The sequence below is a fragment of the Panthera pardus genome, unplaced genomic scaffold, assembly GCF_024362965.1.
Source record: "Panthera pardus isolate Hobbes unplaced genomic scaffold, ASM2436296v1 HiC_scaffold_15, whole genome shotgun sequence".
Taxonomy (NCBI): Eukaryota; Metazoa; Chordata; class Mammalia; order Carnivora; family Felidae; genus Panthera; species Panthera pardus.
In genome coordinates, this window is record NW_026526710.1 from 51,615,663 (window position 1) to 51,677,222 (window position 61,560).

At 42.4% G+C, this 61,560-nt stretch overlaps 1 protein-coding gene, 1 long non-coding RNA gene, 1 other non-coding gene and 1 pseudogene across 3 annotated transcripts; 2 read left to right on the forward strand and 2 right to left on the reverse strand.

Annotated features, from left to right (window-relative positions):
* Positions 1-6,223: 6,223 nt before the first annotated feature.
* On the forward strand, positions 6,224-14,188 carry LOC109276519 (60S ribosomal protein L7a-like; annotated as a pseudogene).
* Positions 14,189-31,077: 16,889 nt separating this feature from the next.
* Positions 31,078-37,460, reverse strand: LOC128777082 (uncharacterized). Its single transcript, XR_008422261.1, has 3 exons — positions 37,194-37,460; positions 33,170-33,366; positions 31,078-32,379 (listed from the first exon to the last, which is right to left on the reverse strand). It is a non-coding gene; the product is annotated as an uncharacterized LOC128777082 (long non-coding RNA).
* LOC128777196 (U6 spliceosomal RNA) lies at positions 34,735-34,845 on the reverse strand. The gene has a single exon (XR_008422379.1). It is a non-coding gene; the product is annotated as a U6 spliceosomal RNA (small nuclear RNA).
* Positions 37,461-37,511: 51 nt separating the features above from the next.
* On the forward strand, positions 37,512-44,444 carry CUNH18orf21 (chromosome unknown C18orf21 homolog). The gene is made up of 5 exons (XM_019465394.2): positions 37,512-37,684; positions 37,765-37,787; positions 40,003-40,202; positions 41,139-41,335; positions 43,317-44,444. The coding sequence occupies exons 1-5, from the start codon at positions 37,608-37,610 to the stop codon at positions 43,465-43,467; spliced, it is 648 nt and encodes a 215-aa protein (XP_019320939.1). The 5' UTR covers positions 37,512-37,607; the 3' UTR covers positions 43,468-44,444.
* The last annotated feature ends 17,116 nt before the right edge of the window (positions 44,445-61,560 follow it).

Here is a 61,560-nt window from a genome sequence, read left to right on the forward strand (position 1 = left end):
AACACTAATATAGCGACAGACACCAGATGACTAAAACATCAGCAAGGTGTCCTTAAAGATATAAAAAAGCAAGTAGATAGTTCTGGATGGGAAAAAAAAAAAAAAAAACGACCTGTTAATAAACAGATGCTGGAAAACTTTAAATTAAAATTTCAAGTAGAGGGCACCTGGATGGCTTAGTTGGTTAAGTGATGGACTCTTGATTTCAGCTAGGGTCATGATCTCACGGTTCATGAGATCAAGCCCCATGTGGGGCTCTGTGCTGAAAGCATGGAACCTGCTTGGGATTCTCCCCTCCCTCTCTGTCTGCCCCTCTCCATCTTGTGCAATGCGCACACTTGGGTTCTTGCTCTCTTTCTCTCTCAAAACAAATAAATACTTAAAAATAATAATAAAATAAAATAAAATCCAAGCAGTTTTTTTGCCTTCCAAATGGTGGAGTCTTGAGTTTTGAGGCAGTGTCTCTTGTAAGAAAAACATTCTAAATGCCTTTTTGTTATTCATATGAAAACAGGCCCAACTTCCTCAGGTCTGGAGGTCCACTTCACTTTGCAGGCCATGGAAACATCATCATATATTTCTGTAAAATTTCTAAAAGTAAGGTCTTTTAACCACCAACAAATGAGACTACTGCGTAGGTCTACTCCAAACTCCCTATGTCACACTCTTCTTTTTTTTTTTTAATTTATTTTTGAGAGAGATTGAGCATGAGCAGAGGAGGGGCAGAGAGAGAGGGAGGCACAGAATCTGATGCAGGCTCCAGGCTCCGAGCGGTCAGCACAGAGCCCGACGCAGGGCTCGAACTCACCGACTGTGAGATCATGACCTGAGCCGAAGTCAGACGCTTAACCGACTGAGCCACCCAGGTGCCCCGTGTCACACTCTTCTTTAGGCCAGGTGACTGTGGATGGCCATGGCATTTGGGGGATCAGGTTGGGCATACATTTAGTTTGGATCTAGCAGATCCATTTATGTGATCTGCATGTGTAGGTCAGTTATTGCTGACTGTCCTGGAATTCTTATTCCTCCAGGAATGGGGCTACCACCCCCTGGGCAGGGTCCCCCAGCCTGGCCACGAAAGTTGAGGGCTCATGGCCGTACTGTAACCTGAGCATGTCTTGGGGCATCCAGCCACAGAAACATGTGGGCAGGAGGAGAAACAAAGTTTGAAATGCACAGAGCCAGTAGTAGCTGGTCTACAGGAAGTTCCTTGAATCACCAGGTACAGAAAAGTGTAAACAGAGGATTCAGTCCTCCTCAACCATCATCAGAATGGACATTCTCTCTTGTAGGAACAGCCTAGATAATGAAGCTTATATGATTATAAATATACCATGCTCTTTTCTCGGTAAACGTTTTCAGAATCTCCGTTTGTGGGATATAAACCTGAAAAATACTACCAACACTGACTACATCACTATGGAGTTGCATGTTTTATGTATCCCAACATGTCAGATTCCATTTTAATAAATCTGACACATCTTGTCCTGATGAAATCTGGGGTTCCAGCTGAAGTAAATTTTCACCAGTCATGCTAAAGGAAATTATGCTAATCTGAAATTATGCCAGATAGAAACTATTCTCTTTCTCTTCTTTCTGGAGAATGTGGTAAGTGATCAAGGAGTTTGCAGTCAAAAGAATAGGGACAAACATAAAGGCATGTCAGGCTGTTAATTAAAATGTCAGGTTATTTTCCTGGATTTTGTGCTACTTAAGGCATTTTTAACATTTTAAAATTTGAAGTTGGTTGTGGTTTTTTTTTCTCATTTCATGTAAATATTCATTTTTGTAACCAACTTGTATTTATAACTCTGTAATCTGACTACCCTGTAACACTGTTTCTTTGGGAGACACATGGCCATTGTCTGAATGGACCCTGGCTGTGAACTCCCACCTATTATTGTCTGGGTTACTTGGGTGGTTGTTTTCTGGGGCCCACAGTGAGGGGTCAGATTCTGCCCTCCACCCGCCACCGGAGGAGGCTGTTCTACAGGCCACGGGCTGCTCAGACAGTTCCCCTGAAAGGGTGAACATTGTACATTTATATTCTAATGCCTTTGGAAGCCATAATGGGGAGGGCAAGTTTTCCCTTTCGAGAATGGACCTTCTCACTGTCAGTCGTCCTGGGGCTGGAAGTGGGGCTCAGACCAGGCCTTAATACTGGGAGAGAGAAGGGGACAGCCACCTGGGGCAGTGGGATCTGCTCTCTGAGTGGTGGTGATGTCCAGAGCATGCCTGGCAGTGAGTGGTCCTGTGAGTGTCCCTGAGGACAGGCCTGGCTCTGCGGGCCCCATGAGCCACCTTATCTTTAGGGCTTGTCAGCTGCTCTCTGGTGTGCTTCCCCTTTACTACCTGGAGCCTCAGGAAGGCCTGGGGTGCACTGCCCCACCTCAGCTGCCCTGTGGGGACTCACAAGAGAGCCTGTCTTCTACTTGGAGCCTGTAACTGTAGGGAGAGCAGCCTCTCTTGAGGCCAGAGGTTTCCAGAAGAGGAGGCAGTGGCACAGCACAGCCAAGAGGCTGTGCCGGAGACCATGGAGGGGCCCTGCCCTAAGCCCCAGTGAGCATATATCTGGGGAATCCTTGGGCACAGCTGTGGGATACTTGGAGAGATGCAATTTACATACAGTAAGCTGGAGGAATTTACACTCGCAGTGGCCCTGAAGGGCTTCCTCAAATCCTAGTGCCCAGACTGCCTCCCCACATGTCAAGCCAGGGATAGGACCCCTGTTGGGGGTGCACCAGGCCCTAGAATTTTTCAAAGCTCCCCTGTTCATTCCAGTATCAAACCAAGATTAAGTGCCACTGAGCTATTAGAATTTGGGCATTTAAAAGGAAATGTAACCTTATATTACAGCTATAGTCCGGTGCTAGTAGGACTTTGCATCACCTCCAAATTGTTGTGACTCTATTAAATTGTCTACTAGAATGGTGGGAAACCTTAGCCTCCATATCATCTCAACTGCTCCCACCTTCTTCAGCTTCTGGAAGCTGCCTTCATTGATGTCCTCTCCCTCCAAATTTACCAATCCCACCTCAGTCCTTAAAGTGGTTACATTTGGAGGGGTAAGTGACTTGGTCACCCAGCCTCCCCACCAGCCCTGAGCTGAGTGGCCTAGGCTCAGCACTATATCCCCCAGTCTCATTCGCTATGCCTTTAACACCAGTGACCACCATGGCGTTCTCATGCATGCCTGAAGGTCCGGCCCTCCCCACCCATGCACACCACTTGTCTCTGCTCTGGTTCCAAGCCAGGAGTGCTGTTCAGTGGCTGGGGCCCCACTGTTCCACTCCAGTAGGCCTCCTGATCCCAAGTCCAAGGTCCCATTAGCACTTAGGCAGAGAGCACTAAGTGGCCTCCCTAACTCTTAAGCACTGACCACCCTGGATTCTAGGTCTCAAAACTCTGGCAACTGTCCTTGTCTGAATCACACCTGAGCTAGCCCTACCTTTTGGAATGAGGCTCCCCACCTTCTATCACCTACCACACCTCTGTGACAGCACAGGGCTCATGCCCGGGCCTGGGGCTTTTCGACCTGCTCAAGGAATCACTGTGCTTCATCAGCAGGTCAGAGCTATGGAAGGAAGGCCATCAGCACAAGAGTCAGGAGATGGGCACCTTAATGTCAGCTTTACCCCCTGGATTAACTTCCTGTTGCTGACGTTAACAAAATATCATAAACTCAATGACACAAAACAACACAGATTTACTATCTTTCAGTTCTGGAAGTCAGAATTTCGATACAAGTCTTATAGGGCTAAAAAACAAGGTATTGGCAGAAATGTGTTCCCTCTGGACGTTATAGGGGCAAATTTGTTTCCCTACTCTTTCAGGGTCTAGAAGTGACCTTTATTCTTTGGCTCATGGCTGCATAACTTTGACCTCTGCTTCTGTTGCCACATCTCCCTTTTTAACTCTGACCCTCATTTCCAGCGTCTCCATGAGCAATTCTCTTGAATTCCCATAGTTTTAGGATGGGATGGGTTGGAGATGCAAATCTGGAAGTCAGCAGAGATAGTATTTAATGTACCCAGTAGCCTGTATGAAATCACATAGAGGGTGTCGCAGGCAGAGGAGAGACGAGGTGGAGAAGGAAGAAGTGGGGCTCCCCAGCATTTAGACACGTTCAAGAATGATGAGCAGTGGCCGGCATGGCAGACTGGATAAAGGAGCAGTAAGACAGAAGAGCAAGAGACAGTGCTGCTCTAGGGGTGCCTGGGTGGCTCGGTCGGCTGAGGATCTGACTCTTGATTTTGGCTCTTGATTTTGTGATCCCAGGGTCATGGGATCAAGCCCTGTGACAGACTCTGTGCTGAGCATGGAGCCTGCTTGAGATTCTCTCTCTCTCTCTCTCTCTCTCTCTCTCTCTCAGTCTCTCTCTTCCCCTCTCTCCCTCTGCCTCGCCCCCCCCTCCCCATTGCCAAAAAAAAAAAAAAAAAAAGAAAAGAAAAGAAAGACATTGCTGCTCTAGAGGCCAGGAGAAGAAAGTGTCTCAGGAAGGTAAGAACAGTCAATGTGTAAATGTAACCGATAAGCTACTAGAGGCTGAGGGTTAACTGTTGGGTTGGCCACATGGAGGTCACTGGCAGCAACACTGTGGGTGGTTTTGGTGGAGTGGCAGGTACAAAGCCCTGCCCAGAGTGAATTCTAGGGAGAACCAAAGACAAGGTAGGGACAGCTACCTTAGACAATTCCATCATAGAAGTTTCTGAAAAGAGAATCAGGGATGATGGGCAGTCTCCAAAGGGGAAACCAGGTCAAAGAGAGGGTTTTTGTAAATGCAAGAAATTACAACAAGGGTGAATCCAGATGGTCCAGTGGAGGAAAATCCATAGGAGCAAAGGGTCTACCAGAGAAAGGCGAGGGAGCCATCCACACTCAGCCATCTAATACAACAGGCAAGATTCAAATACATGTGTGATGTTCTGAGTCTAGCATGGGACGCAATTTCCTCATGAAGGCTGCTTTGTAAGAGCAGCTCATATTCTGAGGAGAACCCAAGGGTACACATTACATCAGTGACATGGAATTTCAGAGGAAAATAAAATGGAAAACAACCCAAAAAACCTAGACACTTGCCCTACTTTCTCAAGAGCAGCTCTACAGTCAGCTGGCAATCTAAAAGCTTGGACCTTCAAGTCAGCCAATCATTCTGAACTGGTCTATCACAGAATATATTCTAAGGTGGTAAGCAATAGGTAATTGCATTTTTGTAACACATTAACTTGGTCAAGTTACCAAATTTTTTAGTTTGTGGGACTGAATATTGGCTCACACAAAAATGGTCAACCTGTCTGTTTTGCCTCACCCCAGGTGTGGGGCAGATGCTGTGCTTGCACAACATATTATACTATCAGCATATAAAACTGTTCAGACAGAAAGTAGGTTAGTGGTTGCCTTGTCCTGGGGGTAAGAATGGGGTGTGAATACAAATGGGGAAGAGATTTCTTTTTTGGGGTGATGGAAATGTCCTATAATTGGATTGTGTCATGTATGTACAACTCTTTGAACATACTGAAAACCATTGAATTGGACACTTTAACAGGTGAATTTTATGGTATATAAATTCTATCTCCTAAAACTTTTTTTAAAAAGAGAGAGGGGGCATCTGGCAGGCTCAGTCAGTGGCACATACGACTCTTGAACTCGGGGTTGTAAGTTTGAGACCTATGCTGGGTGTAGAGATTACTTAAAAAGAAAATCTTAGGGCACCTGGGTGGCTCAGTCAGTTAAGCGATCAACTCCTGATTTTGGCTCAGGTTATGATCTCATGGTTTGTGGGATGGAGCCCTGCACTGGGTTCTGTGTGGATAGCATGGATCCTGCTTGGGATTCTCTCTCTCCCTCTCTCTTTGCCCCTTCCCTGCTTGCATGCTCTCTTTCTCTCTCTCAAAATAAATAAACCTAAAAAAATTTTTTTAATAAAAAAACAGGGGCACCTGGTGGCTCAGTCATTTAAGTGCCAGACTTCAGCTCAGGTCATGATCTCACTGTTGGTGGGTTCAAGCCCTGTGTCAGACTCCATGCTGACAGCTCAGAGCCTGGAGCCTGCTTTGGTTTCTGTGTCTCCCTCTCTCTCTGCCTCTCCCCTGCTCATGTTCTCTCTGTCTCTCTCAAAAATAAATGTTAAAAAAATTAACAATAAATAAGTAAATAAATAAATACATAATCTTGATATTACCTACAATTCTCTTTTCTTTTCTCTCTCCTCTAGCCATCCAAGATGCTGAAAGGAAAGAAGACCAAGGGGAAGAAGGTGGCCCTGGCCTCTGCTGTTGTGAAGAAGCAAGAGGCCAAGAAGCTGGTCACTTCCCTGTCTGAGAGAAGGCCCAAGAATTTTGGCATCAGACAGGACATCCAGCCCAAAAGGGCCTCATCAGCTTTGTCAAATGCCACGGGCTGCAGTGGCAAAGGACTATTCTCTATAAATGTCGAAAAGTGCTTCCCGTAATTAACCAGTTCACCCAGGCTTTGGACCACCAAACAGCTACTCAACTGCTTAAGCTGGCCCACAGATACAGACCAGAGACAAAGCGAGAGAAGCAGAGATCGTTGGCCCGGGCTGAGATGAAAGCTGCCAGCAAAGGGGATGTCCCCACTAAAAGGCTGCCTGTCCTTCAAGCTGGAGTCAATACTGTCACCACCTTGGTGGGAAATACAAAGGCTCAGCTGGTAATGATTGTATATGATGTGGATCCCATTGAACTGGTTGTCTTCCTGCCTGCCCTGTGTTGTAAGATGGAGGTTCCCTTGGGGCAGCTGGGTGGCTCAGTCAGTTGAGCATCTGACTTCAGCTCAGGTCATGGTCTCACGAACTGTGAGTTTGAGCCCTGCGTCAGGCTCACCACTGTCAGTGCGGAGCCCATTTTGGATCCTCTGTCCCCCCCTCTCTCTGCTCCTCCCCTGCTGGTGCTCTATCTCTCAAAAATAAAGAAACATTAAAAAAAATGGTGGCGGTTCCCTGTGACATCATCAAGGGGAAGGCCAGGCTGGGGCATCTGGTCCACAGGAAGCCCTGCACCGTTGTCACACAGATTAACTTGGAAGACAAAGGAATTCTGGCTAAACTGGTGGAAGCCATCAGAACCAATTACAGTGACAAATAAGATGAGATCTACCACCACCAGCCACCAGAGAGACAACATCCTGGGTCCTAAGTCAGTGGCTCGCATTGCCAAGCTGGAAAAGGCAAAAAGAACTGGCCACCCAACTGGGCTAAGTGGATGCTGTTGAATTTTCTGTACATAAAAATAATAAAAAGTTCTCTTTCAAAAAAAATCTTTAAAAATAAGTAAGTTACAAAAATAAAATAAACAGAGGGAGCAAACTTTTCTGTGAAGACCTGGGTCCTATAGAAGGAGGTGGCTCAGAGGGGAGGCCAGTGACCTCCAGCTCACTTCCTCCAGAGCCAGAGCCTATCTTCAGTGCTGCTGGAAACACCAGGGTCACTCGGCAGAAGTCAGGGCTCTGTCTAAAACGAGCTGCAAGAGCTCCTCAAACAAAACAAGGTCTAGCCCCTGGCGTGTTTGTGTGGTGGTTTAATCTATAATTACTTGACCAGTAATCCACAAAGATTTTCTCAGCTAGTAATGATGCAGAGAAACTGAAGGACTCCATAAATATCTGCCTTTTGCTCCTTTTCTTGCTACGACCTGCACCCCCCCCCCAACTTTACACATGCCTTGCAACGTAAATAGTGTATGTCCTCCTTGTAAGTGGGATGAGGAGTTAATGATTTCTCTAGGATAGATAACATCGAAGGAAGGACCAGGTGAGAATGACCAATGTTATCATAGGCATATTCCAGACCACCGGAGCTAGACGTCTCCACGCCAAGGCACCCTGACTCCAGGGAATGACACATGGGCCCCTGTCTTTGTTCTAACCGGTTAGAGGTTAGAACGTGCCCGAGAGGACATGTACACCAGGCACCATCCTCAGTAAAAACCCAAGACCCTGAACAAAGACAAGACTCACGCTCCTTTCCTGAATCTCCCTGAAGCCCCATCTGTATCTGCTCCATATCTTCCATAAACTCTGCTCTCACTTCCTGCTGGCTCATGTTTGATTTCCATTCTTTGTGAAGCTAAGGACCCTCCTGGCTGGTCCTGTGACCCCCTCTGGGTCCTTGGACCTGGCCTGCCGGCATCAGAAAGAGCATGGTGTCCGGTACTCTTTGATAAGGGTAGTGGTCTTCAGGGATAAATAGATGGCGTTCACGAGGAGGAAGCAAGGCTGTGCTCATCCGACCACTTTGTGGTGCTCACTCCGTTCCAATTACATGGAGATTCCCATGTTCTCCCTTAAGGTTCAGCCCAGTTTTGGGTTTGCTCCTGACTATCTCAGGAGCTTTGAATTTCTGTCCCAATGCCCTGCCCAGCAGGGTCCCCTGTGTGATGACAGTCCACCCCGTGGATTATAGGTCACTACTCCCGACATGCAGCTAGCTCAGCATGGTCCCCTCTAGAAACTGCCTGGGCTCTCTCTCTCAACACCGAACTACTAAAGGGAAGACAGCAAGCCTTGGCTGGCCCCTTCACTAACTGCCCCAAAACCTCAAAGGCCGCACCTCTGGCGGCCTTTAACAGCACGAGGGCTCAGAGATGGCCTCAGGATGTGGTGCTATTTGGCCAGGGGATAGCAGATTGTCTAGGTTTGGGAGGTAGGTTTTGTCTCCCTCTGGTTCTGGCTATAGACCTCCTGAACTGTGCCATCTCAGCCCCACCCCTCGATCTGCCATTGGCCTCTCTCGTTTACTGTTCTCAGGCTCCTCACGTCCTCACTCTTCACCATGCCCTGCACACTGCCATCTCAGACCACCACCATCCACATCTTTCTTTGTTCGATCTCGGCAGTTGAGAGCACAGACTCAAATCCTGGCTCCTCCTCTTATTCACGGAGCATCTCAGGCAGGGACTTCACCCATCTGTGCATCAGTTTCTTTGTCCATTGTGGGCGCTGAATGGGTTAATAGGAGGGAAGAGTCTTTTAGTGCAGGCCTGCGCCTGGCAGTAAAAGCGCAGTCTTTGCTAGCTCTTCCACGGTCAATGAACCTGCTCATTGCAATGCCTTTGGGGGATCTTCAGGTTTGGGGCACTTTCCAGCAGCCTTTGGTGTGGTTGTTTGTGGCCCAGGAGTTACAATTTTACTGCCAGAGATTTTTTTTTTCCTCTTCTCTTTCGTGCTGTTGCCGAAGTTTGCAATTGCTGAGCTGCCAACTCTGGATAACAAACATGCTTTCTGTAGCTATTTGCGCTTATTCCAAGGGAAACCCCTGCCAGGAGTCACTGTAGCTATCCTTGTCCCTGTGCTGTCCCCATTCCTCCTTGCCTCTCTATCACAGGACAGAGCAGAAAGTGTTGTGTGTCAGGCATCCACATTTGTCACCGCAAAACTCTCGTCTTCTGTAGGGAGTCATTTTCCCCTCCCTGTCCTAATTCTCTGCCCTTTTAAACCAGAGCTATTATTACTTCTAATTTGCATTGAATGGTCCCTTAGCAACCATCACACTTTGAATGGGATATCAACTTGCTTCTAATACTGCTAGATTTACCAAAATCTTAGCTCCACCAGGGTATAACTTAAAATGTGATAAACAGAAACGTAAACAGCTTTCAGCACATCCACATACATAAAGATCCTCCTTTTTAGAACAGCTGCGTGATAGCCAAGTTGACTAGAAGGCACATTTTGGATGAATCCCATTTCTCCCTTGCCATCAATAAAAAGCAATCTCATAAATTTATTTATACTTGAAACATTTTTGGACCCCAAAACAGGGCCACTGTTCCTAAGATTTAAGAGGGGAGGGGGGCGGGCACCTGGGTGGTCCAGTTAGTTAAGTAGCTGACTGTTGATTTCAGCTCAGGTCATGATCTCGCATTGGTGAGTCTGAGCTCTGCGTTGGGCTCTTATTGGGCTCTGCGCTGATAGCATGACAGTTTGGAGCCTGCTTGGAATTCTCTCTCTCTCTCCTCTCTCTCTCTCTCTCTCTCTGCCCCCCTGCATGTGTGTGTGTGTGTGTGTGTGTGTGCACGCACGCACATGCACTCCCTTCTTCTTTCTTCAGAATAAATACAATAAAAACTTTGAAAAATAAAAATAAAAAATAAAAACACATATAATGGGTGCCTCACTGGCTTAGACCATAGGGCATATGACTCTTGATTTGGGGTTGTGAGCTCCAGCCCCACATTAGGGGTAGAGTTTACTTAAAACACACACACACACACACACACACACACACACACACACACACATAATATTTAAATAACATAGCTATTTCATAATACTTTTAGAACTAGTACTTTTAAAAACATATTTATTAAGACTCTACCTTTTCTAGATAAGAGAGAGACAGTGATATGCTGGTAAACTAGTTTTCTGTAAGAAAAAAAAGAAACGATTTTGTAGTGTCTGCCTATGTCTGTGGTGTAAATACTCCCACCATGGTTGATTTCAAGCCCTCAACTGTTTAACCAGGGGCTCATAAAATTCCTGAATAGAGTGTTTAACAACCTCAAAGGCTCTAGCACACCCCTGGAAGGGGAATAAAAGGATGCATAAAATACAAGAGGGCAACTTAAGCAAAAAGCAGGTCAAAAGGAAGGAATGAAGCAAGGATAAAAATATAGATAGAATGGAGCCAGGAATTAGTAAATATGAAAATGCTTACTTTAAAGCCCTATAAACAGGTTTAATACTCTCACCTGACTTTAAGAAACTTCCAGCACTGAGAGAAGCTTCCTTGGTTCACAGTGTCCTTAAGATAAAAATAAGTCTCATGCTGAGAAGTGCCAGTTCTTCAAGTAGGTCACATTTCTCCTGAGGGTGCCCATAAAGCAAAGACTGTGTCACATAGGGAATGTCCTCATCCACATCAGGGTGATGGCCCGACCTTGAGACTGCAATTAAGTGAAAGCAATTCTGGAGGCTGCTGGGCCCAGCCAGGGTTCAGGGACCGGTATTCCCACATTCCCAGTTTAATCCCTGGCAGGTGGAGCTGGGGATGTCTTCCAGAGCCCTTGAGTTATCTTCCAGACTTTTTGCTAAAGAAGCTTGTGGTAAGTTTGAACTTGTTCTCCCAGACCCTACCTGAGGGTGTCTCTAGAAATCCCAGTCTTTACAACATTCACATGATGGGGCCTCTGCCTCCAGGCCCTGATCAGCAGGCTGAGCCCCAAGAACAGGAACTTCCACGTAGACTCAGTTCATGTCCCTGCCAGATCCCTCCAGAGCTACCCACAATCTTTGGAACCTTGTAGTTTGAATGGCTAACCACTCCCTTGAGGGTGAGCCCTCTAGCTGGTCTGGTTCTCCGGCCCCGACCTATCTTCCCTCTGTCCTCCTTGGCACCCCTACGGCCACCCGCACACACCTCCACCGTTGGCTCCAGTCGGGTGGGGATTCACATTCATTGGTGTGGGCGGATAGCAATGTTTCCCAGAGCAAGGATCAGTCTTGGTTCACTAGGCTGTCTTGTACCATCACCAAAGACACAGTGGATTCAACATACGGTCTTTTTGATTTCTTCATTCCTGCCTTTTTAGGTAGAAGTGAAGGCAAGTAGGGAAAGGTGTTCAGCAGTTGACCCTAATTACTGAAACGACAGCAACAACACCTGGAATACACAGCCTCTTTCCTGTTACGAAGAAAACCTCAGGGAACCTTGGCCTGGTTTTCCTCACTGAGGACAGAGCCACCAAGGTTTGTACTTCACTCCAAGCCCTGGTGAGATGCAGGCACCCTGGCCTCACTCAGCAGAGGACAAGCTCTCGGGACATCCGAGTCAGGTTTCAGACATGGCCAAGATTACTTGGGATGCCTGGGGGGCTCAGTGGGTTAGGTGTCTAACTTCAGTTCAGGTCATGATCTCGCAGTTTGTGAGTTTAAGCACCACATTGGTTCTCTGTGCTTTCAGCTCGGAGCCTGCTTTGGCTTCTGTGTCTCACTCTCTCTCTCTCTGCCCCTTCCCCGCTCGTGCACTGTCTCTGTCTCTGTCTCTCTCAAAAATAAATACATATTAAAAAAAAAGAAGAAGAAGAAATGGCAAAGATTGTCTCCTGAGGCATGTTACAGCCCCATCCAGCAAATATACCATTCTTCCACCCTGGGTCATTCACTCACAAGCCCAACGCTGCCTAGGCTGTGGAATACAGCCACGCCACAGCTCTGCAAAGGAACCTGTGCCAAACCACAGATGCTCTAAGAAAAGGCATCTGACAGAGGCCATTTCCTAGGACTAGTCCATCAGTGAAAAATGTGCCAGAGGTAAAGAAAGCAGTCGATGTGTGTGCGGGTATATGTGTGTGCACTCGCACGTGCAGGTACACTTACAGGGCTTCTTCTTTTCCATCAATTCTGAGAGCCCTCTATTAAATGCTTCCTGCAGGGCGCCTGGGTGGCTCAGTCGGTTGAGCATCTGGCTCTTGATTTAGGCTCAGGTCATGATCTCACAGTTTGTGGGATCGAGCCCCACGTCGGGCTATGCGCTGATGGCACAGAGCCTGCTTGGGATTCTCTCTCTCCCTCTCTCTCTACCCCTCCCAGGTCACGCTCTCTCAAAATAAATAAATTAACTTAAAAAACATAAATGATTCCTGCAGACATAAATTATAACTAGATATAGGAAAATATAGGAACTGGGGGGGGGGGAAGGGTTCTTTTTTTTTTTTTTTTAAGTTCATTTATTTATTTTAAGGCAGAGACAGCATGAGTTGGGGAAGGGCTGAGAGACAGGGAGAGAGAGAAAATCCCTGACGCAGGGCTTGAACTCATGAAACCATGAGATCAGGACCTGAGCTGAAACCAAGAGTCAGAGACTTAACTGACTGAGCCATCCAGTCCCCACCCCCGACTTTGTTTTTAAGTTTATTTAAGAAAAAGATTCTTTTTTTTTCTTTTTTAATTTACATCCAAGTTATTTAGCATATAGTGCAATAATGATTTCAGGAGTAGATCCCAGTGATTCATCCCCTATATATAACACCCAGTGCTCATCCCAACAAGTGTCTTCCTTAATGCCCCTTACGCGATTAGCCCATCCCCCCAACCACAACCCCTCCAGCAACCCTCAGTTTGGTCTCTATATTTAAGAATCTCTTATGTTTTGTCCCCCTCCCTGTTTTTATATTATTTTTGCTTCCCTTCCCTTATGCATCTGTTTTGTATCTTAAATTCCAAATATGAGTGAAGTTATATGATATCTGTCTTTCTCTGACTAATTTCGCTTAGCATAATACTCTCTAGTTCCATCTACGGTGTTGCAAATGGCAAGATTTCATTCTTTTTTGTTGCCAAGTAATACTCCATTGTATATATATACCACATCTTCTTTATCCATTCATCCATCGATGGACATTTGGGCTCTTTCCATACTTTGGCTATTGTTGATAGTGCTGCTATAAACATGGGGGTGCATGTGTCCCTTCGAAACAGCACCCTTGTATCCCTTGGATAAATGCCTAGTAGTGCAATTGCTGGGTCATAGGGTAGTTCTATTTTTAACTTTTTGAGGAAGCTCGATACTGTTTTCCAGAGTGGCTGCAAGGGGTTATTTTCTTAAAAGAATTGGAACATTCCTTGGGTAAGTAACAGGACAAAAAAGTGTCTAGAGCACTCTTTCTGAGTGCTCTTTGCAGAAGTATATTCATCTCCTTTAAGGATTTTTCTGGTGTAAAGCATTTAGTGGAAACACTGAGCCAAGCACAAGTGTGCCTTCTGGGCATGGGAGTCCACCCCTCCTTCTCTGATGTACTAAAACTCAAATCTCAGATCAGTTGCCCATTGGTTGGTGGTCTCTAAAAAATTGCAAATGTCTGGTGGAAAAATGTGACAGATAAGGAATATAGCTGCAGGAAGCTTTCCACCTGCCCCATTCAAGAGGCATCACAAGGCAAATTCTTTCTGGAGACCAACAAAAAAGTGAATGTTTTGATAGGACTTACAAGGCCTCTCAAGACACAATCTGGCACTGTCCATGGCAAATAAAGCAAATACACACAGTTTTATAGTAGGTCTCCTCGTGGTGGGTCAAAGTCCTTCCATGTTCTCTTTTCATTTGCCCTATTAGATGGAGATGGCATTTCAACGCACCGCCGTCCCCCCAGCCACCTGGGGACTGTGCGGCACCTGGGGTCTGCGTGGCACCTGGGGACTGTGTGGAGTCACAGAGGCAATCAGCACCTGATGAGTCCAGCTCAGACAAAGCACTCCCGTTCCTCTGGCTGTGGCGTCTGGTTCAGGGATGGGCTCCCACAGAGTATGGCTCCCACTGAGTGAAGCACTTCATTGAGTGAAGGGCCTTCATCGGAGGGAGCTGGTAGTGCCCACCTTGCCAGGAGGAAGTCAGTCTCAAGAAAAGGCAACACAGAGGAGAGCTCAGCTAGGAGAAACCAAGAGAAATAAAGCCAGATGCAGAACCCTGATCAAACCACTCTTGGAGCTCATTGGGCACTTGGGTGACAAATCCCCACGGATCTCCTCTGATTCAACTCTGTGCACTATTTTTTTAAATAATTTTTAAAATGTTTATTTATTTATTTATTTATTTATTTATTTATTTATTTATTTTGACAGAGAGAGAGAGAGTCAGACAGACAGACAGCACAAGTTGGGGGAGGGGGAGAGAGAGAGAGAGAGAGGAAGACACAGAATCCAAAGCAGGCTCCAGACTTTGAGTTGTCAGCACAGAGCGTGATGTGGTGCTTGAACTCACGAACTGTAAGATCATGACCTGAGCCAAAGTTGGACCAACAGGACTTCCAAGTCTGTGCATTAAATGGGATTTTCAGTAACCTGTAATCAAAACATCCTAACTAAAACACTATGTCTTCTGAATTACTAAACAATTTAATAAAATGGAGACTGCCAACATCTTGTGTAACAGGCTTTAGGAATTCTGGCTTTGAAAGGCACTATACTCAGAAAGACCTAACAACCAACCGACCGTAACTATATTTTCATGGATCAATGACACATCCAGTAATTCATGCACTGTTTTCCACTTAAACACTGCTTCTACAGTGTTTGAATTTGAGGATTTGAATAAGCTTATAATTAAAAAAAATCAATATATTGGGACAATTAAAAGAAGAATTAAATATCCAGGGGGAAAATGGATATATCAGAAAACAGCAATGAAATACAATCATTATATAGAAACATACAATTTAGTTCAGAGCATCCTGGCAGCCAAGGTAAAACAAACAAACAAACAAACGCCACAACACAACAGCTTAATTTTACATAATTCTTATTATCTGAGAAAGAAAAGCATCCCTTTTTGCCAGAAGATAGACATTTTTTCCAGCAGTAAGTTCTGCAGTGGTTGTTGGCAATTTAGGAAGTTTGGGCCCCTGACATTAGCCAAACCACTTCAGCTTATCCGTATTAGAGGGTCAAAGTGTCAACATTAATCTAAGTACTGGCAGCATTAAAATGTTTATATTAGCACTTACAAGAAAATACAGTAAGATGCAGTGAATTTTTTTTTTTTTTTTAAAGAAAGCACAATATGACACCAGCCCCACAGGGTTCCAGCCAGAAACAGGAAGGCACAATGAGGGCCTCTGCACCCAGAGGACGGACAGGTCAGGAAGGCAGAGAAGCAGAGAGATGTCAAAGGAGAAGGGAGCCCATGTGGCAGTTCTCGGAGGGGCGCTAATCTGCAAGACCCTGATGTATGTGGCAGGAGAGAGAATGCGTACTTTATATGCTGACACAAGGCTCCACGTTTTCCTGGAGAATTATGGAAGCACAGAGAAGTTGTGCTTGAGCTCTGGACACAATTTGGATTAGGAGACTGTGGCTGGATAACCATACCTAACTTTTACCGAGCACAATACTCCATGAGGTAAAGGACTATTATCCCTATTAAAATGATAATATCGCACAAGGAAACTGATGTTTGGTTTTTTGAGCAAAACTTCATGGCTAATCAGTGATGGAGCTAAAGGTCTGATGTGAGATGGTCTGGCTACAAAGCCAGCTGCTCACCTCTGGTGACCACGTCCATCCCATCCATCCACTCTAATTGGAGCCGAGCTGTAAGGGACAGCTCTGTGTGAACTGTGACAGCCCCTCCAGCTTGTGCTACACTTTTCCGTGTTCCTACACTATCCCACTCTACTCATGGCCCAGAGTATAAGGCAGAGGAGAGCCCTGGGTAGCCTACAACCCACGGGCCACGGAAGCCAGAGGAGAAATGCTCCACTAGCAATGCAACAGCTCGAGGGCTGTAAGAAGCTTCTGTATGCTTCCTGTAGGTCCTGACAGAGAGACAGTCTCCACTCATATTCGCCTTCTCCCCCTGCCCCCCCCCCACCCCCCACTGACTCTCCCCTCTCCTGGAATTACCTTCAAAGAACCTGCCTGAAGCAAAGCTCTTGTCTCAGGTCTGCTCAAAAGCAAGCTTAACCAAGAAAAGGCATCAGCATACAGGACATCATAGCTCAGAAAGGACAGCTCATCAAATTCTTAGCAGGTTCGGACTTTTATTGTTAAAGCCATCGACCACTGCCCTGCTCTGAAGAAACAGGTTACAGAGGAGAAAGAGGGGTTCAGGGAAAGAGGGGTTCAGTGGCCAGCCAAAGGCAAAAGACTTCAATAACCAAATACGTCTGACTGACTGATATATTTTCTGAAGGGGGACTTGCCCATTTCAAAGTGAATCACGACAGGAATCATCAGACCATGGAGTTGTTGGACAACATGTGGAATTCTCAGATAAATGGACTTCAAAGTACTCTTTCTCTTGGGCAGTTGGACAAGGCTGATGAAATAGGTCTTATTGCTTGCCAGTTTCCTCGTAAGTGAAGCACGTGCTTCTGATTTGAAGCACTAAAAAAAAAAGGACATGTTGACTCCCTTTGCGTATCCTAATGCTACAGGCATGCATCAAAAAAAAAAAAAAAAGGAAGAAGAACCTTTAGTGCCTGGAAATAAATCTAATCTTCTCCAAGCACTCAATTTTTACCAGCTGTTTGCAAAATGTGAGCCAATGTGCTGAGAAAGAGACCTTTCATGATCGCATTGTATCTATGCAACTGTATCCAATGGTCACTACAGAACCAGGGGTTTGCCTGAGGACAGCAAATGAATCTATCTCTAGACAAAATGTACGGCTCCCCTTGAGCAAGGAGAGTCCAGAGTTATTTTTTTTTTTCCTACCATCATTCTTAACTCAACGGTTCAGCTTCTGACATTATTCAGAAAATAAAATGCTATTACAGAATTTCATTTCATGGGGCACCTGGGTGGCTCAGTCAGTTGGGCGTCCGACTCTTGGTTTCAGCTCAGGCCATGGTCTCACAGCTCATGAGATCAAGCCCTGTGTCAGGCTCATCGCTGTGGTGCAGAGCATGCCTGGGATTCTCTGTCTTCCTCTCTCTCTGCCCCTCCCCTGCCTGTGTGCACACGCTCTCTCTCTCTCTCTCTCTCTCAAAACAAACAAATGAACTAAAAACAAAAAAAAAAAAAGAATTTCATTTCATGAGACGATTCACAAGAAAGTTCTCCAGCAACAGAAGGCTAGTTTTCTCAGACACAAGAGAGCAAGCTCCTTCCACAGACGCTGGTGTTTCAGAGCTAGTGAGAAAGATGAGATCCAGACCTGGGACCCAGAGCCCTGAGGAGGGGGCACTGACTGGTGGGTGCTGAGGTGTCTGAGCTTGGACTGAGGCTTCATGTGCCTGGAACTCAGATCACTAGGAGGGGGCACTGGGTAGCTGGTGCTACAGCCTCTCAAAGTAGTGTGAATCTGGCTTTGGAAATGTTGGAAATGTTGGAAAAACTACAAATAGGATCCAATAGGATCCATTTGCTTCCTGGGAGGAACTGTCACCACCAGGGTGGGGAACCGTTATTGGAGTGGTATTCACAGGAACCCACAAGCCGGGAGAAGGTGGGCAGAGAAAGTCCCTTCCTCCTGCAGCCTCATAGCTTCTATTGAGCGCTCCCTCCTGACAGAACCTAACTGGGTGTCAGTTTGGTGGGGTGGGGGTGGGGGGTTTGAGGTTTGCAAAGCCCCAGCCCAGTCGCCCAGAGCAGAGAAAGACGGGTTTGCGGCCAAGAGACAACAGCTTAATGACTGGCAAGCACTCACCAAGGCTTTCAGCCTCGGAATACTAAAGCTCTAATTTTCAAATAGTTCCTCTGCTTGGAATTCAGTGAAACAGTAAAATATCAAGGAAACTACAGAGGAGCTGTCGTGTACTATTATGCTGGCAAAAGTGCACTCAGCTCAGAAGGTGGGCTTTGGCTAAAACCTGAAGACAGCGAGGGATGCATCTCCTGCATATTTTAGCAACATCAATATCACTGAGGTAGAAGGGTTGAAGAATTGCACTGCGCTAGAGATGCATTAACAGTAGACAACATCTGGGATACCACCGGAAAGTCAAAGGACAGGCTGATGGTAGAGAAAGAAAAAGGTAGAGCTTTTCCAGCAGTTAAGAAAGCATTGTGCATTGTGGGAAAAGACTACTTCTGCTCATAACTCATTAATTTTGAAGAAAGCGGCCTCATTCAACCGCCTCCAGGTCTGCAGCCCCACATTGTCCTTTGCGCTTCTGTGAGGAAGCCAACCGGCCAATACCGGGAACTCTTGTGAGCCCGAGTGTGCTCCCTCCCAGGGCGTTAGCCACTGGTGGTCCTAGGCTCTCTCCCCATGCTCCCCAAACAAAACAGTCTGTTCAGTTGAGTAAGGTCAGAGCATGTGTTATGTTTTCGGAATGCTTTCTTTTCAAAGACAGGACATGTGGATGTAAAGGGCTGGCATTTATTAATTCAGAATAACTCACGTTCAAAGTCCCACGATAGTCAATGTGCTGCTGACAATTGAGAAAAGGAAATCAGCAAATCCTAGGGAAATGACCTCTGTGAGATTTGCACTCACAAGCAATGCCTGAAAGGGTGAGGACCCTTTGAAAACATCAGGATGGAAATCTTGGCCCCTCCATGGAGAGGGAGACCCTCCCTCCACTTCCTGGCTTCCTTTCCAGGCCTCCTCGCAGCACTGGTCCTGCCTTGCCCAGAGTCACATGGGGGCATCTCGGCCCCTGGCATGGCCTTTTCCTATTAAATGATGATAAAGAAAACATTTAGGTTTAGAACAGGAAAACATGACAAAATTATGCAATAAATGTATAAATATGCCCTGAGGGTAAATGCATTATGCACCTTCTAAAAAGTCCCCACAGCTCTAAATGCCTATGATTTTGGCTCTGAACTCTGTTGTTTGTTTTTGTCGCATTTAACTTTGGCTACTTGCTTCTGTGCAGAGTGGATGTTTTTCAAGTTCAAAGTGAAAACTATGCCTTTTATCTTTCTTATGAGGCTTTTTTAATCTTCACCTGGCATTCATGTCCTTTTGGCAACAGACGTTTTCTATCCCGTCTCCTTACTCGGTCCTACTCGGTCCTACTAAGTAAATTCTAATGCTTTGTGGGTGCTGTAATTAGCTTTTGGGGGGTAAAAGTAATTATAATGTGGTAATAGTCCTTTAAGAAGTCAGCTGCCTCCAGGAGATCTGTCCTCCTCTGAGACTACCAGCAAAGAACCAAGGTACTTAGAGGTCTCAGGAGGTTGCTGAAGTCTCCCCAAATTACACACAAGACTTTTGTGCATATAACCTGTGCTTTTGTGAGAGAAGATGGCAGTAGTTTTCTCCAGATACTCAGAGAACTTGTTGACCTCAAAAAAGTTGTGAATCCAGACTTGAGAGAGCAATGTGTTACTGAGACCACCCAGACAGTATACCTGACTGCATCTTGTTAAGGCCTCTATGTCAACTTTTAAGATTCTTGTAGGCGGGTGTAGAGATCTACTCATCTTGTAGCCATCCAAGACAAGCCTCATGTGTAAGTTCCCTTTCTTATTAAAACTGCCACCTACCTATTTATCCAAAGGATACAGGTGTCCTGTTTTGAAGGGGCACATGCACCCCCATGTTTATAGCAGCACTATTGACATTAGCCAAAGTATGGAAAGAGCCCAAATGTCCATCCATGGATGAATGGATAAAGAAGATGTGGTATATATATTAACATTCCATTATATATGTGTATGTATGTGTATATATATATATATATATATATATATATATATATAATGGAATATTACTCAGCAATCCAAAAGAATGAAATCCTGCCATTTGCAACACCATGAATGAAACTGGAGGATATTATGTTAAGTGAAATTAGAGAAAGACAAATATCATATGACTTCACTCATATGTAGAATTTAAGATATAAAACAGATGAACATAGGAAAGGGAAGCAAAAACAATATAAAAATAGGGAGGAGGACAAAACGTAAGAGACTCTTAAATACAGAGAACAAACTGAGGGTTGCTAGAGGGATTGTGGGTGGGGGGATGAGCTAAATAGGCAAGAGGTATTAGAGAGGACACTTGCTGGGATGAGCACCGGGTGTAGGGGATGAATCAGTGGACTGATTCAGGAGTAGACTCCTGAAATCACTGCACTATATACTAACTAACTTGGATGTAAATTTTTAAAAATAAAAAAATAAAAATAAAAACCCTGCCTCATACCAAAAATCCTAAACTTGTGAATCCTAAACCTGTCTAAAATCTGTTATATGAATGCATGGAAGAAAACTAATAAACAAAATGGCTTTTTTTGTCCATTCAATTTCTTTTCTTTTCCCTATCCCCACCCCATTCACCTTGCATTTCCCTACCCCTCCCTCCTCCTACACTTAGTTCCTTTAATCATTAATAGCTGGTCATGATTTTTCTGAGCTCTGTCTATGGGGTTCAGCCAGTTCCTTTCAAACTACACACGAGCCAATGGTTAGTGTGTATAATCACATTCCCTGGGAGGAATATTCTGGGAAATAATTCACTTCATCTAACATAATCTCCTTGCCCTGGTGTGGAAAGGCCCTTCAAGCTGTGGGTCGAAGGAAGTTCCCAGGAAAGGAGAAAGACTCCTAACTAAAGTTGCAGAGAGAGGGAACAGCAGAGAAGCCCCTGAGGGAAGTAGGTAAAGCAGAAAACAAGGGGCTCCTGCCTGCTGGGCACACACATCTCTCCTCCACACCCAGGCTGAGCTTTCTGACAGCAGCTCCTACCCAAGGGCCAGCCTTAATGTCTGACATTCACACACACACCACAACCACCACCACCTGAGGCCTGCCAGCTCATGCAGACACTTTTATTCATTCAATGAGCCAACACTTTGGAGGCCTAATTATGCACCAAGCACTGTACTAGGTATTGAGGATCAAAGTTGAGTAAGCTCAGAGTCCACAAAGATGGCAAACAGACACACACACAGCTTACGGTGCGACACTAGTCTTGTTTCGGCAATGCCACTTGCAGAGTGGACACACAGATGGGTGAGGGAGATGCATCACTGGTGGGCATCACCATCCTACTGTGATGATGGCAGCTGCCCAGAGGACGGAACCCTACCCCCCGTCTGCCAGAAAGCTGGTGCCTGTCCTGACTACTCGGTCTGCTGGGTCCTACTCCAGCCTTTAAAACGCTACCACATTTGGGGCGCCTGGGTGGCTCAGTCAGTTAAACGTCCAATTCTTGATTTTGGCTCAGGTTGTGATCCCAAGGTAAGGGGATCAAGCCCCGTGGCAGGCTCCACGCTGAGTGTGGATTCTCTCTTTCTCTCCCCTCCCCTGCTTGTGCTCCCTCTCCTTCTAAAATAAAAATAAAAATAAAAATAAAAATAAAAATAAATCAAAAGGCTACCACATTTAAACCTAGTAGACACATGGGCAAAGATATAAACAACCAACACACATGCCTACAAAAAGATGCCTAACACCACTAGACCACTAGTTGTGAAAACAAATTAAAACAATACTAATAGATGGGTAAATGTTTTAAAGATAGCCAGCACTGGTGAGAATGTGAGGAAATGCACACTCCATACATTGCTGGTGGGAGTATGAATCATTACAACTTTTTGGAAAATAATTTGACAATATCCACCAAAACTAGAAATACATATCAACTTTGACCCATGAGTCGTACTTTAGGAGATTTCGTCTACAGTAATTAAAGCAATATCATTGTTTATAACAGAAAAGGAAAATAAAATTGGAAACATCCTAAATATCCACAATTAAGGAGCAACTAATTAAATTATATTATCTGTACCAGGGAATATCACACAGCCATGAAAAAGAACAGGTTACATGTATACATATTTGCCTAGAAATATACCAATGATGTATTATTTAGAGGAAGTGTATACGAGAAAATTATGGGGGCACCTGGTTGGCTCAGTTAGTAGAATATGTTATTCTTGATCTCAGGGCATGAGTTAAAGCCCTATATTGGGTGCAGAGATTTCTTTAAAAAAAAAAAAAAGAAAGCTATGGATAAATATATATAAAGAAGCTTATTTTTAGACAGAAATATAAAGAAAAATGCACATACACTTACACACACACACACACACACACACACACACACACACATACATGAACGTTTGAGCAGAGAGAAAGATATAGAAGGTTACAAACCAAACTATTCAGATTGGTTGCCTCAAAGGATGGAACTGGAGAGAAAGAGAGGATTATTTCATTTTTGTTAATACATCTTTGCTTTGTTACAAGTGAAACAAGGGCATGATTTTTTTGCCCAGTAATCAGAAAACATCTAGTCAAGAGAACGAGAAAATAAGACACAAACTGGGAGAAAATATTTGCCCAAGATATATCTGATATAAGAGTTTTAAAAGGAACTCTTAAAACCCAACAGTAAGAAAACTGAACCTGATTTTAAAAATAAGCAAAAAGATCTGAACAGACACCTCACAAAAACAGATATAAAAGTGGCAAATAAGCATATGAAAAGATGCTCAACAGCATGAGTCATTAGGGAATTGAAAATTAAAACAACAATGAGATACCACTACATACTTATTAGAATGGCCGAAATCCAAAACACTGACAACACCAAATGCTGGTGAGGATGTGAAGCAACAGGAACTCTCATTCATTGCTGGTGGGAACGCAAACTGGTACAGCCACTTTGGAAGACAGTTTGGCAGCTTCTTACAAAACTAAATATACTCTTACCATATGATCTACCAATCACATTCCCTGGTATTTTCCCAAATGAGTTGAAAACTTATGCCCACACAAAAACCTGCACAGGGATGTTTATAGCAGCTTTATCCATCATTGCCTAAACTTGGAGGCAACCAAGATATCCTTCAGTAGGTGAATGGTACTTCTCCACATTGGAATATTACTCAGCACAAAAGAAAAATGAACTATTAAGCCATGAAGTGACCTAGAGGAAACTTAAATGCACATTACTGAATGAAAGAAACCAAACTGAAAAGGTTAAATACTGCATGATTCCAGCTATATAACATTCTGGAAAAGGCAAAACTAAGAAGACCATAAAATGATCAGCGATGGGCAGGAGGGCAGAGCACAGAGGATTTTTAGGGCAGTGAAACTACTCTGTATATACTATAATGGTGGATACATGGCATTACACTTGTCAAAACCCATAGAATATACAACACCAAGAATGAATTCTAATGTAAACTATAAGCTTCTGATGATAATGATGTGTCAGTGTAGGTTCATCGACAAATGAACAAATGTCCCACTCTCTGCTGGGGATATTGACAATGGGGGAGACTAGGCATGTGTGGAGGGAGGGGTTATATGGGAAATCTTTGCACTTTCTGCTCAGTTTTGCTGTAAATCTAAAACTGCTTTACAAAAATAAAGTCTACTAGAACTTGGTTTAATAATTCTGAAAAAATCTAGCGAGGTGTTTAGTTTTAGATACAGCCTATTTGGAAATGACCACATGGGATTGGTCGATCCTGGTCCTGCCATTCAAGAGGAGGCTTTAGAGCAGCTAAAAAGAATAAACTGGAGCCATAGATGCTGCAGTGGAAACACATCCCAGCCCTAGAGATGGGTAAAGAAAATACGTCATAAGAACACGTACAGTGTGACCATTTGTGTTGAAATAGAAGCAAACCATGCAAGTACATGTTTGTTGATGTACAGAAAAATTGCTAGAAGGAGGATAAGACACTCTTAGGAGTGGTTGCCTACCTCTGGGGGACGGAGGGAGGTCTCATACCCTCTTGTCCTGTCTGAACTTGATAAGAGTACATTAGCTTATAAATAAGTAAAAACTAATTGTTTTAGGAAAAGCGTTTTCCCCCCTTGCCTTTATCAACAGACTGCACAGAGATGTGAGTGTACAGTCTGACCAGTGGTTATAAAGCCTGTGTCAGGCTCGAGCTCACAAAATCAATCATAATTTTCTACATGTGGTACCCCCCTGGCCCTCCAGTGTTACAAAAAGAAATGTCACAACCAAGTTAGGGTATGTCCAACTTAAAGAATTACAGGGATGCCTACATTTAGATAGTGCTTTACAATCTAGGAAGGGCAAAAAGTCCCCTTTGAGGAATTTGTCTTCATGGAAGTAATATATAATAGAAGCAGTAATTTTAAAGGTATATATATCATAAGCAGAATGGCAAACCTGTACTCACTATAAACACTTACAAAATATATCCAATAAATGCATCAACAAACTGTATCATCCCTGCCCGTAGCTATTAAATAAGCAATTATGAGAGAATCCACTTTACACAAAATTTTAAACCCTCCCTGCATGGAAGATCATATGTACATTGGGTTAAGGCACAGCCTAGAACAAATTGAAACTGTGTCTTTAAGGGGTGCCTGGATGGCTCAGTTGGTTAAGCGTCCAAATCTTGATTTCAGCTCAGGTCATGATCTCACTGTCATGAGATAAAGTCTCCACACTGGGCGTGACACCTGCTTAAGATTCTTTCTCTTTCTCTCTCTCTGCCCCTCCCCCATTTGCTTGTGTGCGCACATGCATGCACACTCTCTATTTAAAAAAAAAAAAAGTGTGTCTTCAAAAGCGCCCAGATGTCCCTGGTTTTTCTCTTCAGTTGCCTCTGTCCCAGGGGGAGCAGTGTAAGTCCCACCCAAAAGCTGCATTGGAGTACCATGTGACATGGAATGCAGAGGAACGCCTCATGCTTTCAACCTCCCCACTCACCCCAGACAGAGTGAAACCAAGTGTATGTGATATACAAAGACTTTTGGTTATCTTTAGTATATTATCAGACAATGTACCTTTCAATTCATGATTTTGAAAAAAAGATCTGCAGTATTTTAAAAGAAGCTTTTATTTTATTAAAAAAAAATTTTTTTTAAATGTACATCCAAATTAGTTAGCATATAGTGCAACAATGATTTCTGGAGTAGATTCCTTAGTGCCCCATACCCATTTAGCCCATCCCCCCTCCCACAACCCCTCCAGTAACCCTCAGTTTGTTCTCCATATTTGTGAGTCTCTTCCGTTTTGTCCCCCTCCCTGTTTTTATATTATTTTTATTTCCCTTCCCTTATGTTCATCTGTTTTGTCTCTTAGAGTGCTCATATGAGTGCAGTCATATGATTTTTGTCTTTCTCTAATTTCACTTAGCATAATACCCTCTAGTTCCACCCACGTAGTTGCAAATGGCAAGATTGCATTCCTTTTGATTGCCGAGTAGTACTCCGTTGTATGTATATACCACATCTTTATCCACTCATCTATCGATGGACATTTGGGCTCTTTCCATACTTTGGCTATTGCTGATAGTGCTGCTATAAACATAGGGGTGCATATGTCCCTTCGAAACAGCACACCTGTATCCCTTGGATAAATGCCTAGTAGTGCAATTGCTGGGTCGTAGGGTAGTTCTATTTTTAGTTTTTTAAGGAACCTCCATACTGTTTTCCAGAGTGGCTGCACCAGCTCGCATTCCCATAAAAGAAGCTTTTAAATGTAGTAATGTGGTTGAAAATAATCTTTTCAGTGAGAAAAAAAATTCTCATTTTATGACAGACATCTATGGGAAAGTATCACTTGACTGATAGCTAACTTTTCAAGATCATCAGTTCCATAAAGGAAGCTCACAGTTGCTTGTGTAAGTTACAACAAAACAGTAATTGCCATGGCCATCATTTATTGACCACACACCATGTGTTTACATGCACTCTATCTTTAATCTTCACAATAACCCTATGCAGTGGGTACCATTAGTTCCAGTTTACAGATGAGAAAACTGAGGCAAAAAGCAAGAAAGCCTGCTCAAGTTCCCACAGCCAGCAAGGGGTGTAGCTAGGACTTGATCCAGGGTCTTCAGAGCTCAAGGACCACGTCACTCTCCTGACTAGGAAAGGGATAAGAGGTAAGGGATGTGCAGCAAATCCAGAGCACGGCAATGACCTTGCCATGGCCTGGTTGCAAAATAATCTGATCCAAGGTTTCCACTCTAAGAACAAGAGCTAGGTGACCTGACAGCAGCAGGGAGCTGCAAGCTCACAGTGTGCACAGAGACGGTTCAGGAGCTACCTGAGGGGTACAGGCACAGAAGCTTCAGAGAAAAAGGGCTGAAGCGGAACATAGGAACTCAGCTTATGTGGGTGATCCAATCTCATCAATGCCAAAGGATGTGAGTAACCATCCCAGGGGACGTGCTGGGATGTTGTACAAATTTCTACCGTGTCCAGTGCAACTGAGGACATCACTAATGAACCTCACTTCTTGGACATCCTGGCATTTGGAGGCAGGGGGCCAACTGATTGTGTTTCAGCCCAATTCAGCAATGATTTATTATCGCTGACAATTCTGTAAGTTGGCAGGGCTTACCTGGGTGGTTCTTATGTTCCATGTGGTGCCTACTGGCGCTCAGCTGGGGCTGGCGCATCCCAGATGGCTTCATGCACATGACTGAAACCTCAGCTGAGGATGCTGGAATAGCTGGGACTGGCTACATCTCTCCTCCATGGTTCATTATTTGGTAATCTAGTGCAAGCCTCTTTACATGGCAGCTAGATCCCAAGAGGGCAAACACAGAAGTAGCAAGGCCTAGTAATGCATTCTATTGGTCAGAGCAAGTCACAGGGCCAGCCCCCACTCCAGAAGAAATAAATTTCACTCCTTGATGGAAAAAGTGACATAAGCAAGAATTACTGGCAGCTATCTTTGCAGACAATCTACCACAAAATGTGAGTGGAAGTTGTTACATCCTATTCAGCTACCAGGTGACCTTCTGCCCTTCTCCCTTTCCTCCTCATTCCTGCCTAGAATGTGGGTGCGATGACTGGAACTTCAGCAGTCATCTTGGAAGATGGAAGCTACACACTGAGCACAGCAGAAAGAGGCAAGGAGATTAGGTTCCTGGTGAGATAGAGGAGCTGCTATGCCAGCCAAGGGCTGCCCCTACTTCCAGAGCATCTACACATTTAAAAAAATTAGTAAATTTGTAAATAAATAAATAAAGTACAGACCTCTACCTTACTTAGGCAATAGTTATTTGGTTCTTCCAGGGGACATAGGCTCAAATGTGAACCACCAACAGAAGGAATCACATAGCCCGCACTCATTTCCTGTTTAAAAAAAATAATAGTACATGTTCTGTTTAATTGTTAAGTTCCATCAGAGCCATATAAAATGAGCTAAAGCAAGATTTAAGGTAATAGTTTAGTGACAAGTACCTTGCCTCCCATGTACTAGGATGCAGTCCCTGGAAGCTTATGAGAAAGTGCTAAGAGGCTCCTCATATAAACCCTGCCTCAGAAAAATACTTTAAAAGTCTTTCGGCCAAAACTAAGCAGAGTACCTATTCTGAACACCTCACCGTGGAGGAAGAAATAGTATGCAAAGTTCAAATAGTTCAAATAAGATCACCATAGCCTCCCTCCCCGCCCATTTCTCACTTCCATCCAGTCAACAAACCCTCTTCAATAACCGAGGCTTTATTGCCATATCTGATTCATGGATAAGTAACCTGCCTTTTCTTCCCCCTTTCAAATTTTTAAAAACATCACAAAAGGCAAGTATTATAACAGAATAGGATTAAGAAGAAGAAGAAGAAGAAGAACAACAACAACAACAACAACAACAACCTAGGAAGACCCTCAGACTGGTAAGCTAAAAAGTGGCAAGGCCATTCAGGTGTTACAAGCCTGATGGGCACACCGAGGGGAGTCTGCAATGACAAATATCCACTCAGCCCTCAAATACAAGAGCGGAGGAAATGGCAGCATCCGCGCATAATACCTGTCTTTTGAAAAGTAGCTGAACTTGCCTGTGTTATTACTTCACTCATTTTCATGTAGGGTTTGGCAAATGTTCTCTTTGACTTTCGTATATATTTCAAAGTATTGGAATATTTTATATTCTCATCTATTTTAAACTAGTAGTTAGCTATCTAAAACAAATGAACACATTCTTGAAATACATTTAAATGTAATTAGAGTTCTGCTGCCATAGACAATATTGAGAGCTAGAGTAATGAATAATTTGTTGTGCTGGTTTTTACCACTTTAATCCTGAAGTCTAATTATTTGCACTAAATGCTTTTCTAGAGATTCCTCCTTGAAAGTTCATCGAGGTATAGAAAAACACAGCACCTTGCAATTTATCTACTAATCCAATTACATATCTTATGATTATATCTTACCATTTGATCATTTGTCAAAAGAAAACTTGTCGCCTACATGCTGCATCCGTTTCTATACCTGCCGTGATAACTTTTAAAATCCCAGTGATTAACCAACGTATTCCTAACTAGAGGCCTCCTCTGACTCCAGGGATGGGTTCAGGGTCCTGTCCCCACACATTTCAGCCGGCACAGCTCTCCCGCGCTCTCCCGCGCGCCTCACCGAGCTGTGGGATCCACTCGGCTGTTTCCAGGGGGTTTTTGTTTTGTTTTCACTTCCCATATCTTTGCTTCTTATCTTTCTGCTCTTTGCTTTCCGTTTCCAATCTCTCTCACTGCTTCAGCATCCGCTGACTTTCAATCTTAAAGCACCCCTGAAGTGGTGGCTTTCTGCCCGTCTGCAGCTCATGATTTACTCAGGCGGTTACTCAAAACTCAGGGGCACAGACCCAGGCTGTGCCTCTGGTTACAAAATAAACAGTTTAGCCAAGGTCCTCAAGGGAATGATTAATGCTCAGCACTAATAAAATAACAACTCAACTGCCTCTCCCATACACATCATCTCATTTGCATGATTTGTTTTCAAGGCTAAAATACTACGGACCCGCTTGGTGGAAGAAGGTCCTTTCAGGTCTCCTGACCCCAGCCCTGGGAGGCAGAGCTGTGCCCAGGCCCGGACCCTGAATCACCAGCCGGCCGCGCTCTTCACTTCAACCCATTTTGCCCACGGACTGCTTGAGTCCTTGGACCCGACTCTGACCGAGGCGCTGGAGTGGCCGGACGCGGGCTCACCTGGATCCGCCTGGGAGCCGGGCGCGGGCTCACCTGCTCACTCGCGGACTCACCTGGATCACTCTCAGACCCGGGCGCGGGCTCACCTGGTCACCGCGGGCTCACCTGGTCACCGCGGAGCCGCGCGGCCGCACCTGGGTTCGCGTCCTGCCCGCGCTGCCTGCGGCGGCTCCGGAGGCGGCTCTGCGCTGCCGCAGCCCTGCCCGCGGGGTCAGCGGGGAGGTCCGGCCAACTTATCCGTGTGCCCCTTAAGAGACGGCGGCTGGAAACGCGGACACCCCATTTCGCGGGGTCTTGGCGTTTTCAGGGACCCCTGGAGGCCAGTTCCCTCCGTACACTGACACAGACCTCCCCGGCGCTCTTCCCTTTTCCTGTGGCTAGGGAATTAGCGGCGAGGCGCGGGATCCATCGAAAACAGAAAACTAATTTCCCCCTGCTGGTGACTGTGGGGAACTGCATGTGCTGGAACAAACCTGCCACCGAGGATCCTTGGCCTCCCAGCTGCTAAGGTTGGGGTCCTTCCACCCCCCCACCCCCGTCAAAAGTTAGAAAACCTTCCTTTTATTCATTTTTTTAAAGTGTCGTATTAAGAGAAGGCAACTCCGTTTTAGCCTTCAGATTAGTGAGAATGAGAAAAATTAAGACATTGCACAAACTAATTTTTTTAACAATTTATTTCCAAGGAAAATTGTGAACATAAAAGGCAGCAGAAAAGAATAATGAGGTCCTAGCTTTTGGTATCGGTGGACTAATCTTCCTGCAGATAATGATTATAAAAGCTGAGTAAAACATTTAAAAGCAGCATTTGAAGGCCTTGGAGACTGACCAAAAGACGACAGAAATTGGGCAGGAAAGCAGTTTTGAAAGATGAACAGAAATTGTTGAGATTTGTGAGTTTGTGGCTTTTTACCTGAGGGCAACCTCCAAGCCATGAGCAGCTCCCAACTGCAGACAGCCGCAGACTGGCTTGAAGAGGACAGAAAACAGTGTGAGGCCATGAGGAGAACTAGAAAGGGAGGGGAGGAATTCAGAGAGGAATCAGTGGAGAGGATGAACCCCTAAATATACACTGTATTAGATTTCTATGGCTGCCATAAGAAACTACAAGCTTAGTGGCTTAAAACAATAGATTTATTATCTTAAAGTTCTGGAGGTCAGAAGTCCTGAACAGGTCTCACCAGGCCAAAGTCAACTTGTTGACAGGCTTTGTAGAGGCTGTAGGGCAGAATCCGTTTTCTGCTCACTCAGATCGGTGACAGAATTCAGTTCCTTGAGGTTGTATGACTGAGTGTCCTGCCTTCTTGCTAGCCATCAGCCGAGGCTCATTCCCAGCTCCCACAAGGCACTGCTGCATTCCACGACTCGAGGCTTCCTTACTCCATCTTCAAAGGCCACCACTTTGGGTTGAGTCTCTTTCATGCTTCAAATCTGTCCTCCTTTTTCTTCTGTCTCATCTCTCTGACCAACCAGGAAAGGTTCTCTGCTTTGAAGAATCATGTGACTAGACTGGGCCCACCCAGATTATCCAGAATAACTTCCCCATTTTAAGGTCAGTAACCTTAATCCCATGTGCAAAACACCTCTTGCCATGTAAAACAACATGTTCACAGGTCCTGGTGATTAGGTCACAAACATCCTCAGTGGGCCATTATGCTAACAGAGTCTGCCCTCTGCCCTCAAAGATCACCTCCTGGTATCAGGAAGTACCTTAAATACACGAGGCATGCCAATTAAATGAGATCGTCCGAATGGATTAAAAAACAAAACAGAAACTTAAAAAAAAAAAAAAACTGCACACTATATACAAAAAAAAAAAAAAAAAAAAAGGACCCTGAGTACAAAGACACAAGTAGATTGAAAGTAAAAGGACGGAAAGAGTTATACCAGGCAGCGAGAAAGAAGAAATCTGAAGTAACTAGCAAACATATGAAAAGATGCTCAACTTCACAAGTCATAAGAGAGATGCAAATCAAAACCACAGGGAGATATCCTCTCAGACCTACTAGATGGTCACCACTAAACAAACACACACAAGTCAGGCAATAACAAGTGACGGTGAGCATGTGGAGGAACTGAAGTGCTTTGTGTACTGTTGGCAGGACTATGAAGTGGGGCAGCTGCTGTGGAAGATACTTAGTTTCTGGAGGTGCCTCCAAAAATTAAAAATACAACTACCATGTGACCCAGCAATCCCGATTCTGGGTATTTGTCTAAAAGGAATTTTAAAAAAGAAAATAATTTAAAACAGGATCTGAAAAAAATGTCTGCATACCCACGTCCGTTGCTGCATTATCCAAAGTGGCCAAGAAGTGGAAGCAACTCAAATGTCTGTTGACAGATGAATGAATGAAGAAAATCTGGTATATACATACAGAGGAATATGCTGCTTTTAAAATACAAAATCCTAGAACGTGTGAGTGGCTCAGTCAGTTAAGCGTCCAACTCTTGATTTCAGCTCAGGTCATGATCTCACAGTTCATGGGTTGGAGCCCCGCATCAGGCTCTGCATGACAGCACCAAGCCTGCTTGGGATTTTCTCTCTCTCTCTGTCTCTGCCCTCCCCCGCCTCTCTCTTTCTCTCTCAAAATAAATAAACTTAAAAAAATTTTAATAAGAAGCAAAAATAAATAAATAAAATGATGAAATCCTGTCACATGCTATACAACATGGAGGAACCTCAAACACATGCTAAGTGGAATCAGCCAGTCACAAAAGGACAAAATGTGTGATTCCACTAATATGAAGTATCTACAGTAGTCAAAATCATAGAAATAGAAGATAGAAAAGTGGTTTCCAAGGGCTGGAGAGGGTGAGAAGGAGGGTTTACTAGCATTTCAGGGTATAGAGTTTCACTTTAACAATATGAAATGGTACTAAAGATCTATACCACAACAGTGTGGGTATACTTAACACTACCAAACTGTACGCTTAAAAATGGTTAAGGGGCGCCTGGGTGGTTCAGTCAATTGAGCATCCGACTCTTGATTTCAGCTGAGGTCATAGTCCCAGGGTGGTGGGATCGAGCCCCGCATTGGGCTCTGTGCTGAGCGTGGAGCCTGCTTAAGATTGTCTCTCTCTCTGCCCCTCTCCCCTGCTCAAAAAAACAAACAAACATTGGGGCGCCTGGGTGGTGCAGTCGGTTAAGCGTCCGACTTCAGCCAGGTCACGATCTCGCGGTCTGTGAGTTCGAGCCCCGCGTCGGGCTCTGGGCTGATGGCTCGGAGCCTGGAGCCTGTTTCCGATTCTGTGCCTCCCTCTATCTCTGCCCCTCCCCCGTTCATGCTCTGTCTCTCTCTGTCCCAAAAATAAATAAAAAACGTTGAAAAAAAAAAATTTAAAACAAACAAATAAAAGATTAAATGATTAAGATGGCGAATTCTATGTTATGTGTTTTTTACCTCAATTTTAAAAAAGGAATCTGAAATGACTGTATTAATATTTGACAAAATAGACTTTAAGGAAGAACATTATTACAGATAATGGGGGAAATATCATAATGATAAATGGGTGATGCATCAGGAAAACATAACAATGAAAGTATTTATGCACCGAATATCAGAGCTTCAAAATACCTTAAGAAAAACAAACAGAACTAAGGGGAGGAATAAGCAAGTCCAAAATCATGGTGAAAGACTTTAAGACCCTGTTCTTGATAATATATAGAACAAGTAAATACACACAAAAAAATCAATAGAATATCTAAAAAACAATACAGATCAGGAATTGGTGAACTATGGTCTATGGGGCAAATCCCATGAATAAAGATTTACTGGAAAACAGCCACATTTACTCGTTTATGGATTGTGGACAGCTGTCTGTGGCTGTTTTCACGGAGTGGAGGGGAGGCAGCAGAGACCATAGGTCTTGCCTCAAATACTTACTACCAAGCCCTTCATGAGACAAGCTGGTTTTCAAGGGTGTGACTGGTGGAGCAGTCGTACAATAGCTGTGGACAAGTCATTGCCAGATAATTCCAACATCTGTGTCAATTTTACTGTTGATGTCTGTTGATTGTTGTTTTCCCACGTGAGATGAGATTTTCTTGGTTTTTCATATGCCAAGAATTTTGGACTGTCTCCTGGAAATTATATTTTGTAATGAGACCCTGGGTCTTGTTTAAATCCTATGCAGTATGTACATATTTTTATTTTAGGGAATAGACCTGCTTAGGGTCATACTACAAGCTCAACCTGCCTTTTGTGAGTTGTGGTTCACATTTAAGTTGTTTCCAAAGCCTTTGCAGTACAATTTGGATAGACCCTGAACAAGTTACTACTCAGTGGTCATCTGGAGCCTGGTTGATGGTCTGTTAGTTCGGTTCTCCAGTACTTTTCTACAGTGCCCCTTTCTGGCTCTATGACCAGAAAGCTGGAGCTGGAAAGTTACTCCATGGTCATGTGCCTCTGTGACTGCTCCCATCTTTGGCCAAATGGCAGGAGGCAGAAAGAGAAACAGAGGTCTGCAGAGCACAGCTAGGCAATTTTGTTCCAGGTGCAATGAGGAGTCTGGAGACTCTGAGCAAGGACATTCCATGTCCAAAAAAATGACTTACATTTTAAGAAGGCCACTATGCCCTGTGAAGAATGGGCTGGGAGAGAGGACGCAGGAAAAGAATGTAGGGGGCCATGCTAGGGATGCAGGCAAAAGGAGAGGGTGGCCAAGGTGTGCGGAGAAGTGAAGAGTCCCCATCTGCTCCTGGTGGGGAGCTGGCACCCCAGAGTGGATTGGCTACAAGGGGTGGGAAGAGGATGCAGCAATGGTGCTTGGTGGGGCTGACACGGAGGAAGACTGGGTGGCTGGGCAGGCTGGTGGGGGAAATCAAGAGTGCCATCTGGGCCACAATGTGTCTGAGAAGACAAGTTGCAACGCAAGCAGAGATGCTGAGGCGGCATCTGGAAGTAGGAGTGTGGTGCTCAGAGGCGAGAGAAGAACTGAAGGAAAGTGTGGTGGAGGGCAGGGGAAGTAGGTGTACGTGCGCACACAGTGCATTTCTCCTCTTTTCTGCTGTATTGGTTAGTGAAGCAGATAAAGACTCTAGAAACAGATGCAACTGTGTTAAAAAAAAAAACCTTATGTGATAAACTGGCATTTCACCTAATGCCACGGGGTATGAGGATTATATGAGTTACAAGTAAGATGCTTAGAAATGCCTGGCACACATTCAGTGTTCACTGCATTGTTTAAATTTCAATTCCAATAGAAAAAGAGTAATTTACCTAGTAAGAGTTATTCACGTAACTTGCTAACCATCTGGAAAAAATGTCAGTTAGATGCTCTACCCTATACTTAAGTAGAAATACATTTCATATTGATTAAAGATGTGCATGGAAGAAGTCAAACTAGAAAAGCATGAGAAAAACATTTGGATGGATAGTTGGTTGTTTAGTCTTGGCATAAATGAGGCCATTTTATTTTATTTTATTTTATTTTATTTTATTTTATTTTATTTTATTTTTAATGTTTCACAAATTTGCATATCATCCTGCATGGGCAGGGAGGGGCCATGCTAATCTCTGTATCCTTCCAATTTTAGTATATGTGCTGCAGAAGCAAGCACTAAGCGAGGCTTTTTAAAGCTACACAGGAAACTCAGATCCAGTAACGAAAAACGTTTGACCACATACAAAATCCTATATGGCAAAAATGCTATAAACCATGCCAAAGAAAAATGGTAAGCAAGAAAGTACTGCATTCTATATGACAAGCAGAGGATAATTTTCCCCAAGACACAAAGATCTCCTAGAAGAGGAGAAGATTTCTCTTCACAAGAGAAAATGCAAGCATCAAGGAACGTGTGAAAAGAGACTTTATCTCACTTGTATTTAGGAGAACCAATAGCTTTCACATTTTCACCCATACAGTCGAACCCAACTTTCTCAGATATTATGCTTAGAGTACAAATTGCTACAACCTGTTTTGGAGGTCTGACAAATACAGATGCGCACATCATTCCACTCAGTAATTTCTCTTTTAGGAATTCAGACAAAAGAAATAAAAAGTACCAGTTCATACAAGATTTTTTGCTGTTGCAAAAATATATGTACTGACCTGGAAAGATGTCTGCGGTCTTTGGTTAAGGAAAAAGGCAAGTTATGTAGTAAGGGACTAACTTTCTAATTTTCGCTTAGCTTTTTTAATGTATGTTTTGGTTTTTTAGTGCGTGTGTATGTGTTCGTGGTAGTGGGGACAGTGGTTAGAGGGGATGTTTATACACGCATCCATTTACTTATGTGTGGACGTAGAGGAGAAGATACCTATCTGCTAAACGTCCATCAACCAGAGAAGTAGGATGAAAAGGTGGGAAGAACAGATGTAATAACTTTTCCTTTGAAAAATTAAAATACGTCTATACAGATGTAAATATATGCTTTCTTTTTACAAACTTCTGTATCATTTTGACGTAGACAGGCCAGGTCCAGGAACACAGAGGAGGTCCCACAGGACAAGCCAAGAGGGTCCTTGGCTTTGTGCAGGAGAGAAATCAGGAAGTGGGAAGTGAAAGCAGAGTTTATTGAACAGTGTAAGTGACAGAGTATAGCAGACAGAGTGGGAGACTCGGAAAGGAAACGAGAGTGAGTCTCTTCACCACTTGGGGTTAAGAGTTTATATTGAAAGGGTCCAGGGTATGTGTTCCTCCAGGAATCCAGGGTAGGGTTGGATTCGAGGGTGAGTGACAGGTGAGTAATAGTTGTTATTTCAAAAATCATCGCAGGGAGGGGATATCGATGCCAGCGGTGGGTGAGATTTGTTTGAAGCTAATGTCCTGAAACATGTTTGAAATCCAGTTCTTCTTAGATGTTATCAGGCATTTGGAGGCCTAAAACAAAACTCAAAGAATGATTAACTTTCTTGCCTCCTTCTTGGAGTGGGAACATAGGTTATTTGGTTTAGTCAGACGCAAGGTGAAATATAGAACATGAGTAAATGGGGCCTTGCAGAAAAACAGCAGAGATGGAGCCTTTCTAAAAATGGAATCCTTTCAGTTTCCCTATCTCAATTTGAGTCCTTTCAAATATTGAAAATGAAGGATAAATAAGGGTCTAGTCTCCAGAATATATCTTTTAAAACTCTAACAACTCAACAACAAAAGGCAAACAACCCTATTTTAAAATGAGCAAGGGACTTGAATAGACATTTCTCCAAAGAAAATATACAAGTTGTCAACAAACACATGAAAGGATACTTGGCATCATTATTCACTAGGGAATGCAAATCAAAACCACAGTGAGATGCCACTTCACACTCGCTAGGATGGTTAGAATAAAAATACAAGAAAACAAAACAAAAACCAAAGTGGAAAATGAGGGTTGGTGAGGATATAGGAGAAATTGGAATCTTTGTTAAACATGGCATTACTTTAGGATCCAGCATTTTCACTCCCATTTACCCCCCCCCCCCCAAAATAGAAAACATACATGTTCACAGTAGCACTATCCACAGCAGCCAAAAGGAAATAATCCAACTGTCTATCATTGATGAACGAATAAAGACTACTTGGTATACATACGACGTAAAGTCATAAAAGGGAATGAAGTTCTGATATAAGCTACAAGGCGAATGAACATCATAAACATTATACTAGGTGGAAGAATCCGGACACAAAAGATGACAGGTATGATTCCACTTACAAGAAATGGCGAGAATAAACCCACAGATTCAGAAAGCGGACTAGTGGTCGCCGGGGCCTGGCAGGGAGGGGAGAATGGGAAGCAACTGCTAAATGGGGAAGGGGTTTCTTTACGGTGATAGAAATGTTTCCAAACTAGGTAACAGTGGTGTTTGCGCAACACTGAGAATGTACTGAATCGTCAACACTCTCCTATGTGTATTTCACTTCAGTTAACGGGGGTGAAGGTAAGCTCGCTTGTGCACTGAGAGAGTAGGCTGGCCCGCTGCCGCGCTTACCCCGGTGGCCTCCTTGCGGACCCAAGTCCACATCCTCGATGGAGAATCTAGAAGGCGGCGTGGGCTGAGGAAACAACAGGGGTATCACATAGGACGCCATCAGAAGCCAAAGACAGGCCGGCCGGTCACTCTTTTCCAGCGTCGAAACCACCGCCGGCTCCCGCCACTCCGCGCAGGCGTGGGTCTGAAGCGGATCCGGGGGGACGGGGCGGAGCCTGGGGGCAGGGCCAAGGGCGGGGAGGGGGTCGGCCTGCGCGCCGGGCGGGACTCGAGGAAAACCGGAACGCCTCTGCGGCGGGCGCCTGTTTCCGGAGGGAGCTTGGAGTCCGAGGTCAAAGTCCGGTGCGCTGGGAAGCCGGCTTCCGGAGTCCGCTGTCGTCTCCGGGGCTTAGCCGCGTGGGAGCAGTGGGAGAGATGAGGCAGAAGCATTACCTTGAGGCTGCGGCGCGGCAACTATACGAGAGCTGTCCGGGCCAGGCCCGGTATCTCCTGTAAGAAAGGGGCAGGAGGGGATGCGGGCGGCGGTGGTGGGTCTTCCCTCTTCGCTCACGGTTCTCCTCCTCCTTTACAGCTGGGCCTACAGTTCGTCACACGGTAGGGAGAACGTCCGACGGTTGCGGGTCAGACGCTCGTCGCCCCGCTCCCCTCCATTCCGCACAGCGCTCAGGATGACCCAAAAGAGAAATCTCATCGACCCACTGCCCTCCTAACCGCCTCCCCCCGCAACTACCCCAGAGGCTTCTGTTTCATGAAAAGTTCCAGTTTCCTTGGATCTCTTTTCGTTAACCTCACTTCTTTGTGACAGTTTTTCATCCAGTCTCATGGCTTTTAAATTCTGTATGCTGAGGACTTCCAAATTTGTACCCCCAACCAGGACTTCTCCGCATTCTAGACTTCTATCCAGAAGCCTTCTTGACAATTTCTTTTGAGTGTCTGTTAGGCCAAAACTCGAGCTTTACCTCCCAACCCAGCCTTCCTCTAGTTCTTACCAGTTCAGTTAGCGGGAATTCCATCCTTAGAGTTATCAGCCCCCAAACTCTGGGGCCATTTTTGACTCCCTAACAGCTCTCCTCCCCAAGCCAATATGCCAGCAAATCCTGTTGGCTTTAAAGTATATCCAGAATCTAGCCACTTATCACCATCACTTATCATGTTACTATCCTGGACCACGTCAACAAGCTCTCATGCATACTACAGTCCATTCGCAATTGAGGGCCAGAGTGAGCCCAGTAGAAACCTAAGCTAGATCATGTTATTCTTTGCTACAAACTCTCAAATAACTTCCCATCTCAAAGTAAAAGTGAAAATCTTTTAAATGGACTACAAGGACCTACATCAAAGTTCAAGGTTGCCTCTCCAACCTGCTCTTCCCTTTTGTTTACTCAACTCCAACCACTGTTAGCCCTCCTTGTTCTAAAGCAGCCTTTGCAGCTGTCCTTCCCTCTACCTGGAATTCTTAACCTCGTGTATCTTCATGGATTCCATTCTCACTCGCTTCCTTCTGCTCTCTACAGATGTCATTCCACAAAGCTTTCCGTGGCTACCTTATTTAAGACGACAGCAGCTGTGTGGGCGCCTGGATGGCTCAGTTGGTTAAGCATCTGACTTGATTTGGGCCCAGGTCGTGATCTCACAGTTCGTGAGCTCGAGCTGCGAGTCGGGCTCTGCACTGACAGGAACGGTTCACCCTTTCTCTGCCCGTCCCCTGCTTGCTTTCTATCTCTCTCAAGATACATAAAAATAAACTCTAACAAAAAAAAAAAAGGACTTCAGCACCTCCATTGCCACTCCCTATTCCCCCTTTTTTCCCCAGCACTTAGTATTTGGTGTTGCCATATTTACTTTCTCTCTCCATGAATTGTCCTTTATTCACTGTTTTATCTCTTGCACCCAGAACTCTTCCTGTCACTTTACAGTCACTAATAAATATGATTGAATTTAACATTTGGCAGAGCTGGGTTACAAGCATGGTCTTTAGTTGTATATGTAGAGTGCTCGCCAGTAAATATTTGTTGAATAAATTGATGGTGTACCCACCTTCCTTTCCAGCTGCATCACTTCCCCAACCTCACCTTTCCCTAATAGCCATGCTTTCTTTTTCACTGTACTTCTGCCTGAAAGCCCTTTTCTAATAATAAACACCATTCTCTAAATATAGGTATTTGACCTCTCTCAGGCCACTTCTTTTGGAGTGTTTCTGGCTGGTCTATACAGAGTTTAATAATTTCCAGGGCATTTTAATTATACTCTATTACAGTTCTTACCAGAACTGTATTTTCTTTTGCTTAGGGCTCACCTAGAATGTGAGTTCTTTAAAGATAGCAACTCTCTTACTCCATATTTATGTCTCCCTAGCCCAGTGTGGTAGATGGCTATCTTGACTGCATAAACAGTCTGGGGCAAGTCTGTTGTCCTTTTACCTTGCACTGAGAGTTATCTGCAGAAAGCCTGGCCCACAAATCACAAAATTATGCTAATTGTTTAAAAAAGAAACAATCACAGTATAATTTATTGTTTTATGATAAATATGTAAAATTGGCAAGATCGTCTTTTTTACTTAGTAACAAGTAATGAGTAACATCGCAAAGAGTGGGGACTTCACCTGTCGCTAAAGGAATGAATGGATAGAATTAGTGTTTTGCAAAATGAATTATTGCCAGTTTATCTTCTTGTAAGTTCTATTTTGAGTTTGCTTAAGGAAAATATGTATCTGCTCATATTAAACAATACACTTTTTCACATAATATTGGCTTGAGGTAACAAACTATTCTGATGGACTAAATCATGAGTTTCATTTGTATAATTTCAGATGATAACAACACTTTTGAAGGAACATGTCCATACTGTTTCCAGTTGCTGGTCTCGGATAACTCTCGAGTGCGCCTCAAACCCAAATCCAAACTGACACCCAAAATACAGAAACTTCTTAACCGAGAGGCAAGAAATTGTACACTCAATTTTAAAGAAGCAAAAATTGTGAAAAAATACAAAGACTCCAGAAGTGTATTGGTAAGATTTCAATTCTAGTATGTATAAATAAACTAGAATTTTCTTTTACTTAAATTGAAGTTGGTTAAAGATCAGACTACATATAACTCAGAAGTTTGTGATCATACATTCAGATTGTCAAAATATATACATAAGTTTTTCTTCTAGTGATGTTTCATCAAGAGTAAAGCTTATTTTTAAAAAATTTGTGATTGAAGTATATAGTTGACATACTAGTTTCAAGTTTACACATAGTGATTTGACAATTACATTATGAAATTCCTACTATAAGTCAGCCTCTGCAGCTAATGGAGTAAAGAGGTAGGAGAATGTGAGAATTCATTTGATTGGTTTTATAAACTAACTTAGACCTATATTTGCAGAATCACTAAGAGTTTGAAGGGGTCACTTAAAATTTCAGTGATAATTTGCCATGTTTTATTGGAAAACCACTTGGAGTTTGTCTGCAACAAATGTTAAATGTCAACTGCTGTTGTAAAGAACATCCTTCCAGATGTCAAAGGGTTTCAATCGCAGTCTCCTCCATTCTCCCCAAACATGGTTTTATATTGAGAACGTAGAGGCTTTGTTATCTTTAAAAGGTGTTTTAGGGGAACCTGGCTGGCTCATTGATCTCAGGGTTGTGAGTTCAAGCCCCCACATTGGGTGTAGAGATTATTTAAAAGTAAAATCTTTAAAAATCAAATGAAAATAAAAAGGTGTTTTGAATTAAATACAGATGTTTAACCAGTAACTTTTTATCGAAGATTTTCTCATTTTAAATTTGTGTCTTGTCTGATTGCTGCCGCTAGATTATAAACTCCCTCAGGGGAGCCCCTGTTACTCACCAGTATTACCTGGTGTAGTCCCTTATATACAAGAATTTAATGAACATGTAGTTTATTGGATTAAATTGGAAAAGAAATCAGGCCCAGTATTTCTTCTTTTTTATGACAGTTGATTACTTGTAAAACATGCAACAGAACAGTTAAACATCATGGTAAAAGTAGAAGCTTTCTATCCACACTGAAGAGCAGTCCTACCACTCCTACGACTAAACTCAGCCCGAAGACACCAGAGAGAAAGACTCCGAGTTCCACAAACCTAAATCACACGTGTGGTTCCAAAGGCAAGAAGCCAGCCTTTGTATTCAGGTATCTGAATTCATTAAGCTATTTGAATTGCTGGTGTTAACTCTTATTTCTTCTAATTTCCTTTGTTTAATATACACTCCCTAAATTTGCCACGCAGGTTAGGCCTTGGCCCCTTTTTTCCCTCCATATCCTTTTCTTTTCTAATGTCCTATGCTCCCGTGTTTTTCATTCTCCTCTCTGTTTATAACTTCCAGGTATATTCCTCTACTTCAACCTCTCCTGGGCCCGTTCCCAGCTGCCTGCTAAATACATCCATTTTATCCCCCCACCATGTCCCCACAGCTGACTACTCAGACCTCTTCATCCTCCTAAGTTCCTTATTCTGTCAGTGAACATGCCCTTGACATTCTGACCTGACATGGTGAGTAGAGTTGACAGCTCCTACTCCCTTGGTCCTTGTCCAGTTAGTTGCCAGTTTCCATCTGTCCTACCTCCATGGTGTTTGCACCTGTTCTCCTTTTTTCCTACTGCTGTGTTCAGGTCTGTATCCACCTTTTGCTGGGATTTACTACTGTAATGGATTACTGTATTATCCAGTAAATGGATTATTTTGCTGGATTACTATAGTAATTTCTTGCTTCTAGTTTCAAACCCTTCTAGCCCGATCATTTCCCTAACGCACAGCTCTGATTAGAAGCCTTTCACACTTCACCTCCGTAGCATTTGGGTCAGATGTTCCAGCCTGGCTTCCCAGCCCTTATTACCTGGCACCAATCTGTCTGCCTGTTGTACTTTACCTTAATTCATCTTACGTATCAGCAAAACTGAACCACTCAGTTTACTTTCTTGCTCTAAACCTTTGTTCTTCGTATTTCCTCTGATTTCCTGTCAGAAGTTCCTATGGAAATCTCGCTGAATAGGGATTTGTCAGGTGCTACTAAATTAACTGTATGACTGAGCACATGTCTTATTTTTGTAGTTCACAGTACTATATTCACTTTGATAGTCAGTAAATTTAGTTTCGTAGAAACTGGGAAAGGAATTTTTGGACGTTTTTTGCCGAAAGAGAAACAGTCTGGTAGTTTCTTGAATATAAATAACATAAGTCAGCAAGGACTGAATTATCTCTGTTTACTGAATTGAGTTTTTTATATTGGTGTTTACATTTATCAAATTGGGTAAGAATTAAAATTTCAAGTCCAGTTTTCTCCATATTTTGATCTAATTATTTTGATATTTGGCTGGTAGGAATTCATCACAGAAGTTTCTACTTTATTGGACAAATATAGATAAAAGAGGATTTGGCATATTTAAAATAATTAACTTGTATTTAGACCAGACTGCTTTTTAGATATATGCAGGAATGGGAAAGATGTTTCACATTTATCATACAGATGGGGAGTGGAAGAGGGATCAGACTGACAAACCCCAATAAGGGTTCGTGGGTGTGGAACACAACTGGAGGGCATGAAATAGAAGGAAGCTAAATATATACACAGCAGCTGGAGAACCATTTATCCAGGGAATATTTTTAGAAGACCCCTTCTGTGCCTGGCACTGCTAAGTAGCGGGGGAATACTTGACTAGTAGTACACAGTCTACCCTGGGGAGCTTATGCAGGCGGGGAGATACGATGGAGTGGCACCTGCGTGTGGAGGTTGAGTTCTTCAGTTTTGAGAAAGGAAGTGATCTTGAGCTGTGAAGAAACAGGTTTTTAAAGTCCTTAGAATTGTCAGGAATCCTGATGTCAGACTTAAAGGGAACTCAGACCCGATGACACTTTACCTTTAGCCTTCTTGAGGTTTGATGGAAACTTCCAGAACCACCCAGCATACCTCCTGAATATTGCCTAGAGCCTCAGTAGTCAGGGAGTTTTTAACAAAATGGGAAATGAATGCTGGGTCCAGCCACTGCTCATATGTGGCCATAATACACAAGGGTAGAAAAGGATTCTAGTAGCAATTATCTAGGCTAAGCAGGAAAAACACTTTTAAAACTTACTTATCAGTATAACTAAGTGTGGTTTTATGTTTGTTTTCAGGACACCGACATCTGGACAGTCAACACCCACCTGCTCAAATAGTGTGAGCAAAACTAAGAAACACTTCTCTAAATTAAAATTGTTGCTTAGTCGGAGTGAATCCCAAAAGAATTCAAAGGTGGACTTCAGAAATTTCTTATTGTCTTTGTAAAGGATAGTCTGTGAAATAAATGTTTTGTTTTGTTTTTTTAATGTTTATTTACTTTCGAGAGAGAGAGACAGAGCTCAAGAGGGGAAGGGCCAGAGAGAGAGGGAGACACAGAATCTGAAGCAGGCTCCAGGCTCTGAGATGTCAGCACAGAGCCCGACACAGGGCTCGAACTCACGAACCGCGAGATCATGACCTGAGCCGAAGTCGGATGCTTAACCGACTGAGCCACCCAGGCGCCCCTGTGAAAATAAATGTTTAATGCAACTCTGAAACTAAAGTTAGTCAGAAAAACATCTTTTCTAAAACTTTGATTATTTAAATACATGGAAACTAAGGTCCAAGAGCAAACTTCTCTGGGCTCTTTTCAGTGTTGATGGAGAAAATGCTTCATTAAAATTAATAACTGAAACCTGTCTACTTCACAGGGTGGCTGTGAGGATCAAAAATATATGAAGAAAGGTCCTTGTCAATAGCAAAGATATTATGGACATTGATTATTATTTTCTCTTCCCTTAATTAGCAGTTTTCTTTCATAAGGAAATTGAGACCTTTATGAAAGGGCCTACTCACTCCTTTCTAGGTGTCTATCATTGCTAATTCGGGAAAAGGATCAAGTGTCCTTGTTTTCCACAATCATCTGCATAACTGTATTAGAAGAGCTGAACATGATTCTTGTTTTGCATGCAAAAGTAAATATATGGAACATTCTTGATTCTAAATCATTCATATACACAAAATTTCATTTTTACAAATTTCTGTTGTTCCTAGTAATATCCTAGTAATATTTTATAATGTGTGGCATTTCATTTGCTTTGGTGAAGACTTATTTCTGTGCCTAAAATTTACAGCAGAATATAACATAGTAACAGTTTAGCTATCTTAAACCTTTTCTGGAACATAGATATACCAAAATGAAAGGCTGGGGTTGTATTCAACCTGTCTTTTAAAAATTCTTTAAATAATTTAGATACTTTAAACTATAAACTGTTTCCAAGCCTCTCTGCTGCTTAAAAATTTTAAACTTAAGTTTCTCCCATGAGCACTTGGCAGACTGAAAGGCCAAGGTTATTAATGAGTTGGTCTTATATGAAGTGAAATTATACTAACTAGTGCCAGCGTCAGAGAGGGATGGCAAGAGTCATCATTTTGAACTTCTTTAGCCATAGGGAGGCTCGACCTTCCCTTTGTGTCCAGGGCACCTAGCACAATACTTTGGTCATGGTGCTTTACCTTTCTGGCTAACTTCTCACTGGAACATGTTTCTCTTCTTGCTCCTGCTTCCTTACCACCATTCCTGATCACCCATAGTGAGCTCTTTGTAGTTCTTAGAACATATCATTTTCTCGTCAGCTTTGGGCCTTGGCATGCTTTTGCATACTGTCCTTCACTCCAACCCCACTGCATTATGAGGGGCCACTCTTATAAAAGTGGTGACCCGGTAGTTTCCTGTTTCTGATTGTGTCCTCAACTGCCTGTGAGCTCTTTGCAGGCCTGGGTGATCTCATTTGATTTGCCCCTAGCACACAGCACAAGTTTTCCAAATATCCCTAAGCCACCACATTTACATTTGAATTCCTTACCAGGTTTACTACTAAGGTCCTTTTAATCACATGACTGGGAAATGGATAAGAAGTAGTAAAAGTAGGGGCACCAGGGTGGCTCAGTCGTGTCAGACTCTTGGTTTCAGCTCAGGTCATGATCTCATGGTTCATGGGTTTGAGCCCCACATCAGGCTCACTGCTGATAGCACGGAGCCTGGAGCCTGCTTCGGATTCCGTGTCCCCCTCTCTCCCTGCCCCTCCCCTGCTCACACTTTGTCTCTCAAAAATGAATAAATGTTAACATTGAAAATAAAAAGTAGTAAAAGGAACTTCTAGGTGGGGAGTTATTACCTCAGTTGCAAATGAAAAACCATGGATTCTTTCTTTTGTGTTTGGTAGAATGGTCTTTGGGCATCTCTAAAGAGAATATTAAAATTATACTGTGGACATAAAACTTTAGAAGAAAACCTAGAACTAAATCTTCATAGCTTTGGATTAAGCAATGGTTTCTTAGTTATTACATCAAGCACAAGCAACAAAAGAAAAAATAGATAAATTGGACTTCATCACGTTAAAAACTTGTGTTTCGTTTTTTTCTTTTAACGTTTATTTATTTTTGAGAGAGATAGATAGAGCACGAGCAGGGGAAGGGCAGAGACAGCAGGAGACACAGAATCAGAAGCAGGTTCCAGGCTCTGAGCTGTCAGCACAGAGCCCAATGCAGGGCTGAAACCCCCACGAACTGCAAGATCATGACCTGAGCTGAAGTCAGACTGAGCCACCTAGGCGCCCAAAACCTGTGTTTCAAATGAGGACACCATCAAGAAAATGAAAAGCCACTGAATGGAAAAATGTTTGCAAATCATGGATCTCTTAAAAGACCTATATCCAGAATTATAAAAACTCTTAAAATTCAATAATAAAAAGACAAAACACGGACAAAGATTCTGAGCAGACAATTCCCCAGAGAAAATAAATGGCCAACAAGCACATGAAAAGATGCTGAACATCTTCTATCTAACACTCATTAGGGAAATCCAAATCAAAACAGAGATACCTACCAGTTCATACCCACTAGGATGGCAAAAATAACAAAGACAGTAACAAGTGTTAATGAGAATGTGGTGAAATTCAAACTCACATCACTGGGATTGTAAAATCTGTGCAACCACACTGTAAGAATTTGGCAGTTCCCGAAGAAGTTAAGCATAAAGTTACCATATGACCCACATTATATACCCAAGAGGACTGAAAACACAAAATCTTATATGGGAGTATTCGTAGCAACATTTGTAATAGCCAAAAAGTGGAAACAACCCAAATGTCCATCAACTGTCGAATGAACATATTCCATCCATATGGTGGAATATCATTCAGGTATAAAAGTGAATTAACTGATACATGCTAGAACATGGATGAACCTTGAAAATATGTCATTTGAAAGAATGCAGACACAAAAGGCCACATATTGTATGAGTCCATTTATATGGAATGCTTAGAATAGGAAAATACATAGAAATAAATTAGTGGCTGCCTGAGACTACTAATCTGGCTACCTGTTCCTGGGGGAACAGGGAATAACTTAACCAGTATGTAGTTTTTTTAGGGTGAGGAAAATGTTCTGGAATTAGGATCACACAACTCTGAATACTCGAACCCACTAAATTCTACATTAAAAGGGTGAATTTTATCTCAGTAAAGCTTTCATTAAAAAAAATGAAAATAAACATTACCTAAACAGATTACAGTGTGGATACTTTGGTTTAAATGAACATGATAGTATTGGGCCTAGCGTGGGAGGGAGCATAGCAGCACAGGCAGCGAACAAGATGCAGTGCTGAGGCTTGATCCTTGCCCTCCTCACCCTGCTGGTGCTCACCAGCACGGTGGCCAAAAAGAAAGGCAAAGTGGGGTTGCCTGGGTGGCTCAGTTGGTTAAGCGTCAGACTCTTGCTTTCTGCTGAGGTCATGATCTCACAGTTGGTCAGACAGAGCCCCAGTTGGGCTCTGCGCTGACGGTGCAGAGACTGCTTGGGATTCTCTCTCTCTCTCTCTCTCTGTCTCTCTCTCTCTCTCTCTTTTGTTCTCTAAGTAAATAAACTTAAAAAAAAAAAAAAGACAAGTGAAGAAGGGTGGCCCCGGGAGTGAGTGCACGGAGTGGACCTGGGGGCCTGGCACCCCCAGCAGCAAGGACTTCAGCGTGGGTTTCTGCAAGGGTACCTGTGGTGCCCAGACGCTGCGCATCCGGTGCAGGGTGCCTGCAACTGGAAGAAGCGGCTTGGAGCCGACTGCAAGTACAAGTTTGAGCTGGGGGTGGGGGGCGTGTGATGGGGCACAGGCGCCAAAGCCCGCCAAGGCAGTCTGAAGAAGGCACAGACCAATGCCCAGTGTCAGAAGACCATTCCCGTGACCAAGTCCTGCACCCCCAAGGCCAAAGCCAAGAAAGGGAAGGGAAAGTCCTAGCAGCCAGGTCTGGTTGCCAAGAACCCAGGGCCCATGCCCTCCCTCCCACAGACCCAAGATCTAATTTACCAGTGCCTTTTGTCTGCTTATCAATCCTACCCTGCTTCTCCCCTCTCACTCCTCCACCCCCACCTCCAAGTGTCCCAGATGGGGAAGGACAGGGATTGTGGACAGCTTGATGTATTTCCCGGTACATCCCCACAGACGCCATTACTAAGAAACAAAATAAACCCTCATTCCCACTACCACCCCCCCACCAACTGGGACTAAACTTACAACAGAAATTTTATGAATAAAAATAAATTTGTATAATCATACTAGCAATTTGAAAAGAAAATTTTTCTTTAATTTAAAAAAAAAAATTTTTTAGGGGCACCTGGGTGGCTCAGTCAGTTGAGCGTCTGACTTCGGCTCAGGTCATGATCTCTCGGTTGTCGGTTTGAGCCCCAGATCGGGCTCTGTGATGACAGCTTGGAGCCTAGAGCCTGCTTCAGATCCTGTGTTTCCCTCTCTCTCTGCTGCTCCCCAGCTCACGCTGTCTCTCTCTCAAAAATAAACAAACATAAAAAGAATTTAAAAATATTTAATATTTATTTTTGAGAGAGACAGAGTGTGAGTGGGGGAGGGGCAGAGAGAGGGACACAGGATCTGTAGCAGGCTCCAGGCTCCAAGCTGTCAGCACAGAGCCCGATGTGGGGCTCAAACCCATGAACCCTGTGGTCATGACTTGAGCTGAAGTCGGATGCTTAAACCAACTGAGCCACCCAGGTGCCCTTTAATTTTTTTTTTTTTTTGAAATGTTTATTTTTGAGAGAGAGAGAGTGCGAGTGAAGGAGGGGCAGAGAGAGAGAGAGAGAGACAGGGACTCTAAAGCAGGCTCTGTGCTGTTAGCATAGAGTCCAATGTGGCGCTTGAACTCACAGACCGTGAGATCATGACCTGAGCTGAAGTTGGATGCTTAACTGACTGAGGCACCCCACATATTTTCTTTTAAAAGAAATTATGGAGACAAATTTTTCCAGAGACTACTTGCTTTAATTAAGTACAATTTTAATTTTCTATTTTGATGTTTAAATTGTTATATCTTGGCCAATGGGAGCCTCCTTTAAACTAGCTTTATTCTTTTAACCCCAACAGAACTTCGTAAGTGCCCTCCTTGCTGTCTTACAAAGAAATTTCCAGGACCCTCTTCACTCTCTCAGGCCTATGGCATGGAGGCTTCCACTTTCCCAGAAACCAGGCTAATTTTGAGCAGAAAGTAGTGATGCCAGAAACAGGAGATAATTCTACTGAGGGACAGTAATGGTACTGCTACCAGATCCCTCCAGAGTAAGGGCTGGAAAAGATGAATTCTTAAAAATCCTGAGTTCTCATATTTTTAAAAAATTGTTTCAACGTTTACTTATTTTTGAGAGAGAGAGAGAGAGAGAGAGACAGCATGAGCAGAGGAGGGGCAGACTGAGAGGGAAACACAGAATCCAAAGCAGGCTCCAGGCTCTGAGCTGTTAGCACAAAGCCCAACACGGGGCTCGAACCCATGAATGGTGAGATCATGACCTGAGCCGAAGTCGGATGCTTAACCAACTGAGCCACCCAGGTGCCCCTGAGTTCTCGTCTTTAATATTTACCTCTGACATCACCAAATGCTTAGTTACATGTTTTAGCCCTTCAACCAAATGATAGTATCTTATAAACCATAAAATTATTCCTTTAATTATAATTCTTAATTCTGACCAAGAATTACTTGTTTGGGAGGCAGTACAGCCTGCTGGTCAAGACTGTAGTCTTTGCAGTAGGCAGTGCCATTTAATTAACGGTGCAATCTTTGGCACTCTTAATTTCTGAGAGTTTGTTTCTTTATATGTAAAGCAACACTAATAATAGTACTTTACCTGATGAGGATGCTGTGAAGACCCAATGCGATGGTACATGAAAAACACCCAGAAGAGTGGCATATGGAAAGTGTTCAAGCAATTTGTGCTGTTATCGTAATGGACTCCCCCAAATCTATAAGATACGAACATCAACATCAATTAAAAACATAATAGAAGAATAATAAGGTCTAGCATTATCCTAAGGTGGTTGTCCTTGGAATGCATCTCACTGATGTAGGCAAACTGTTTTGAGGTATTTGTAAAAAAATCGTTGCGATTATATTGATGAACACTCTCTTCTTGACCAAACATTACACAGTCTTCTCAGAGCCCCAGTTTTGACGAGGCATCTTTCTTGGGCTCTTCCACCTGCCTAGCCCCGTTTAAGCAAGAATTCCCCCACCCTTTTTATCTGATCATCGTGGCCTGCTTTTGACGAGAATCCCATTACCCTTGATGTCTCCCTTTACTGATTTTCTACCATTAACCCCCTCGGTCTCTTCCTTTGCTATAAATCCCAAGCTGTCTTTGACATCTTCAGAGTTGAGCCCCATAGGTCTCCCATGGGGATAATCTTGATACATAATACAAAAGTCCTGAAGAAAAGTCTTTCTTACCCTTTTAACAAGTGTTAGGATAATTTTTTTCTTGGACAATATCAACACCTGTCAAGTATTTCTTCGTCTAATTGTTTAAATTCACATTCAATTCCAAGCAGTTCAGTGTTCTAACAAGTGGAAACTTACTTTGGCACTTGGTTCCTTGAGGCGGCATGTAAGTAGTGGAGATTAAGGGAAGTCTGATCTGTGAATTCACCTCAAGAAATGCAGAAAATCCAGTGGTTCAGTCTCCAAAGTTCTGTCTAAGGGTCCTTGCCACAGCAGTTGCATCCTCCTGGAGTGGCTCAATGCGTAGTTGGAAGTACAAGATTTTTATACACAAGTTTCTCTGGAATAATTCCAAATCCTCTTTTACTTTTCTCAAGGACAGAAACTGTAGCAACACTTTTGGAATTAACAAATTCTTTTAGAAACTGGGCATCCCAAAATGTTAGTTTTAAACCTGGGTACCATGATCAATTGTCATTAAAGTTAACAGACAAAAGTTTAAAGTATACAGTTTTTAATACATTCAATTCAATTTGTTAAGCCCTTTTACCCTTGTTTTGATATGAAATATTTTAAATTTATCTTTCCTGACCAATTAGCTTTTTAGAGAACATTTCCTTACTAACTTTAATATGCAATTACATACACACATATGCATCAAACATACATATAATTTACAATATTTAAAGTATGTCTTTAAATCCTTAACTTTGAAAAATATACAATCTTCAGGGATTCCTGAGTGGCTCAGTTGGTTAAGCATCCAACTCTTGATTTCGGCTCAGGTGAAATCATGATTTCAGGGTTGTGAGATCAAGCCCCTTGTAGAGCTCTGTGCTAGGAGGGGAGCCTACTTAAGATCCTGTCCCTCTCTCTTTGCCCCTCCCCCACTCATGCTCTCTAAAAAACAAACAATTCAGTGGAAACATACCTCCTTGCTAATACTTGAATAGTATAGATTGGATAATGAATTCTTTTAGAAGTATTATACTTTATGTACTGTTACTTTATGTCTCAGTTTTAATTGAACACTAAGGGAATGTGGTACTTAGAGAGCGACAGAGAGAGAGTGTGAATGGGGGAGAGGGAGAGAGAGACACACAGAATCCGAAGCAGGCTCCAGGCTCTGAGCTGTCAGCACAGAGCCCAACGCGGGGCTCGAGCTCACAAACCACGAGATCATGACGTGAGCCCAAGTTGACTGTTCAACCGACTGGGCCACCCAGGTGCCCCAGGAATGCAGTATTTTAATTATAACTCTGTCAGTATCTTTATCTAGAGGACTGTTGCCATTTTTGTCCTTCATTTTTTGTCACCAAGCAGGATTACATTTTTTTTCCTTTCAGATGGAGTTGGTGTAGTGTGTTCTTGGTTATCAATATACTCATGGTTTGGGGACTTTGAAATGGTAAATATTCATGGTGTGTGAAAAAGCATGATACATAACTGTACAATCTTAATTACATGAAAATGTTTAGTTGTGTAGATACACACGGGACCTAGGAGTCAAACTGTGATTATGGATGACTTTGTTCTTTATTTCTTGTGTTTTTCAGTTTTCTTTCATGCACCTCTTAACTTTAAATAATTTTTTAACCACCCCCCCAAAAAAACCCCAGGAAATCATACTAATTTGAGATTGGTTGTTTCATCATTTCATTCTGAACTGAGGAAAAAGATCACACAAAACTCATGTAAAGGTTAGATAGTGGTGTTAAGTATCTATGTTTTGGGATTTTGTTTCAGTATCTTGGAATTACATTTACAGCGTATAGATCTAAATAATAATTCTGCCTGTTAGGATTAGCTAACTATACTACCAGCTACTTTTTTTCATAGACCCTCAAGGAAACACCAAGCAGGACACCTGGTATTTAAATATGATTGTATGTGACTAATAAAAAGAGACAAATAGAAGTTTTTTAAGTTAGGTCTAAAATTTTCTTGTAACTTTTTAACTTTGTAGCAAAAGCATACCTATTTTATTTACTTACTAGTGACAGTTTTTATCTTTTTAAAAGTAGTTTTGTGTTGAATTCCCAAGTCAATACAAGCAATGTTTCTGAATTTTAAATACATACTCAAACTTCTGCCTTTGCATTGATCAAATACCTTTTAGACACCTGGAATATAAAGGAATAGTTGGGCGCCTGCCTTCAAGATTCTGTTTAAACTGCTTAAACTGTTTAATTTTTTTAAAACTTTTTAATGTTTACTTATTTTTGAGAGAGAGAGAGGGAGACAGAATATGAGTGGGGAGGGGCAAAGAGAGAGGGAGACACAGAATCCGAAGCAGGCTCTAGGCTCTGAGCCATCAGCACACAGCCTGACACAGGGCTTGAACTCACGAACCGTGAGATCATGACCTGAGCTGAAGTCAGATGCTCAACCGACTGAGCCACCCAGGCGCCCCTTCTTAAACTGTTTAAAACTCTCATTTGGACTTAGGGATTTTGCAGGGAGTGTACTCCTCTGCTAAGATTTCTGTTAAGTGCTGTGTTGTTTCCTCATATCAATTCAGTAAGAACTTTCACTATTCCCCGAGCTTCAACTATACCTCTAAGATGTACTATCTTGTCTAGGATAAAAGTCCTCATTAGACAGAATGGTTTATCTAAAATATTGCTGGTATTTCAATTCTATTCTAAAGAATTTAGGAACTTTCTAACCAGCCTTAATATATGTGCATCAAAAATGCTAATATTCTCTCTTAAGCATTTCCCTAAAAACTATAGTACTTAAGTGCATGAGAGAAAAATACTCGTAGTCTTAGTTTTACCTGGGGGAATTTGATAACCTCAATTAACATGTGAGTGCTTTAGGCTCACAGAAGAGTTATTAACTTTAATAAAAGCAGGAGAATACATTCTCAGTCCTTAGGTTAAACTAGCCAGTCCTTAAGTTAAAACCATAAACAGAACCGTCACTCAGGTCTTTATAATAAAGGTCCAGGTCTGAGAGACACAGCCAAAGCTGGGTGAAAGATGCCCCTCTAGAATTCAAGTATTTTACTTCAGCTACTACATAGTTCTGGCTGTTGCTTCAGATGCTTTACACAGTCACAAATGGCATTCTTCAAATGATGTGGTTAGACAGAGTTAGATGTTGCATTCACCCAAGAGTAAATCTACTAATTTTAGCAACAAGAGAAAGTGGCACGGTCCTTGGCCTAAGACAGTCTGTCCCACTGTCCCTTTGTCAAATACAATCAATCCCAGCCATGGCAACAGTATAGTGAAAGAAGTTGGATTGCCCATCATTTCATTTTTTCCTGTGAGGGTCTTTACTGGTCCATACTATTACAATTATTGCAATTGATTTCAGATAATGGAGTCATGTTCTAGCCATCACAGCATTTTGTACTACATGGACAGAATAAAAAACTGTATTGCCTTTTTAGCCACAGAGAAGAGAAAAATAAATACACAGCTGTGGCTTGGGGCGTGGGGGTTGGGGGCACAGGGAACAATTTTAAAGACAGCTTGTGTTGTTTAACCGAAGCAACACATGCTTGAAATCAGGCAACTACATTCATTGTTCTTTAAAACCTTAGTCTTCTATCCAGTAGACCTCCTCTAAACTTAGCCATTTTATTCAACATGAGTAAAAGTTAATGCCTTCAGATTTCCATCGAGCAAAAATCTATGTTTATGTTTGTTTATATATACTATCCCATTTAGTTTTTCACTTAATTCATCAGTATTGTTGAGACACCAGGTAAAGAACACATTCAAAAAAGTAAAAATAGGGGTGCCCGTGTAGCTCAGTTGGTTAAGCATCTGACTCTAGATTTTAGCTCGGGCCATGATCTCATGGTTAGTTAAGTTCGAGCCCTTCATCAGGCTCTGCACTGACGGTGCAGAGCCTGCTTGGGATTCTCTCTCTCTCCCTCTCTCTGCCACTCCCCCATTTGTGCTGTCTCTCTCTCTCTCTCTCTCTCAAATAAATTTTAAAAAATGTTTTAAATAAGAATAAATAAAAAATCTTTTAATTATGTTTTCAACCCATGGTCAGTTAACCAACTTTCAGAGATGAGTTCAAATGCCATTCACCTTTTCTATAACATTTTTTCACACCATCATGTAGAACTTATGATATTTTAATATAGTCAGTGTGTGTCTCCCACATTAGATTCTGAGTTCTATAAAGGCAACACGGTATCTTTCTCTGTTTCGATTCTCTCAGCTTCTGGTATTGTATTTGCCACAAGTTAAAGGCTCAACATAACACATTCATTCAAAAACCACAGAAACTACATTTGCTTTATTAAATGGAAAAGGGGTATTTATTTAGATATATTAATTGGGCTTCTGGCAACTTAGGTCCATAAAATCTTGAAAAGCTGAGGAAGTTATGGACTATGTATTCTTGGGAAACTACAATTCTGAGAACATATACCTCTCACTGGTTACTATAGTTCAGTTGGCACCATTCTTGAAACTGAAGAACTCATCAAAATTTTCACCTAGACAGCAAAGAAATACATTTCAATTCCCATTCCAGCTCCAGTCAATAGGTGATGGCTACAGTACATGGAAGTACATGGAAGTCAATGATAATGATAAAACCACAGCCCAAAACCTCTGGAATGCTGCAAAGGCGGTCATAAGAGAAAAGTATGTAGCAATCCAGGCCTTCCTAAAGAAGGAAGAAAGGTCTCAGATACACAACCTAACCTTACACCTTAAAGAGCTGGAAAAAGAACAGTCAATAAAATCCAAAACCTGCAGAAGACATGAAATAATAAAGTTTAGAGCAGAAATTAATGCTATCAAAACCAAAAATAAAAACCAGAACAGATCAATGAAACCATAAGCTGGTTCTTCGAAAGAATTAACAAAATTGATACACCACTAGCCAGTTTGATCACAAAGAAAAAGGAAAGGACCCAAATAAATAAAATCAAGAGTGAAAGAGGAGAGATCACAACCAACACAGCAGAAATAAATACAATGATAAGAGAATATTATGAGCAATTATATGCCAATAAAATGGGCAATCTGGAAGAAACGGACAAATTCCTATAAACATACACACACTACCAAAACTGAAACAGGAAGAAATAGAAAATTTGAACAAACCCCCATAACCAGTAAAGAAGTAGAATTAGTAATCAAAAATCTCCCAAAAAACAAGAGTCCAGGATCAGTTGGCTTTCCAGGGGAATTCCACCCAACATTTAAGGAAGAGTTAACACCTATTCTCTTGAAGCTGTTCCAAAAAATAGAAATGGAAGGAAAACTTCCAAACTCTTTCTATGAAGCCAGCATTGCCTTGATTCCAAAACCAGACAAAGACCCCACTAAAAAGGAGAACTATAGACCAATTTCCCTCATGAACATGGATACAAAAATCCTCAACAAGACTTTAGCCAACCGGATCCAACAGCACATTAAAAAAATTATTCACCATGACCAAGTGGGATTTATACCTGGAATGCAGGGCTAGTTCAATATCCACAAAACAATCAATGTGATTCATCACATCAATAAAAGAAAGGACAAGAACCATATGATCCTCTCAATAGAGGCAAAGAAAGCATTTGACAAAATACAGCATCCTTTCTTGATAAAAACCCTCAAGATAGTAGGGATAGAACAATCATACCTCGAGATCATAAAAGCCATATATGAAAGACCCAACGCTAATATCATCCTGGGGAAAACTGAGATCTTTCCTCCTAAGGTCAGGAACAAGACAGGGATGTCCACTCTCGCCACTGTTATTCAACATAGTATTGGAAGTCTTAGCCTCTGCAATCAGACAACACAAAGAAATAAAAGGCATCCAAATCGGCCAGGAGGAGGTCAAACTTTCACTCTTCGCAGATGGCATGATAGTCTATATGGAAAACCCAAAAGATTCCACCAAAAAACTGCTAGAATTGATTCATGAATTCAGCAAAGTTGCAGGATATAAAATCAATGCACAGAAATCAGTTGCATTCCTATTCACCAACAATGAAGCAACAGAAAGAGAAATCAAGGAATCGATCCCATTTACAATTGCACCAAAACCTATAAAATACCTAGGAATAAATCTAACCAAAGAGGTGAAAAACCTATACACTGAAAACTATAGAAAGCATATGAAAGAAATTGAAGAAGACACAAAAAAATGGAAAAAGATTCCATGGTCCCGGACAGGAAGAACAAATATTGCTAAAATGTCGATACTACCCAAAGCAATCTACATATTCAATGCAATACCTAGCAAAATAACACCAGCATTCTTTACAGAGCTATAACAAATAATCCTAACATTTGTATGGGACCAGAGAAGACCCCAAATAGCCAAACCAATCTTGAAAAAGAAAACCAAAGCAGGAGGCATCACAATCCCAGACTACAAACTGTATTACAAAGCTGTAATCATCAAGACAGTATGGTACTGGCACAAGAACAGACACTCAGATCAATGGAACAGAATAGAGAACCCAAAAATGGACCCACAAACGTATGGCAAACTAATCTTTGACAAAGCAGGAAAGAATATCCAGTGGAATAAAGACAGTCTCTTCAGCAAGTGGTGCTGGGAAAACTGGACAGCGACATGCAGAAGAATGAACCTGGACCACTTTTTTACACCATACACAAAAATAAACTCAAAATGGATGAAATACCTCAATGTAAGACAGGAAGCCATCAAAATCCTCGAGGAGAAAGCAGGCAAAAACCTCTGTGATCTTGGCTGCAGCAACTTCTTACTCAAAACGTCTCCAGAGGCAAGGGAAACAAAAGCAAAAATGAACTACTGGGACCTCATGAAAACAAAAAGCTTCTGCAGAGCAAAGGAAACAATCAGCAAAACTAACAGGCAACCAAGAGAATGGGAGAAGATATTTGCAAACGACATATCAATTAAAGGGTTAGCATCCAAAATCTATAAAGAATTTATCAAACTCAACACCTAAAAAACAAATAATCCAGTGAAGAAATGGGCAAAAGACATGAATAGACACTTCTCCAAAGAAGACATTCAGATGGCCAACCAACACATGAAAAGATGCTCAACACCATTCATAATCAGGGAAATACAAATCAAAACCACAATGAGATACCACCTCACACCTGTCAGAATGGCTAACATTAACAACTCAGGCAACAACAGATGTTGGTGAGCATGTGAAGAAATGGCAACATTTTTACACTGCTGGTGGGAATGCAAATTGGTGCAGCCACTCTGGAAGAGGTTCTTCAAAAAATTAAAAATAATACTAACCTATGACCCAGCAATTGCACTACTAGGTATTTATCCAAGGGATACAAGTATACTGTTTTGAAGGGACACATGCACCCCAATGTTTATAGCAGCACTATCAACAATAGCCAAACTATGGAAAGAGCCCAAATGTCCAGATGGATGAATGGATAAAGAAGAGGTAGTATATATATACAATGGAGTATTACTCAGCAGTCAAAAAGAATGAAACCTTGCCATTTGCAACTACGTGGCTAGAACTAGAGGGTATTATGCCAAGCGAAATTAGTCAGAGAAAAGACAGATATCATATCACTTCACTAATATGAGGACTTTAAGACACAGAACAGATGAACATAAGGGAAGGGAAGCAAAAAATAAAAATAAAAACAGGGAGGGGGACAAAACATAAAAGACTCTTAAACATGAAGAACAAACAGAGGGTTACTGGAGGGGTTGTGGGATGGGCTAAATGGGTAAGGGGCATTAAGGAATCTACTCCTGAAATCATTGTTGCACTATATGCTATGCTAACTTGGATGTAGATTTAAAAAATTAAACAAACTAAAAAAAACAGGTGATGGCTACATGAAGCTCTGATTTTGATGGGGCTTCATAGAATTAGAAATATATACCATAAGCAAGAGGAAGAAACTTATGGGGAAAAGGGCATGTATGACATAGAGACTGTCACCCCTGCTCTAAAGAAAACGTGGCATGGGTTCGGGCACAATGAACACTTGCGGAGTTCTTTGATAAATTTTCTTCAAGGATCAGAAGTACAACTTTGAGTTTACAACTATTTTGTTGGCTCCTACTGAGTACTTTAGATGGTATGTCTTTCTAGAAAATGAGACTACTTATTTTTTTAATCTGATGACCTCTGAGAACACTTGCTGAAATCAGGTTTCAGTTTTTTCCTTTAGAAAACAAAAGTACATTGTGCAGAAGCATTCTTAGAGAACATAAAATACAAATTACCATTTCATTAAGTGGCATACAATGAAACAAGTCTGTACATCCTTAACACTATTTTAATAACAAATGAGATTTCTAGTAAAGAGGTTTTAACGTGCCTACCAAATGCTGTCACATCCATATGATGCACTGAATAATGTAACAAAAATAGAAACCAAATCAAAGTTCGGAACTAAAAATGGAACAGGAATATTTTAACCACATGATGCTTAATACTGGTGCTAATTTTTACAATAAAAATAACGATTTAGAATTTGTAAAATGACAGCAAACAAGCACTTAATAAACCTCCTTACTGTATCTAATCTCATTAAAGTATTCAAAGGTAATTATTAAGCTGCCAGAAATATATCTAGTGAATATTGTATTTCAAATATTACTATGACTAACTAACATCTGAAAATAAAATCCCATACTTACTGCCCTAGGTTATTTTAACTAGTTGTTTCATTGTAGAACTACAAGGATTTTTAGACTAATTTAAATAATATAGAGCTTTTAAAAAATTCACACTGAAAACACTTTATATTTAAAAAGGTTTTCCGCTCGAAAAAGTTATGTATAAAAAAGGGGGCTCCTGGGTGGCTCAGTTGGTTAAGCATCCAACTCTTGACTTCGGCTCAGGTCAGATTCTCACGGTTCTGAGCTCGAGCCCCACGTTGGTCTCTGCACTGACAGCTTGGGATTCCCTTTCTCTCTCCCCAAAAAAATTAAAAAAAAAAACAAAACATAAGAAGATAGGTTTTCTGTTTAATATTATTTTCAAGTCATCTGCTTTAAAAGAGATATTTAGCCTTTAAAAAAAACCCTCCTCTCTGCCATGTTGCAACTGCTGGCTAAGAAAAAATTCCACTTTAATCAGTCCATAAACTCAATCCTTGGCAGTTAGCTTTTTATTGGTTCCTGGTGAGGAAAATTATGCCCAACTGGAAAAAGAGCTTTGTGCTGTTGACACAAAATTTCACAATTGTAACCGTTCTGTCCATCAATGGATATAAAAGCAACAAACCAAAGATCAAGGAAGTAGGTATTTCTTCATCAAGCTAGTCTTCTCAAGGAGAGACTAGCAATTCAAACAGGGAGAATGTTAAGCACAAATAATGACATTTGCCTCAGGCTAGAGTATCTAGAGTTAGGAGCTAGGAGCTGGATAGGAAAAGGAAGTAGGCATGAACCTCACCTGAGTTCTTGCACTGCTCCACATCAGCTCAAAAAGCAGCATGAAACAGTTTAATTTCCCTCCATTAGGCACATTCCAGCTGCAGTCTGTAACTGCGGAACCAATTCCCACCTGAGGGGAATTATAACTGAATCATACAAAGAGATCTTAAGAAGACTTCCAACAGCATCAGTAGCACTCTGCTATTAACTTGATCTCCTGAAAGTACTACAAGATTTTATAACTTAAAAGCAAGAGCTGGGAAAAGGAGACAATAAATACTAATGTATTAATGCACAATTTAAACCTCTTAAAATCTCTCATTAAACTTGTGTTTCCATAAGTAAAAACAAAATTTCTTTCCTGAATAGGACGAAAAACTTCACTTGTACTGAATTTTTCTAGGATATCAGAATAAGCTAATGACTCTAACAATTTCACTTAACTTCAAAATTTCAGTTTTAGGAGCTCCTGGGCGGCTCAGTTGGTTAAGTATCCGACTTCAGCTCAGGTCATGATCTCAGTTTGTGGGTTTGAGTGTCGCATCAGGCTCTGTGCTGACAGCTCAGAGCCTGGAGCCTACCTTTCACATTTGAATTCCATACATCATGATAAAGTACAGAACTGGATTTTAAAAAATATTTATTTTGAGAGAGAGAGTGGGGGAGGGGCAGAGAGAAGGAGACCCAGAATCCGTAACAGGCTTAAGTTGTCACTGTATTTCATTCCCACTAGGTTGTAAACTTTGAGAGCAGACATGTAGTTGAATAATCTCTCTATATCTCAAAAGATTAGACACTATGCCAGTAGGTATTCATTAAATATTATCTAGAATACCCTTATCAATAGTTCATTCTAACTCCACTTTGTTGATGTGAATATAAGTAACCCCTCTGAAAACAACAAATGGAAAAAAAACAACAAATGGAAATCAAAGCAGGAACTTGCACAGGTATTTGTACACCCATGTTCATTAGCAGTATTGTTCACAATAGTCAAAATGTGGAAGCAATCCAAGTGTCCGTTGACAGACAAACTGATATACATAATGTGGCACATTCATATAATGGAATACTATTCAGCCTTACAAAGGAAGGAATTTAATTCTGACACGTGCTACATGGATGAACCTAGAGGACACAATGCTGAGTGAAATAAGCCGGTCACAAAAGGTCAAATATTTTTAATTCCACATATATGAGGTACCCAGAGAAGTCAAATTCACAGAGACAGAAAGTAGAACAGTGGTTGCCAGGGGCTGGAGGGATAGGGAGTTATTGTTTAATGGGTAGAGTTTCACTTGGAGAAGACGAAAAAGTTCTAAAGATTAATGGTGGTGATGGCTGCACAACAGTGTTAATGGTCAATGTACTTAATGCAAAGTACACTTAAAACTGGTAAATTTTTTATGTGCTTTTTACCTCCATAAAAAACAAAACAAAAAAACTCCCTGGATTTAACACCTTTTTACAAGCCCACTCCAGTAGTGCTTTTAACTAAGATGTTGGTTTTTAACTTGCATAATGTCATAATTTCACTATAGTTTGACACGTTATGCAAAACATGGATTTGGTGATCATGGAGCTGCTACACAACCTATCAGTGTTTCAGGCATCATCATGTAGCGGTTAAGAAGCACAGGCTCACTGGGGCGCCGGGGTGGCTCAGATGGTTGAGCGACAGACTTCAGCTCAGGTCATGATCTCACAACTCGTGAGTTTGAGCCCCGCATCAGGCTCTGCGCTGATAGCTCAAAGCCTGGAGCCTGCTTCAGATTCTGGGTCTCCCTCTCTCTCTGCCCCTCCCCCACTCATGCTCTGCCCCCCTCTGTCAAAAATAAACATTAAAAAAAATAATAATAAATAAATAAAACACAGGGCTCAGAGCCAATCTGGGAGCTGGAGGTGAGTCCCAGCTTCACCATTTGACCCATTCAGGGGCACACAGAATTGACAGTGTCTTAGTTTCCTCATATGTAGAAGTGGAATGAATAATCAGAGTAAAGGACGTATGAAGTGCTTACAATAGTTCCGGATGCATATTAAGTACCATACATGTGAACGAACATTATAATAGACTACCATTTGCTTCGAAGGGCGTTGTTTCTCAAAGTGCAATCTACGAATGACACGCATCAAACAAAATCACCTGGGTACCTTGCTTAAAACGCAGACTTCTGAACCAGCATCTTTGGATATAGGTTCCACTGTGTAAAATGTCCCACTGCAAAGGTGGAAAACTGGAGTGGGGATGGGAAACACCTGGATTCAG

What these genes read in the sequence shown, in the direction of transcription:
- CUNH18orf21 (XM_019465394.2), top strand. Translation starts at nt 37,608, where the DNA reads ATGAGGCAGAAGCATTACCTTGAGGCTGCGGCGCGGCAACTATACGAG. An exon ending in GGCCAGGCCCGGTATCTCCT is followed by an intron (nt 37,685 to 37,764) that starts GTAAGAAAGGGG and finishes CCTCCTTTACAG; the next exon opens with CTGGGCCTACAGTTCGTCAC. An exon ending in GGCCTACAGTTCGTCACACG is followed by an intron (nt 37,788 to 40,002) that starts GTAGGGAGAACG and finishes GTATAATTTCAG; the next exon opens with ATGATAACAACACTTTTGAA.